At 34.9% G+C, this 72,089-nt stretch overlaps 1 non-coding gene across 1 annotated transcript; it reads right to left on the reverse strand.

Annotated features, from left to right (window-relative positions):
• Nucleotides 1-29,301: 29,301 nt before the first annotated feature.
• Nucleotides 29,302-29,411, reverse strand: LOC112859164 (U6 spliceosomal RNA). Its single transcript, XR_003223476.1, has one exon. It is a non-coding gene; the product is annotated as a U6 spliceosomal RNA (small nuclear RNA).
• Between the last annotated feature and the right edge of the window lie 42,678 nt (nucleotides 29,412-72,089).

Raw genomic sequence — 72,089 nt, forward strand, 5'->3', positions numbered from 1 at the left:
TCATGTTTCTTTCCAACATGAAAACGTGAGAGAGTATCTACTTTCAGGATGAATAGTACAAGTATAAGATATTCTAATCTAATTGTGCTGTAAGAGAACAAAGTATAAATTATATTCCAATATAAAAAGAAACATGCATAATCTCAAAAACTTAAAAAGAAATAAAAATGAAGAATATGAACAACTATATCAGTACAACCACTATAGACATATGGTACATTCCCATAACCTCTATTTTTCTCTTTATATACTATTTAAAAAAATATATTGAAGAACATATTAAACATAAATTTTATATGGGTGGATAGATTAAAAATGATGTTATCTATATTCCTATACTTTAAAAAATGTCTATACACTTCTGACTAAACATATCCATTTATCTATGCTCCCTGAGAGTTATAGAAAAGAAAATAAATCCACATGGGCAAAATGAATGAGAGAAGATGGCAGCAAAGAAAATGTGTCAATAAAGTTATGGAAGGGAGAAGGCAAATGGGAACTGGCTTAACAGATCAGAGCAAAGGGAAATACGACTGCCTGCCATGGAGGATTACAGTGCAGTGAAGTGAGTTATTTCCTTCTGAGAACACCTTGAAATACCTAGGAATAGAAGCAGCAGGTGCATCTAAAATTGGAGGAATGACTTAAAACAGGAAAGACTGTTGAAAATTCTTACTCCTTACAGATTCCACATAAGGAAAGTTCCTCTCTCTTATTTATTTATTTTTTGTAAGACACTAGTTCTGATAAAATGAAATCTTGACGTAACTAAAACAATTCATAACCAGGGCAATTGAATGTCTTAGAAAATGCCCATAACTTTTCCTGATTGTCATTCTGTGTACTTTTAAAGTTCATTTTTTCCTTTACCTGGTGAAACTTATTAATGTGCAAATGGTGGTTTTGCAATAATTTTTTTTTCATATATTAAAGGGAGACACAGAGACTAAAATTTCATTTTGTCAGAAAGAAGTTTCACAAAATATAAAATAATAAAATAGTATTTTTTATAGGATAAGGCATGCCTCAAAACACTGAAATGTATTTGTTAAAATAATGAATGCAAAGTTCCATATGACCTTTTATGTGAGTTAGGTAAAATTCTGTTCTAAAAATAGCATCACTTCTATTACCTTTATTTAGAATAATGCTTTTAGGTAAATAATGAACTATTAAACAAAGGATGCTTACCTGTGCACAGATCAGATATCTTTTTTAAAATGTTTTATTTATTTTTGAGACAGAGAGACAGAGCATGAACGGGGGAGGGGCAGAGAGAGAAGCAGACACAGAATCTGAAGCAGGCTCCAGGCTCTGAGCTGTCAGCACAGAGCCCAACACAGGGCTCAAACCTGTGAACCGGGAGACCATGACCTGAGCCAAAGTCGGGTGCTTAACCGACTGAGCCACCCAGGCGCGCTCATAGTTAAGATATCTTAATGCCAGGATTTGCCAATAATTCAGTACAGATGATGCTCAATTGGTTTTTGTCAGACTTGGTTCAACCTAAAGATACTCGTGGGAGGGTAGTATTTTGGTCATTATGATTTCAATCATGTGTTAGAATCATTAATTTACAGTTTTGGGGTGACCTGTACTTGAGGTAAAACTCATCTAGTTTGTTCTATCTGATCTTACAGAGATGAGGTTGCAGCACTATCATATCCAAGGGTAAAGTTAGTGCGCTTATAATGATTATTATTTAAGTTATAAGAAAATTTGGATTGGGATTTAAAAAAAATGAATCTACATGATACAGTATATCCAAAGTTCAGCTACTCCTTAGAGATAGAGACTCCATTAATTCTGAATTTAACAAATATTTTTTTAGCATCAAATATGTATTGTGCTTTTCTAAGAGCCTCGGGGTACCTAGAGGAGTGACCTGCATAATGTGTAGAGACTATCAAATAGTGAATTAAACTAACTAACACTATGAGCCTACTTTCAAGTAATTCTCTTCAAAATAGATGGGTGATCTTATATTTCCCTGGTAGTCTTTTTTTTTTAAATATAATTTATTGTCAAATTAGCTTACATACAACACCCAGTGCTCATCGCAACAAGTGCCCTCCTCAGTGCCCATCACCCATTTCCCCTGTCCCTCACCCCTCCATCCACCCTCAGTTTGTTCTCTGTATTTAAGAGTCTCTTGTGTTTTGCCTCCCTCCCTCTCTGTTTCTATCTATGGTCTTTTAGAGCAAGGCTATCTGAAGCTGATGAATTTTTTAATTGTTGACTATCTGAGTTACAGATAGAAACTGAAATAGGAAAAGATGATGAAGCTTCTCTTATGGACTGTATGGGGTTTTGGATTCTTCAGATGACTAAAATTGTTGGAGATGTTACAAATGACATTGGAACTTGCCTAGAGGAAGTATCTGTTGCAAAAAGTAGGAATCCATCATTTCCTTGGAAATACAGGCTCCTCTTCTTTTTTATTTAAAATTTAAAAAAAATTCCTAAAAATGATCAAGGACGTCTACTTGTATTGATTCTGTTTTGATAAACCTCCCTTTTACACCTCTGATGTAGCATACATGGTCTTTTTATGGGTAACTAATTCCTAGCAAAAAAGTCATTGATATTTGATTATTTTTTTCTTTTAATTTTTTTTTTCAACGTTTATTTATTTTTGGGACAGAGAGAGACAGAGCATGAACGGGGGAGGGGCAGAGAGAGAGGGAGACACAGAATCGGAAACAGGCTCCAGGCTCTGAGCCATCAGCCCAGAGCCCGACGCGGGGCTCGAACTCACGGACCGCGAGATCGTGACCTGGCTGAAGTCGGACGCTTAACCGACTGCGCCACCCAGGCGCCCTGATATTTGATTATAAGATACTTTATGACCTTACTTTCCCCTTCTCCCTTTTTTTCTTGCTAATCATCTAGCTAAAACACATACATTATTATGTTAGTATTCCATCAGGTTTCCAGCTTTTTAGTAAAAACTCAATGACATAGATTTTATTTTATTTAAGAAAGAAAACTAATTTCATTATTTCTTTCTATAAGAATAATGCACTAAAGAATATGGTCCTGATTATTACAAAGTCTTAAGGTATTTTAAGTGGATTATTTGAAAAGCACAACATAAAAAAAATTATTGATCAGCTATTAGAACCAAACTTTATATTTGAGAATAGTTTGTGCATATTTTATAATTTCAATGAACTAAGTTTATTGGGGGAAGAAAAAATGGTTCAAAGTAGCTATTTTAAACTTCTCAAAGCCAATTGCCTTGAACTTTTTTTTTTTTTTTTTTTTTTTTTTTTTTTTTTTTTTACCAAATATGTCATTTATCATTCATACCAAGTGTGTAGAGGGGTAGAAAATTGTTACACTGGTGCCAGTGCTGTGTAGGTTTTTCTGAGGGAGAAGAGAAAATAATTATTCAGCAAGGAAAATCTAAGATGGCAGATTAATGCATAAAAGCATTCAAACAAAGGGAGAGAATAGGTTTCTAAATATTGAAAATTGATGTAAAAATATTTAATGACGACCACTTAAAGCTCACTATTCTGCTGTGAGCTCAAATGAGCTCAAATGAGCTCAAATGATGTAAAAATATTTAATGATGACCACTTAAAGCTCACTATTCTGCATTTGCTCAAAAATGAACAAAATAGACATGATCTCTGGTTCTTGTCACATTCTAGTGAGAGAAACATACGATAAAATAAGAAAACAAAAAATATTTTAATGAATTGCAAATTATAATCAAGCACTATTTAGAAAAAAAAACATGGTACTGAGGTGGATGATAATGGGGAGCATTTTTTAATTCTTCCTTTCTTAAAACCTGACCTTCGCTTTAACAAGAGTCAGGAAGATAGATTTTTGATGGTGACTATTCAAATATTGACTGGTGAAATGGAACTAGATATGCAAAGAGAAGAGGAAAGTGTTTTCAGCAGAAGGAACATCCTGTTCAAACACTCCAAGCCTGGAAAGAGCTTGGTGTGTTTCAGCAATAGGAGGAAGAAGCACATAGCTGTAATAGAAATGTGACATTCTAGGGGTTTGAAGACTGAGGACAAGTTAGTAGTTAGAAGAGATGGGTCCTACAGGCCATAGAGGACGCTGTGGGTTTTTTTTTTTTTTTTTTCTAGGTGCAAAGAAAAAGGTTTGAAGGGAAGTAATATTATTCAATATTAGTTTTAAGAACATTCTCTTTGTTCTTTGGAAAACAAGTTTGAGGGGAATAAGAATGGAACTATGGATTTAATTCAGAGTGATCTGCTGAAACTTGGCCAGAGATTTTTGTAATCTGGACTAGAAATAAAGAGAAGAGAATGAAATTGAGAATCAGAATCATAAACAGGGATCATCGATGTGCTGGGTGTGATGCAAAGGAGGTGACGTCAAAAAGTGGAACAAAGCATGATTTAAACTTCATACTTGTCAACTTGAAGTTTGATGTGAATTTCTAAATTGAGAAAATATTGGGGGGCAGCTTTTAAGAAGAGAAGAATTAAAAAAAATCTATTTGGGGGATGCTAGTTTGGGATATATGAAACCCTTGAATGGAAAGTCAAGGAAGGTTTGTCTCAAAGTCATGTGAATGAATGCATTTGCTTGAGGAAGACTATAACAGGAGAAGATAAGAAAATCTAGGATCAGGGACTTTCCATCATTTAAGACTGTGAAGAGGAGCAGGAGATGGCAAATGAGGCTGAACTACAGTAGGCAATGGAGGAGAAGAACCCTTGGAGAGAGTGGTGTCATAAAAGCCAAGAGAAGAGACTATTCCAAGATGGAAGTGGTGCCCATCTCTGATGAGAAGGCTTCAGACTGAACAAAAGAGATGAAGAATATTTGGCTGCATGAAAGTGACTTTGACAAGAGCTGTTTTGGTACCATATTTTTTTCCATTCCACCAAGTCAGCTTTAGTCATCTCCTTACTAAAAATAATAGTAAATAGTAACCTCAAGTGAGCATATGGAATTGCCATGGGGAGCTACAGATTTGTGTGAAAGAAAAATAGAATTTACTTTATTTAAATTTGATTTCAGAAAGTTGGATGGAAGCAGTTTATGAGATTTTAACTCAATTGCACTAAATGCACAGGCCTTTCCCTAACTTATTTTCTAAAATATTTGAGATTGTTACTAATGTCATGTTGATCCCTCTGTTGGATAAAGGGATGGCAAAGAGTCAAGAAATAGCCTATGCTTGGTTGGGTTATTGTTTGTGTCATAAATCTATTTACTCAGTTGCAATGAGAAGTAAAATCTATCCTAAATGATTCAAATGAAGATAGCTTTAATGAGCAAATTATTTGCAGGAAACACATATTAGTAATGAGACACACAAAGACCTACAATGATGGAAAACTATGCTACCCCTAGAGCTCATGGAGAAGAAGAGGAAAGGGTGTTATTGGCACCCAGAGAGCAGTTATTGTGGATGAAGACAGTTAGTGGAAACAACAGTCCTGGAATACTGAATTATTTCTAGGGACATTGCAGTGAAAAGAAGGGGGAGCCAGGAAAGAAATAGCCCCTTCTGATTCTCATTTCATCCTCTGATCTCCCACCTGTGTCCTCTCATTGACCAAAACTAAGCAGAGACAAAGTACCACGGTGATATGGTCTGTGAAGGATTCAGCTCAAAAGAGAAAAAAAATAGAAAAGAATGTAGATGTTTTCCAGTTTCTGGTCAGCATGTAAAGTCTGTGGAAGTCATCACCTCATCCTAACAATAAGTAAAAACCAGAACAAAATGAAAGTTAACAACTCTTCTTAGATCCATCAGAGAATTGAGGTTACAGGGCAAATCATTGCTCCAAAATCTGGAAAGACAGACTGACAGATATGGAGAATAATGTTACAGGAACAGAGTCCCATGAGGAGAAACCTCTGTGGGAGCCTCTGCTGGGATGGGAAAGCCTAAATTGTAGCTGACAAATTGCTGGAAGCTCAGAGTGGACAAATGGGAGGATTAAAACTTCAGGAAGGGAAGTCTTAGGAGGGAACACCTACACTTTTGTGAGTTTTACTTCCAGGATGTCTGTCAGGTTATAACCATGAATATTGGTGAAAAATCTTCTTGGGCTTCCAGCAGAGGGTAGGGAAGAATAAACATCTAAAATATGTCAGAGGCATCTTTTCTTAAAGCCTGCATTCAACAATTTTACCAGAGCCTAACCTATTGGGATTTAATCAGAGCCTAACTCATCTAAGGGAAGGGGAATATTCAACTCTAACCTCCTCTGGCCATCCTATTCCATGTTAAGGAGTGGGTAAAAACTGAGAAGAAATTATGAAGTCCAGTCCAAAGATACAGACTCATTAAAAGTCCTAATCAAAGACTAGAATGCTTCCCCACCCCACAGCTCACCCCCACATTGCTAAAGTCCTGTTTACCACAATGCCTTTCACTCAGTACATCATGTCCAGTTTTCAAAAATAAATTACAAGGCATATTAAAAGGCAAAAACCATACTTTGAAGAGGCAGAGAAAGCATCTGAACCAGACTCCAATATGAAAGGAATGTTAGAATGACTAGACCAGGGATTTAAAACAACTATGATTTATATGCTAACAGCTCTAATGGAAAAAGTAGGCAGCATGCAAAAACAGATGGGTAAAGAGAGAGATGGAAATTCTAAGAAGGAACTAAAAAGAAAGGTTAAAAAAATACTGTAACAGAAATGAAGGATGCCTTTGATGGACTAATTAGTACACTGGAGATGACTGAGGAAAGGATCTCTGAACTTGAGGATATGTCAATAGAAACTACCAAAACTGAACAGTAAAGGAAAAAAGATTGAAAAAAAAAGTAAAGTGGAATATCTAAGAACTATAAGACAACTCTGAAAGGTGTAACATACACATAATGGGAGTATGAGAAGGCAAAGAAAAACAGAGAAAGGAAAAGAAGAAACTTTTGAAAAAGAATTTGGGGTTGGGGCACAGCAAATTGAGAATAACTGGAACACTGGTTTACTCCTATTTTACTCATTTTTTTTGGTAAGAGAAAGGGGATAGTTCTGCCTTTGACTGCTTGTGGCTTGGGAAAAAATAAAAGAAAATCAATACAATTTACGTATGAGATAAGGTAGAGAATTATTTGCTACACTTGGTGATAGTAGAAAAATGGAAAGAAAGAGAAAGGGGAATAAAGGTAATGTGATAGGGAAGACCTGTGCGATATCCTATGTCACCTTTTGCCATATACCCTTAAATCATTAATAAAACATGAAATTCCTGAAAATTTTGATGTTAAGGGGTCGTGTCTGTATATGACAAGATTAAGGCTTGCACCTAGGTTAGCACTAGGTAAACAATTTGGAGATGCAGACTTTAAGAGAAATGGAACCATAAGAAAGTTAGGTGTAGGGAATGAACCAAAATCATGGGTTGGTTTGGAATCCTTCACTTGGCAAATTGCAGTTTAGAATTTCATTTACCTAACATGGTTCCAAGTTATTTAAGTGTTACACCTTTTCTAGATACCCTATTCCTTTGTAAATTAAGTCAGCATTTGCAAACCGAATTGTTGTTTGTTTATCAGGGCGCCTGTGTGGCTCAGTTGGTTAAGCATCCAACTTTGGCTCAGGTCATAATCTCACAGTTCCTGATTAAAAGCCCCACGTTGGGCTCTGTGCTCACTCACAGCTCAGAGCCTGGAGCCTGCTTCAGATTCTGTGTCTCCCTCTCTCTCTGTCCCATCCCCCACTCATGGCTCTGTTTCTCTCTGTCTTAAAAGTAAATAAAACACTAAAAAAATTTTTAAAAATTGTTTATCTTAAATAAAGAGATTAGAATCCATTGGGAATTAGGGAATTATATTGGGTCCCAGGAAGTATTCTCAATCAGAAACAATTTAATCCAACGCAAAAAAAAAAAAAAAAAAAAAAAAAAAAAAAAAGTCAACAAGTTTGGTGAAGCTGATTGTTACGGATATTTTGTGTGTCTATATCAGTAGATTCTCAAATCATTGGTTAAACTTTGACTAGAAAAATATTCAGTTTTTTCTTTTCATAACTGCTTTGTCTTTTCATATTGGGTTGGCGGTTTGGAGTGAAGAGGGAAGAATGCTGTTCTGTTGAGTTTTGTCATGCCAGTCTTGCAAATTTTACTTTGTGCTTCCGAAATATGTATATTAATTACATGGCTGGAAATAAAGTATTAATTCTTTTCTTGGCAGTCACACCAAACAACCTATTCATGGGATCACATATCTGTATTTATTATAGAATTGTATCATTGCGTTATCTTCTTATGGGCAGTTCTGGAGCTTTGTGTTCATTCATCTAAATATTCTTTCCATAAATATTTATTAAGTTCCTACTATGTCTGAGGCACCATGGTCTGTTCAGTGCCATATTGCCATGGCTGTGTGTGCCATATTCATGCCTTTATCATAACAAAAAAAAATTAAAGTGAAGTACCAAAGACATGTCAGTGAAAGAGAAAGAAGAAAAAAGAACAGATTAATGAATTTCTCATCTGTTTTCCCACAAAGTTGACTCCTAAAGGTATTTCCAAATTGTGTTTGTGATTGTTAATTCAATTTTTTATTTACAGTGAGGTTATTGATGACTTGCATTTATCTAACTAAAGTATGGTTTTTAATATTAATGACTATATTTGTTTTTTCTGATCTACATAAAATCGTAATATCATTATAGGAAGTTACAAACATTTAGAAAATACATGAATCAAATGGAGCAGTTCACATATTCTCCCTTTGTAGATTTAACATTTAGCTAAATGGAATTTTAATAATACATCAGTTGGTACCACATTGAATATTTGAGTTAAATTGTGGGATAGTTTTATTATTAGCATTTTTTTCTTTTGTTTCTGTGATAGTAATGGTGTTGCAGACTTCTAAACCTTCAAGAATATTTGTTTATGCTGCTGGATACTTGCTTTTCTGCAGAGAACAGTGGCTTGCTCTCCTCATACAAAATTGTTTGAGTGTTACCATTTCAGTGAGCAGTTTGAGACTGGAACTGGCCTATATTCTTTATCTCCTTTAGGGCTTTTACTGCTAGGGTTTGGCATGATAATCCATGGTAGTAAGGCTCCATTCACATCTAGTTGGCAAATTAACACATCAACTCATAACACCAGGGCTTCGGGCTGCAGCTCATGTTGGCAAATTTACACAGATTTTCATTAACTCAAATGGAAAGATAGGGACAGACATGATTAAGGGCACCAAGGTCAACTCCTATTTGATATTTGGAAACATGAGAAATTATGATTTTACTTCTGTCAATTGATTTCTCCAGAGTACCTCACATATACAAATTTTCCTTTACTAATCATTCCTTCTGAAGTTTGAAAGATTGGTTTTTTTTTACATTCTCTAAATTAATTTAACCCAGTAATATGTATGCTTAATGGTCTATTATTTTCTCTCTTTTAAAATATTAAATAAATGTAAAACAGGAAGTAAATTCCTCTCCCTAAAGTAATTCATATAGTTGTTCCTATCTATATTGCCAGCATTCCTCAATATTCAATAATTTAGAACTTACAATAATATTGTTCAGTTGACATTATTTAATTTCCTAAATGTCCCTCTCTTTCTTTATTTCTAGAGAGATGTTAGAAAATAATGAGTTATATTTTACATGAGTAATTACTGAGGGTGCTTAAATATGAAGTTATCATTTCAAAATCAGTTTTTCTTCTTTGGCCGGCTTTGAAATCTCTGGATTTCTGTTGTGGGAAATCATGGCGTCTTATACTTTTCTTTTTATCTGTACTCATTTCAAATAAATTTCTTAAACTAGTATTCTAGACTGTATGTTAGACTGTGAGTTCTGTGGAATCAGGAACTATATTTTGTTCTTCATAAATTCCCCAGCATTTTGCTCAGTGTCTCCACATGGCACAATATGGGGAAAGATAGGAAGTGTATCTAAGTAGTGGAATTGTGTCAACTATACTCAAATAAAAAAAATAAAAAAAAAATAAAAAAAAGTATACCTAAGCCAGACTTTGGATTTTAAGTGGATCAGAAAAGATGTCCTGGAGTAGGCCACTCTAGAACTGACTCTTAGTTAATGAGTTAATTCAAAGAAAGAGTGTGGGAGGATATTTTATGTATTTAGGACAAACTATTTGAAACCGTTGTTGTAAAGGACAGCATTGACGTATTCTGTGAATTGCATAGCATCCAATATGACTGTGGTGTCAAATGAATAGATGAAACTTGAAATATTTGTTGAAGAAAGATTGCAGACAGCTTGTATGCCATGCTAATAGAACTTGAATTTTATCTTGAAAGCAATGTACAATCATTGTTTGGTTTTAAGCAGATTGGTGATAATCAGTCCATCTCCCTCCCTCCCTCCCTTCTTTCCTTCGTTCCTTCGTTCCTTCCTTTCTTCCTTGCTTCCACCATCTGTATGTCTGTCTCTTTCTTTTTATGATCAGTGCCATGCTAGGGTGTGTATATTAGGGCTGTATAAGATTGAAGGAGGCAAGTCTTTACAGAAGATCAATTTCTGCAATTCATGCAATAAGAATTAGAACCCAAAATAAGGCATAGGTCATGGTAATGCAGAAAATGAGAAGATTTGGAAGATGTTAAACAGAGAATTGAGAGATTTTAGTGACAGGATATGGAGGGTAAGGGAAAGAGTAAAATCTAAAATGATATTGAGATTTTGTTTCCCAGTGTGAATGCCAGCACTGCTTTTTGATATCAGGAATATTAAAGCTAGATATCTAGAGAAGGTGAGTTTGGTTTTTGGTACATTTTGAATTTTAGTTGCCTATGGAACATCCAGATATAGAGGTCCAATAGATAGATATTAAATTGAGACGTGGATTTGAGTTCAAATAGTTTATTTGGGAATTAATCTCAGGAAGCACTGGTAGAGAGGTGGAGAAGCAAGAAATGAAAGGTGGGGGGTTGCCTGGGTGGCTCAGTCAGTTAAGTGTCCGATATCAGCTCAGGTCATGATCTCACAGTTCGTGAGTTTGAGCCCCGCGTTGGGCTCTGTGCTGACAGCTCAGAGCCTGGAGCCTGCTTCAGATTCTGTCTCTCTCCTCTCTCTGCCCCTTCTCCACTCATGCTCTGTCTCTCAAAAATGAATAAATGTTAAAAAATTTAAAAAAATAAAAAAGAAATGAAAGGGAAGTAAGTTAATACAGACTGTGCTATTAGCAGGTTACCTGCGTGGCACAACTGAGATTTTGTCCCACTGGTGTCCTGTGACGGACTGTGTAGAATATACCCCAGAGTAGTTCCACCTGAAAGGTGAGGCTGCTGGATTACTCATTCATTAATTCTGGTCTGTCTCTGCTAGAGGCTGCTTCCTGAGAGCTAGCTCACCACACTTGTGGCCTCTCTGGCTGGCAGGACTCTAGCACACTCCTGCAAGTATGCCCTTGGATGGAGTCACAGATCCTGGTAGTAAAAACAATTCTAAGGGTATTCAGCTGTTGGAGGCACCCACAGGTTCTCCTCAATGTAAGGTAGATCTGGTCTGGAGAGGTGGTTCTGAAAGCCATCACATGTAAAAGATAATTAGAGCTAATACAGTATAATGAGATCATTCAGAGAAGAGGGTCTAGGATGAAAACCTGTCAAACACTAAAATTGAAGGGACAACATAGAGAAAGATAAATCTGTGAAAGAGAATGTCTTTTATCTTTACGTGGCTAATATGTCCAAGAAGCTTGCCTTAAATATGTTTAAAACAAAACTAGAGAAGCAACCCAAAAGCTAGTGCAGTCACTGTTTATCCACTTATTATTTCTCTGGTTGATGTACTTACAAATATATTTGCTTCATAGTAGCTATGGCCACACCTAATTCACCAATGCATCTTTAATACCTTGTGTGTTTCCTTACTTAGTATTTGGTGTAGACTATATATCAAATATTTCTTTCTTTAAAAAATTGTTTTAATGTTATTTATTTTTGAGACAGAGAGAGAGAGAGCATGAGCAGGGGAGGGACAGAGAGAGAGGGAGACACAGAATCCAAAGCAGGCTCCAGGCTCTGAGCTGTCAGCACAGAGCCTGACGTGGGGCTCGAACTCACAGACTGTGAGATCATGACCTGAGCTGAAGTCGGATGCTTAACAGACTGAGCCACCCAGGTGCCCCCCCAAATATTTTTTCTTTTAAACAAGTTATTTAGGATTACTGAATTTACATGCGTATACATTTTTAAATAAAATTAGAAAATGCAGTTTAGGAAATGTTGATATTTTCAAAACAAATATTTAATAAGAATATTTTATCTCCATATTTTTGTTTTCAAATACGTACCTTTTACTCTTATTTTTTCTTTTAAATTAATGAACTTTACTTTTTAGAGCAGTTTGAGGGTCACAGAAAAATTGATTAGAAAGTACAGAGGATTCTCATATACCCCCTCTCTCCACACAACACAACCCCTGCTGCTATGGCCATCCTACACCATGGTGGTATATTTGCAACAATTGATGTATCTTTATTGGCACATCATTATTATTATGTAAATTCCATAGTTTACATGCAGTTCACTCTTGGAGTTGTACTTGGGTTTAGACAAATGTATAATGACATACCATCCTTTTAGTAATGCACTGAGTAGTTATAGTTCCCTGTGCTCTCTTCATCCCTCCCTGCCCCCTTCAGTTACTTTTCAGAAGACAGAAACTGATGAAGAGACGCTTACAGGGATTTATTCACCTATTCCCCTTCCATAGATTTATTTCATGGTCTTGAGGATTTCTTCCAAGTTGAGAGCACAAAAACAAAGACATAAGAGGGAAAACATATGTTTAACCTGTAATGAAGTGTTGGTTTCCTCAGTTCATTTTTATGTTTTTGATAATATTTGATTCAAGTTATTTCTCCAAGCCAACATATGTAAGTCAGAAAACTGCAGAGAATGTTTCCAAATATTTCTGGCACAATCGATTATGGCTTTTCTGCCAAAATGTTCCTTTTCCTTACATGTACACCCTTTGCATCATTCCGTCTGATTTTTATTTCTGTATTCTACTTCAAGTCATGAACTATATTATGTGTAAGGTCTTCCTGTGATTTGCTTAGTAGCAGTTGGTGAGCAAGGAAGCCCCTCATGATGTTTTCTGTTATTATTATTATTATTATTTGAAAATCATTCAGAAAAGAAAAATATGTACTGCTATAAGACATGACTCAAATAAATTCTTGTTTTCAAAGACCATCCTGGCATTGTAGTTTCATTATTAGCACACTTGGAAATCTGCTTCACCCATGGGTGAATTGGCTGTGGAATATCAGGAAACATGGGCAGAAAATTATTAAAAGATTATGTTTTTGAAAGGGATTACATCCAAATTTTTACTGAGGGTCAAAAAAAAGTGACATGATAGATTGGAGCAAAATGATTTTTTAATGTTTGTGGCATTTTTAGATGCAATGAATATTCTGTACCCCCATTTTCTTTGTTTCTATTTCAAGTGAGTGTTCTTCATAGTGTGTAGTCTTATTATGTGTTTTCTTTATACACTGTTTTAAAGGAAGAGTTAATCTGCACCTACCATGTCTGATTAAAAAAATGCTTAAAAAGTCTTTGAATTTTTTCTTTTATCTAACAGATTTGTTGTATAGTCTCACTTCTTCTTTTTTTTTTTTTTACCTTTCACTAAGAATGAAGATGATAATGTTAAGCAAAAAAAAAAAATTCAAATGTATAAGTTTGGTTCTTAATTTCTGTACAATCCTTCACAATGGTATATCATTGAGTTGACACTGGATTACAAAAATTTAACAGCCCAGAAAAGTTCTTCTGAGAACTTATTAGCATCAGAAAATGCTGTGTTTTACTATCTTTTGGAGATTTAAAGCTCATCTATCCATTTCTCCCCCTGAGAGTTAAAGAACTTTAGAAAAAAAATCGCCATTTTCTTTTTTAGAAAAGATTTTTAGAAAACAGTCACCATGTTTTGAATAGTGAAACAGTTAAAAACTTTTTATTTTAACCTCTGTGAGACTTAATTTCCTCGTTGTAAAATCGGACTAATGATCACTACCTCGGGAAGTGATTGTAAAATCAGAAATATGTGTGAAGTGTGTAATGCACTATCTAGTACCCCTCGGTCTTCATTAATACTGGGTGACATTCTTTTTCTCCTTCTCAATCTTCTTCTTATGTGCTTGATCTAGATCAATGGCTCTCAAACTTTAATGTAAATCTAAATCACTTAAAGGGCTTATGAAAACAGATTGCTGGGCCATGCCCCAGAGTTACTGATTCAGTAGTTGTGAGGTAGGATTGAGACTGTCTACTTCTGAGAAGTCGCCAGTCTTGTCAAGTGAAGAGATAACACTTTGAAAGCCACTGACCTAGAAAGACAATGCAACTATTGTGAAGTAGAGCTTTGTGGCTGTCAATATTTTTTTCTATAGTTATCTTTGACTAATAAATATTGTCACTTTATATTTTGAAAATTAGTACCATGTACTATAAACTATTAACTTGTCAGGGCACCTGGGTGGCTCAGTTAGTTGAGTGTCTGACTTTAGCTCAGGTCAGGTTCATGAGTTCGAGCCCCACATGCTTCATGCTGAGAGCAGCAAGCCTACTTCAGATTCTCTGTCATTCTCTCTCTCTGCCTCTCCCGTGCTGGGGCTGTCTCTATCTCTCTCAAAAACAAAAGTAAACGCTAAAAAATATATTAACTTACCTATTTCTAAATAACTCTCCCAGCGTCCCCATTTATTCAGACAATAGTGTAAGTGTCGCTCTTTTGAAATTATGCAACGTTTTGGTGAATGGTAGAATTCAGGTCAAGTGAATGCAAAAAAAAAAAAAAAAAAAAAGGAAGACTTTCCTCAGTTGGGCAAGGGCATGTTTAAGACAAAACAACAGTGGTGGACTTTACTTGTCTGAGCAATTGACTGAGCAACAAGAAGACTGCCTGAAACTTGAACAATCTGTTATCTAGATATCATTACAATGTAAGGAGACTTGCTCACCACAGTAGGTATTGTTATTGTACTTGTATATAATTTAGAGAATATTTATTTGAATTGAATGTTACTTCCATTTTCATTTTATCTGACAGATTGATTTATCTTGTTCAGTGACCTGTCATGTTACTGGTAATAAGAACGTGGATTTCACAATCACCATCATGACTAGCAGAAAGGAAAGAGCTCCTCTTTAAACTATCACATTTAATCAGGAATATCTTGGTGACTCACAAGTTAACAAAACTTTCCACTCTGTGTATTCAGCCAACAACACTGCCGAGTGTCCAAAACCTAAATGTAGTTCATGACACACACACAGTGAAGCTGCAAATAAGAATAATTCCTGATGAAAAAATAGATATCTAAAATGTTACTGTCAATTTGTTTCTTTGGTATCTTCTGAGTCAGCTTTTATGTGGTGTTAATGCAATCTCAAGCTATATTAAAATATATTAAAATACTGTTATGGTTACAATATAACATATGCAAAACTCTCACAGTGTGGTTGGACTCTTGTAAACATCAGGGACAGATTTTCAGAACTCCTCTTTGCTCTATCTATACTCACACCCGGAGTGATCTCATACTGTGTTATTGTTTTAAATACCATGTTCAGGTTAAACTCAAATACATGGCTCGCATTAGATCTAGGACCTGAACTCCAGATTCTTTTATATTTTTAATTTTATTTATTTATTTTTGAGAGAGAGAGAGAGACTGAGAGTGAGCAAGGTAGAGGCAGAGAGAGAGGGAAAGAGAGAGAATACCAAGCAGGCTCTGCACCAACACATCTTGAACCATGAGATCATGACCTGAGCCAACATCAAGAGTTGGATGCTTAACTGACTGAGCCACCCAGGCGCCCAAACTGCAGGTTTTTATAACTGTGTACTCAGCATCTCCAATTGATATTAAAAAGGGATCTCAATAATAATGTCACAATCTGCTCCTTCTGCATACTTTCCCAGACACTTAATGGTAGCTACTCTATTTAAACCACTCACGTTACAAATGAGTGCCATATTTGTCTCTATTTTTCTTACACCCTACATCCTCTCCACAAAACAATATTGTCAGTTCTCCTTTGAACATGTAACCAGAATCTATGTCTCACTCATCCATTGTTACCATCTGAGTCCAAGCACCATAATCTCTCACCTAGATTATTATAACAATCTCTCTACTTATCTGAGAGATTGTATAGAGATTGTATAGCTCCTGGATAGTATATCCTCCCAAGAGCTGTAGAATGAATATTTTAAAACCTATGACAGATCATGTGCTTTTCCTCTCATCTTTCTTAGAGTAAAAGTTAACATTTTTATAATGGCTTACACTGTTATGATTGAGAATCCTTTTCAATATCAACTGGAGATGCTGAGGACACAGTTATAACAATCTGGAGTTCAGGACCTAGATCTAATTATGAGGCCACCACTAAGCATGTGAGCTTAGCTCCAGTGGTGTTCCTGAAGTTCTGATACCCAAATCATAATAAGACATTACAAAAAAAAGGTAATTATGGACCAGTGTACCTCAACACACATATGCAAATATTCTAAACAAAATTTTAGGAAATAACATCCAATAATATGTGAAAAGTATTAACTGATGACCAAATAAAATTTATCCCTGGAATGTAAGGCCATTTTAATATTTAAAATAACCAATCAATATAACTTAACAGATCAATAAAAAATAAAAGCATATTATCACCTCAGTAGATACAGAATAATATTTGACAACATACAACATCTATTCCTGGGGCACCTGGGTGGTACAATTAGTTAAGTGCCCAAGTCTTGATTTCAGCTCAGGTCATGATCTCACATCTCGTGGGATTGAGTCCCATGTCAGAAGTATGGAGCCTGCTTGGGGTTCTCTCTTTCCCTCTCTCTCTACCACCCTCCTCCCCGCTCCTGCTTTCTCTCTCTCTCTCTCTCTCTCTCTCTCTCTCTCTCTCTCTCCCTCCCTCCCTCCCTCCCTCTCTCTCTCTCTCTCTCAAAATAATATATCTATATATCTATATATACATATATACATGTACACACGTGTATATATGTATATACAGATATATATAAAATCATCCATTCTTGACAAAAACACTTAGTCAACCAGGAATAGAAGGAAACCTCTTATATGTAATAAAAGGCAGCAATGAAAAACCTACAGCTAAAATCATACTTAATGGTAAAAGACTGAGTGTTTTCCCCCTAAAATTAAGAAACACAGGTATTTCTGATCTCACCACTTCTATTCAACATTGTATAGTTATTCAAGTAAAAGAATAAAAAAACACCTAGATTGGAAAGAAATAAATAAAAACTGTTTTATCTGCAGATGACTTGATTGTGTATACAAAAAAATGGGATATACAAGGAGGCTAGAACTGATAATTGAGTTTAGCAAGGTTGCAGGATATGAGATCAATATACAAAAATCAACTGTATATATATATATATATATATATATATATATATATATATATATAACTTTTACTCTAAGTTAAATTTTACTCTAGCAATTAAAAATTAGAATTTAAATTATAAAATAATGCCATTTATCATAGCATCAAAAATAAGAAGTATTTATTGATCAATCCAACAAAAGATGTAGAATACATGTGCATTGAAAACTAGAAGCTATTGCTGAGAAAAATCAATAAAGACCTGTATAAAAAGAGACACATACCCTGTTCATAGGTTAAATTGATCTTTAGATTTAAATCAATCTCAGTAAAAATCCCAGAAGTCATTATTTTGGGGGTAAAAATTCAGAAGTTGATTTTAAAATCGTATCAGAATGCAAAGCATGTGGCATGCCAAAACAACTTTGAAAACAGATCTTGAAGCTCAAGGAATAACACTCTTCGATTTCAAGACTCATTATAAAGCTACATTAATCAAGACAGTGTGAGATTGGCATGAAGACAGGCAAATAGATCAATAGAACAAAGAAGAGATTCCAGAAATATACTTTTATGTCTACAGACAACTAATTATTGACAAATATAAAAAAGCAATTCTGTGGATGTGATGTTGTTTCCAACAAGTGATGCTGAAATGCTTGCCTATCTATAGGCAAAACAAAGAAACACACTTTATATCTCACACTATGGATAAAAATTGACCAGAATTGGATTATACACCTTAATGTAGATCCTAAAACTAAAAAGTTCTAGGAGAAAAATCTTTATGACCTTTGTTTAATCTAAGATTTCTTAGATATCATATATAATATATAGCATCCAAAATTGATAAATTGAACTTCACCCAAACTGAAAATGTCTGTTCTTTGAAAGGCACTGCTAGGAGAATGAAAAGGCAATCCATAGACTCAGAGAAAATATTTGCAATTTATGCATCTGACAAAGGCCTGTGTCCAGACTGTGTAAGGAGTTCCCAAACTCAATAAGATAACTGCAACCCATTAAAAAATGGGCTAAAGGTGTGAACACACACTTTAAAAAAATGTATATAGATAGTGAACAATCACATAAAAAGATGTTTAATATAATTAGTCAATAGAGAAATGCAAATTAAAATCACAATAAGATACTGCTCAAAAATTACTAGAATGGCTAAAATTAAAAAGATATATCAAATATTGGAAAGGATGTGGAGGATTAATAACTCTCATAACACTGCTGGTGGGAATGTAAAATGGTACAGACACTCTGAAATATAAGTTGGCACTTTTTCTAAAAGCTTAAACGTGATCCAGTCATGTCATTCCTAGATATTTACTCAGGATAAATGAAGGCATATATCCATCCGTTCAAAGACATATACAAGAATGTTTACAGAAACTGTACTGATAATAGCCAAAAATCTGGAAACAATTCAAATGTTTATCAAGAAATGAATGCTTGAATAAGTTGTGGCATTTCTGTACAATGGAATACACTCAATACTAAAAAATATATATAAATTATGATACATATAAGTATATGGATAAGTCTCAACATAATTATGCAAAATAAAGCCAGGCAAAAGAGTACATGCCGTATTATTTCATTTATATAAAATTCTATAAAATACAAACTAATCTGTAATAGCATAAAGTAGGTCAGTGGTTGGCTGGAAATGGGGATAGAATCAGGAATGGGGGCATTAAAAAAAGTTCAGGAAACTTTTGGAGGTGGTGGATACATTCATTTCTGTGATTATGGTGATGCATTCACAGGTGTATACAAATGTTAAATCGAATCAAACTAAAAATGTTGTATACAGTTACCCTATATTAATTGTATCTATATATGCCTTTAAAAAAAGAAATAGAGTTTGAATTTAAAGTACATTTTTCTCTGATGGTCAAATGTAAGAGATGGAAAATTATTTAGGATTATATACATGGTGACCAATGCCAATCTCAACTTTAATGTTTTTAAAGTTTTGGTTTTAAGAAGCACATTTTCCAGGGCCCCTGGATGGCTCAGTCAGTTAAGCGTCCGACTTCAGCTCAGGTCATGATCTCATGGTCTATGAGTTAGAGCCCCTCATCAGGGTCTGTGCTGACAGCTTAGAGCCTGGACCCTGTTTTGGATTCTGTGTCTCCCTCTCTCTCTGCCCATCCCCCACTCACACTCTGTCTCACTCTGTCAAAAATAAATGCACATTAAATTTAAAAAAAACACACATTTTTTTTCTCATGAGAACAAGTAAATCATAAGCAGAAAGATCTTGTAAAAATTTCCTTTAAATGTATTTTTTCCCTACGATGAAATGTAATTTTAACAAAAACAATGCATTTGCAGCAGTAAATGAAGCGTACTGATAATCAATCCACAAAGCATAGGCATGTCCAAAAACCATCAGTTTAAGAGGCAGGGCGCCACCTTCTAGTTCACCATCACTGGTGACTAGTCACTCCAATAACAGTGCAATCCGAGGAGGGCCATTTAACTCTCTATTATCAGTGTCCCTCGAGGTTTAATAGGGGCAGCAGAGATATATATTACTATGAGGACAAATGCAATAACAGATGAGCCTTTGGCCATCCTTTTAAGTAAGGTGAATTAACAAAAGAACTTATTGGATGCTAGCTATTTTCTACTACAACTCTGTCTAAAGTTCTAGTCGCTGCAGGTTTGGCTAATTTAACCCAAGAGACTTAACCTGGGTGTGAGTAGCTGCTGTCTTTGAGATAAAAAATGCATGCACTCATATTTGAATGCACTTATTTTGTCCTATATAGCCTTTAGGTAAAAATATTATGGCATAGATAACTAATCTAAGAAATTCTTTACACAATAATAGGGAGTAATCTAAAAAGAAAATAAATTCACTCAAAAAAAGTAAACTCAATATTGGCTTCAAAGTTATTTTGATTCTTTTTATGATTTAGAATAATAGAGGGGCACCTGGGTGGCTCAGTCAGTTGAGCGACCGACTCCGGCTCAGGTCATGATCTCACGATTTGTGAATTTGAGCCCCGCGTCGGGCTCTGTGCTGACAGCTCAGAGCCTGGAGCCTGCTTTGGATTCTGTGTCTACCTCTCTCTGCCCCACCCCCACTCATGCTCTGTCTCTCTCTGTCTCAGAAATAAATAAACATTAAAAAAAAAGAATAATAGATATGTGGTTCAATAATATAAGAAGAACTATCCTATAACATGGACACTGTGCTCCTAAATATTCCAGTCCTGATACTGGAGTGCTAGGTTGATGTGGTACATCTGGAACACTGCAATTTTCTCTTACCCTTCTTTCTCCTCAAGCTCTATACCTGGGAGACAGTGTCAGGTTCCAGTTTTCCCTGCACAAGCATTTAACCCTTTTTCTTCTCTTCCATGAATTCTTCTATTTTTATTATGATTGAGGTATAATTAATATACAATATTATGTTAGTTTCAGGTGTACAACATAATGATTTGATATTTGCATATATTGCAAAACAATCATCTCAGTAAGTCTAGTTAACATTGTTATGCCATGCATAATTACAAAATCCTTTCCTTGTGATGAGAACTTTCAAGTTTGCAGCTTTCGTATATGAATGTAGTGTTATTAACTCTTCACCATGCTATATTGTATCTCCAACACTTGTTTATTTTATAACTGAAAGTTTGTATCTTTGGACCTTTTCACCCATTTCTCCCACCTGTTATCCCCCACAATCCTTCACTTCTGACAACCCACCAATCAATATCTCTGAGCTTTTTTTTTTTTTTAGATTCTACATATAAATGAGATCATACAATGTTTGTCTTTCTGTCTGACTTACTTCACTCAGCATAATGCTCTCAAAATTCACCCATGTTGTTGAAAATGGCAAGATTTCATTCTTTTTGTGGATGAATAATATTCCATTGTGTATGTATACCACATTTTCTTTATTTATTCATCGGTAGACACTTAGGTTGTTTCCTTGTCTTGGGTATTGTAAATAATGCTGCAATGAACATGGAGGTGCAGATGTTTTAAGTTAGTATTTTTGTTTCCTTTGAATAAATACCCGAAAGTGGAATTGTTGGATCATATGGTAGTTCTATTTTTAATTTTTTGAGAAACTTCCATACTATTTTCTCTAGTGGCTGTGCCAACTTACATTCTCAGCAACAGTGCACAGGGTTCCCTTTACTCCACATCCTGGCCAAGATTTCTTTCTTGTCTGAAAAGCTTCTTAATGCACTTATATTTTTAGTCTCAATTTCTCTTGTATGGCATTTTTTTTAAAGTTTTTCTCCTGTAGTTCCCATTTGTTACTCATCACTCACTTTACAAGTTGGTCAGAAATGGCCACTTCTAAAAAATGTAGACAATATTATACTCTATTAGTTGACATCTTCAAGCCCCAAAGCATTGGCTCAATTCTGCTTACCGTAGCTGCTGATTTTGAAAATTCCTTCTTACGTTTACAGTTATTTCACATAATGTTGAACATGCATTGGAATAGTCACTGTGTTTGATGATAATGGAAGGACCCTAATGTTTGTACAGTGAGGCTGTTCAGGCCAGTCTGCTCAAATTCTTCCATTCTGACCTGCATTTGAATTCTACTTTCAATAATGGTCTTTTTAGGGCAGTACTAAAACCCAATCAACTTGGTGTAAGGTGCTTTATGTTTATAGTTTTCAGTGATGAGGTATGATTTGCTTTATGGTGTGTGTGTGTGTGTGTGTGTGTGTGTGTGTGCGCGCGCCTGTGCACACATGTGTGTGATAACATGCCACATTATCGTTGCAGTATTTGTAGGATCAGTCTGTGGGTTTGGCAAAAATGGTGGAATACAAGTACAAAAGTGTTTTTCCTCAAACAAAAGATTTTGTCATATGTAATGGGTTTTGAAATTTTTTAAAATTCTGAAGTTAGAACAGGGGCTAATCCTTATGAGTGTCAAAGATGTGGAAATTGAAGCAAGTCCCATCAGTGCCTTCATTCTGAGAATAATTTTCCATGCTGGTTGCTATTCTGTGCCCTGCATGAGTGACTCAGTGTGCACCTAAGGACCATTTTAATGTGTGGCATCTGGATGGACACCTGGAAGCTGTGAAGCTTTGAACTAAGGAGCCATTAATGCTAAAAAAAAATTAACATTAATGTTGATTATCCCTCTTTAACTTGTTTCACCCACAACTGCTCAATCATTCTGCAACCGGATTACTGCCAGTTCCATATGTTTCTGTGTCACTTAGGCTTGACTAATTAAAATATTCTGTTGTAGGTGCCGCATAAATTTTAAAAGTCTGAAATGTCTCTTTAACCAATTGAGGAGACTTCTAATGTTTTATGAGAATTAATGTATACATTTCTTTTAACCTGCCAAATGACGAACATATGACCTAAAATTTTATGTTCTGTCTGGTTTTGCTTCAGAACAACAACAAATCTATGCATATCAGCTGCGTTCTAAACTTGGCCAAACTGGAATACTCTTTATAACCCTGATAGATTTCCCTTAACGTTTTCCTTTAAATGTACTCTTGCTCATGAATACCAGAATATTTTTAGCCAAAGAATCCTTGAGAAAAGGAAAAATACTCATTGGTAAGGAAAGAAATGCAAACTAAAACATCAATCAAATACCATTCCCTTTTTTCAAATTGTCACTGATATGAAAAGATAATAATCAGTGTTGGCATTCTCAAACACCGCTAATGTGAGTGCAAATTGGCAAAATATTTAAAACATAATTTGGCAGCATATAGTGAGTGCCTTGATATTTTCATTTTGTTGTTTCAGCTTCATTCAAAAAGTGTAACAGGCAATAACCAGATATGTACAAATAGTCATTAAAAATATTTATCATCGTGTTATTTTTTTATCATAGTGTTATTTAAAACAGCAGAACTTAGAAATTTAAATGAGTCATAATGCGAAAACCGTTCAATACATCAGTTCTTCCATGTGAGAGACAAATGCTTTGTTTACAATGGTTTTGAAGACTGATGCCAAAGGAAATTTTCTTTTTTTTCTACATTTTATTTATTTTTAAGTTTAAAATTTTTATCTGAAGTAGAGTTGACATGTAACATTAGTTTCAGGTGTACAGCATGGTGATTTAACAGTTGTACACATTGCAAAATGTTTACCCTGGTGAGTGACGTTACTGTTTGTCTCCATACTAAATTATTACAGTATTATTAACTATATTCCTTATGTTGTGCTTTTCATCCCCATGACTTACTTATTTTTATACCTGAAAGTTTTTGCCTCTGAATCTTCTTCACCAATTTTACCTATTTCCCTGTCCTGTAACTATCAGTTCATTCTCTGTATTTATGAGTCTCTTTCTTTTTATTTATGTACTCATTTTGTTTTTTAAAATTTCATATATAAGTACCATCACATGGCATTTGTCTTTCTCTGCCTGACTTATTTGACTCAGCATGATACACGCTAGGTCCAACTATGTTATTATAAATGGCAAGATCTCATTCTTTTTTATGGCTTAGTAATATTTCATTTGTGTGTGTGTGTGTGTGTGTGTGTGTGTGTGTGTGTGTCTATACACACACACACTACATCTTCTTTATCCATTCATTTATTGATGGGCACTTAGATTGCTTCCATATTTTAGCTATTGTAAATAATGCTACAACAAGATAGGAGTATAAATTAATGTTTTATACCGAAGGAGATTTTCTTGATATAACATAAGGGAGAAAAATCTTCCAAGCAAACCAACCCATTGCATATGTGTTTATAGAAATACTGAACTGAAAGACAGTGCATTAGCAGTCCTTATCTCCAGTGCTATTTTTACCTGTTCATTGATTTATTTTATTTTATTTACACATCTCAATAAGACCACTTTTTTTTAATAATTAGGAAAGAGCTATCATAGATGAACAAGCATAACAAAAATTGTATTTTTAAATAGCTTTAAAATTTACCTCTAGTGAGTGAGTATATTTATATGGTATATTTATACGGTCCTATTTAATTTTTAAAAATATTTGTTGGGCATCTGGGTGGCTCAGTTGGTTAAGCATCTAACTTTGGCTCAGGTCGTGATCTCCTGTTTTGTGAGTTCAAGTCCTGTGTCGGGCTCGCTGCTGTCAGCACAGAGCTCGCTTCCAATCCTCTGTCCCCCTCTCTCTCACCCTCCCCCTTCTCTCCAAAATGAATAAACATAAAAAATATATATTTTTAAATCTCTTTGTCCAAAAAAATTCTAAATTTCTTGAGCTTGAGCCTATGTTGTTTACTTCATTTTTATCTTGTGTGGTTCTTTCGGAATGCATATGGCTCAGTTAGCTCTGTGAAGTTTTGGTGAGATACATATACCCAGCCCTATTTCTAGAGATCCTCATTTCATATGCCTGTTGTGTCACTAGTGGTTCTGATGTGTACAAAATCTGAGTCAGGAGTTTGCTTTTTAAATTTAATTGATAGTGAAAGATATGTTATTACTTACTACCTCGTTAATGGCAAGTATTTATTAGAACTTAATTTGAGTTGGTTCAGATAGGTTCATTTGGACATTGGTTTACAATGTAGTAACACCTTGGTATAGAGATTAATTTGAAAAACAGTTGTCTCAGTTCCTTTTGGATACTGGCAGGGTACAAATAGACACACAATAAAAATAATTTTTCTCTACCTGTAGATTCCATGTGAAGAATCACTATGTAAACACTAGTTGGGAGATAAAAGAACCAATAAATTAAATCAAGTCAGGTCACATGTCATTTGTTTCAGAACATATGCGTTATTTTCATTTTCTGTTGTGGAGCCAGGCCACATATTTCTGGGTTTTTACTTTTCATCCACTTCTTCCAACATCACTAAGAAAATAATTTTCAACCTATTCTCTGACACTTCATAAAATAGAGCAACAACAAGGATCAACACAATGGCACAAACACTGAGTAATTCGGTTATATAATTAACTGTTTGAAACCATACTCCCCAAACAACACACACTCACTGGTAAGAAATATTTTTCACTTTTGATTATTATTCTAACTGATTTGTGTTAGTAACAGTTGTCCACTTATGGTTTCTGAACAGTCAAGCCCCTCTTCCAAGTCAAGCTTAAAAGACATTGCTCTTTTGACACAGTTATTTTTATTTTTATTTATTTTTTAATGTTTTTATTTATTTTTGAGAGAGAGAGAGACAGAGACGGAGTACTAGTGAGAGATGGGCAGAGAGAGGGATACACAGAATCCCAAGCAGTTTCCAGGCTCCCAGCAGGCAGCACAGAGCCCGAAGCAGGGTGAACTCACAAACCATGAGGTCATGACCTGAGCCCAAGTAGGATGCTCAACGGACTGAGCCACCCAGGTGCCCCTTGACACAATTTTAAGTGGCTTAAGAAGTGATCTCCCTGGGCCCACTTTGATCCCATGGGAATATATTCTTGCTAATTTTGGTGCTCTCCACCTTTAGCTATGGAGACGAGCAAACTATTTTTAGTTAATGTAAGGAAATAAACCCAGAATGCTTGCATTGTAAACAGTGATTAAAAATTTAAAATCTTATTGCTAGTGCTACCTTAAATTCATTGCATTTGAACTATTGATTTATTAGTTTTTAGGAGTGAGTGCTGTTGAAGTAACCAAACAAGAGGCCCTGAATACCAAGGTAGCGCCGAGGCCTCTGTGGCAGCCTACCTGAGTCAACCAAAACCTCAGCTGGAATCAATGCTCTTCCTTATGAGAATATCAAATTTAAGAACAACCAATCACAGACAAGCAGACTTTCCCACAGGATGGCAGCTGCTGAAGCCATAGCCAGTCGGTTTCCTTGCTCTGCTTCTGCATCTTTTCTATAAAAACCTGTCCCCCAGCTCCTGTCTGGGAGTGTCCCTAACCACTTTTGGTTTGGTGCCGCCTAGTTGTGATCTGTGCATCATCAAATAAACACTGGAAGATTTTAAGGTACCTCAGTTTACCTTTTCACAGACCTTCATATAGAAATTTCTAGGCATGACTTTTGATGATGAGTTGCTACTTACAAATCCGTTGATCAACAAATTAAAAAATATTTGGGAAATGTTTCTTTACATATTTCCTGAGATCTTTCGTAAATTTCTCCAGTGTTTAAAATGCTACTGTTTTCAAATGCTTCCTGGAGTCTATTTAAAAAGCCTCCTGATTTAGTTTAAAGCCTGCTAACCTCAACTTTTTTATGTTCCTGTGTAGTAGGAGTGTATCTAGTCACCACTTTTATCAGGAGGACATTTTAGAATTTAAATATCATAGAAAATATGGAATGTTCCTGGAGAAGGTTGATCTCAATAAACAGAACAGGAATAAACTTGCCCGGTAAATAGTCTTTAGGAACAGGATTACTTCGCACTAACCCATTTGGTAGGTAATTTAGAACCTCTGGGTGAGAAGGAAAAAATGTGAGGCCTTATCAAGTTAACTGTGTGGCAGTAAGCACAAAGTTCATATCAAAGGTGAGATCTGGGCAAGCTTATTTAATTAACTGTCTTTGGTAAAATTTAGAGCAAAGACCATGGTTCCTTCAGCAGAGAAACGTATTTCCATGTGAGTTAATAACAGTTTTAATAATAATAACAACTTTTTGTAACAATAATTACTTTTCAGGCATCCTAAATTGAGCAAGATGCTCCAACATCTTGAAGACACATCAGTTAGCTTTGCGTAGATTATATTAATTTTGAATACAAATATCTGCTTCTGACTGTTGTGTATGTGAAACATATGCGGGTGGTCCACACGTTGCACAGCAGTGCCGAACCACAAAAAATGATTATGCAGGCTCACCTGGGCGGCTCAGTGGGTTCAGCATCTGACTCTTGATTTTGGCTCAGGTCATGGTCTCACAGTTTGTGGGATCGAACCTCAGGTTGGGGTTCAATCCTACTGCACAGAGAGAAGCCTACTTGGTAGTCTCTCACTTCTTGTCTCTGTCCCTCCCCCATTCTTTCTCTTTCTCTCAAAATAAATAAATAAACATTAAAAAATGACTGTACAAGCTGGAAATGGGAAAGTGATTCTAAAACAATGGAGAAAATTACGATTGTTTCATGATCTTTAAAATGTTTTGGTGCAAAGGTATTAAAAACTCTCTTATTTAAGGTTATAAATCTATAGAGAAATAAATAAAATATTAAAACTAGTGTTTATTTAGTATACTGTTATTTAAAAATTAGAAACAAAAAGGTTTCTTTTTGTAAAAACCTTATCAAGAACAGTCTGAACAGCACTTGCCTTCTTTTTGTTGTATAAGTTATATAGATTCTTTTTTAATGGCTTGACAATTATTAGATTCTTTTCTAAGTTTGGATCAGCTTTCAACACAATATCGTTTGAGTTTTCTATGTTGTGAAACATCTTTGAGAGTTTCTTTAGTGTGAAGTATATTTATTATTATTATTGTCGTTGTTTTAGAGAGAGAGCACATGAGCAGGGGAGGGGACAGAGGGAGAGAGGAAGAATCTTAAGCAGGCTCCATACTCAGCATGGAGCCTGATGCAGGACTCCATCCCATGACCCTGGGATCATGACTTGAGCAGAAATCAAGAGTCAGAAGCTTTGCTGAGTTCCTCTGGTTGGATATGCATAGTTATGTATGTTGGTGGCACTGTCAACATTTCCACGGTCAGCTCTTTCATCTAAAACTTCATTTACACAGAATTCAAATCTAGCAAAGTTATTTTCACAGCGAGGTAGAAGTTTCTACCATTTTGCACGCATTTTACTTCCTGCCATGATGCTTGAGTACTCTCAGCTGCCCTGCTGTAGGTCATGTATCTTCCCGAACTCAGCTAAAGAAATGACACGATCTCCAATTGTAGCTTCAGTGGTCTGTCCAAAAGTCCATCTAAGATTAAAAAAAAAAAAAAAAAAAAAAAAACAACCTTTAAAAGTCGAAATACCTCCTTGGACCAGAAGCTGGGTTAATCAAGTCGTGTATAAAGGCAATTTTCCCATTTTCATGCAAGTAGCCTAGAAAATTAGAGTGAACTGCAGTGTTGTCCACCAGTATTGGTATTAGTGCTTTAAATGTTACAGGATATTTTGTCTTTTGCATCTCTCTACCCCTGGAAGATAAGGAGGCGACACAAGTACATGTTTTGTTGTCTGTGCCTGAGTAGCAGGTATACAGTGACCAATCAGTACCAGACGTTGAAAGAAATGACATGATTTGTCACTGGCCGTGTTTTGCATTTGTTATTTATGTCCTGACTTGTGCATTGAAGAGATAGCAGCGGACTGTTTTTTATGCAGTCACTCTCAGTGAATATAGGCTGGTAGCTGAAATTTGAACAGTGTTTTCTGGGAACTGGTGTTATTTAATTAAACCAGAATAACTGAAATACTGTGCAAAATGAGGCCTACTTTTACTAAGCTTTAACAAATGTATCTGAGGATTCTGTGCTGAAATTTTTTCTTCATAAAAATGCGTTCAGCTGTTCGTTTTTTTTCAATTGATGACAGTAAGCTTTAAAATGTAGGAAATAATTTTAGTTTGGTAAATCTTAAAGCATATATTCTTTTAACTTCCTTGCACTAGTAAGAAGAATAGTAGATAGAATCTGCCTTCCTTCTTTATGTGCAGCTCAGGAAGGAAGATTTATTTCCATTTCCCCCTGTGTATGGTCAGCCAAACAGTCACTAAAGATCGCATCTATAGTGTACTAGTATATATAACAGAGGACCGCATGTTGGACAAAACACAGACTTTCACTATGCGAACCTGCCCAGAGTGGACTCTTAAAGAAGAAAATATGCCCATAATTACATGCACAGCATCCTTGAGAAATTGGGGAAATTTGGGAATGTAGGTAACAGGCCTAGGGAAAAATCCTTCATCTGGCAAATCAACAAAAAGGAAAGTTTCCCTCAGGTTCTAGTAACTTAAAACAATTTTTTAAAACAGGTTTGCTGAGATATAATTTGCACAACATAAAATTTCCCCATTGTAAGTATACAGTTCAATGAGTTTTAAAAACTGGGAACACTTGATAAATTTGCATGTCATTCTTGTGCAAAGCCATGCTAATCTTCACTGAGTTGTTCCAATTTTTGTTCCAAGGTATTCTGCCAAGTCAAGAACTCTCAGAATTTTAATTTTTGGCAGAAAATTGCCATCTAATGTTCTTCAGAACACAGGGGACGGAAATGTTAGTATTTATTTTATGATGGACTCTGGATGTATCTTTAGTATTTGTTTGGGAAGCATTTAAGAAAATATATCGATAGATAATGAGATCCGACTAAAGTGTACTGAATCTTCAAATTAGTTTTAGTATGTAGTTATAATCCATATTTTATAAGTAAAAGAAGACACTTCCTCAAGGTTAAGAAACTCAACTGAGGGAAAGGACTGGTACATTTTGGACCTGGGATGTGATCTCACATATTCTGACTCATATCACATTGGGATAGAAGATTCTCTATCTGGTGGTGATCCATCAACTCTGATAATAAGTTCTAAGTTCTCTGCATGTGGCATTTCATATAGTCCTTATGAGAGCTCTATAAAGTAAATGCTATTATCTAGTGCATAGATGAGGCAGTTGAGATAGAGTTACCTGAGACATACAGTCCAGGGTTATAAAAAAATAATGGGAGACACAGTTGGGGCCCTAATTTAGCTACTTGGGGCCTAGAGTAAACTATACTTACCTAACATGGTCTCCCTTAATATCCACTGACTATCCAGAGAGGAGACAAAGACTGGGGCCCCTTGTTAGTACTTTCCTTATGAAGTATAAAGAAAGAATGGTAAGGGAGAATTTCCATGACTCTCTGGACAGGATTTTCTACATATCTCACAAACCACATTCTAATGGTGAATCTGTTTTATATAACGATATCGATTTCTAAACTTTCATATTTTCACATTTGAGGTCTTGATTTATGAATACAGCCCAGTTTTTAAAACTTTTGAAACAATTTTCTAGTATGCGGATGGAGAATGGGAATGATAGAGAAGGAAATGCGCCCAACGTTGAGCTTCTGGATGGTTTTACCCGGGGCTCTCTCTGCCTGAGATTGCTCTGTCCCCAGATGTGACAAGGCTCATACACTTACATCATTCCATATCTTTTCAAAAGTCATCCTCTTGTACCTTCCTATTCATAGTAGGATTCCTCTATTCTCCGCCTTGAATTTGTTTTATTTTTCTCTCTTCTACTAATGACCACCTAACTTAAGTTCAGAGTGATACTTCCAACTCAAATTCTAGACTTCAGGGCTTTTGCTTACCTTCTTTTAAAAATGTGTCTGTATCTTTATCACTGAGAACAGTGGTCTTTAAGGGCATGGGAGATAATAGGGAATCTCATAATTGTTCATTTTTTTTTCTATCTAATGCTGCACATACAATAGTCTTAGAGTGACAAAACTAATACTACCATCAACGATGGCTGAACTACTAGCATTGTTTTGCTTTTCTTTTCTGTCATTTCCCATTTTTTATAGTTGTTCAATACCTATATTGTCTGAGAATATAGCTATTCCATACCATATTCTCTGCCCCTGTCCCTCATTTAGTCTTAGGCCACAGGTGACAATGCATTTGTCCCCTACTAGTCCTTACATTAGTATGCCTCTAGTCATTTTGCTTGTCTGAAGGTTGTTCTCCGGTAGATTCCATAGTAAGGACTCAAGGGAACAATATTCCTGGAATTATTGCACATTGGTAAGAATTTACCTAAACCCTTTGAACTTCAAAATCTGTTCTGTTGGATAAAAATAACTCTTGGCTCCCACTTCTCTTTTTCTTGAATATCTTAAATATGTTACTGCATTTTCTTTTCCAAATAAGTCATGTACTCTTTTCCCTTAATTTTGTAGGTACCTAAAAGAGTTTTTTCCCCTCCCTCCTTTCCTTCCTTTCTTTTTAAAGTCACTTAATTTTACAGGAATATGTCTTTGTTGTTATGGCTCATTTTCTCAGTGATGCTATGTACACTTTCATTATGCAGTTTTACATGTTTTATTTTAGGAAACTGCTCTGCAATTACTGGATTTAGTATTTGTTCTGTTTTCTTACTTTTGGTTTCATCTCCTTTCTTCTCCTACTATCCATATGCTCAAAATTTTTTGCCTGTCTTCAATATTTTTAACTTTCTTTTGATTCTTTCTTTTCTTTTCCTTCATTACTTGCTGAGTTCTAAAGTTTTTCTCTCTCACTTTTTATTTTGCCTAGGCTATCATCTGTTGCATTTTTTTTCCTATTATGTGACTTCTCTTTTTTTCCTGCATTTTTGGAATCCTTTCTTTTCTTATTTCTAATTATATCCAAAGTTATGGAACATTGTTTCTGAGCTTTTCTAGTTCTGATTTATGTTGTTTTCGTTCATGTTTTGTAGCATTTTCTTAATGTTTCTTAGCTAGTTTTGAAATAGTAGGTTACAGTTTTGTTCTGTTTTGTGGGCATGTTTTTAGCAGGCTTTTATTGTCTGCTACTAGTACACGATTTTGCTTTTTTACTCTTTTTCTTATGATAAGTTTCTGTGAGATATGACCTTGATACTTACATTGCTCATGTTTATATGAAATAATTTTTTCTAAGGCAGTGTTTAGGAAAGTTTATATAACTTTACAGAGATCCCTCTTCTGTTGTTTTTACGTTCTTTAAAAATATGGTAATGTGCTCTCTATGATTTGATCTGGACTCCCCTCCCTGCCTTTTCTTTGTTGTTTTCATTCTGTTCAGTTTTGATTCCCCTTCCAGCAATTTCTTTTCAGTGTGGGTTCCTGTCATGGAAAAGACAATTCTGGTGGGCCAGTTCTGAGAGTTAATGAGTGTTCTCTGATCCGCATTGTTCAGTCTTTCCTGAAAGGGGAGGGCTTACATTCACAAACTCCATGTAGTTTCAGCAGCTGTTCTCACATTGGTCCCTGCTTCCCAGTGAATATCTGTGGGCAATCTTAGCATCCGGTTCCCAGACTCCAAAGATACTGCTCTGTTGCTTTCTTCCTCTTCCTTCTTCAGAGATGCAGGTATCATGAAGTTTTAAGGGTTTAGGTGGTTTCCCTCTACCCCATGTGTTTTGGAGCTTATGGGGATAACTATTAGCCTGGTTTTATTTTAAATGCTGCCCTGATTTACCAGTTTTGCTATCAAAGTACTCTGTTTTTATATGGGTATTTGGTGGGATTAAAAGACTACATAGCCACTTCTGCCATTTTCCCAGAATCCTCCCTCCTATGTAGATTTTCAATATGTGCCTTTAATTGCATGGCAGCTATTGACTATCCTCAGTAAATTATTTTTTATATTTATAGAGTTACATAATATATACATATATGTTAATATATTAAAGCCAAAAATTACCGTCCCTTAACCTGAAACTGCTCATGGTCTTTTATAGGTAGTATTGTTCTATGAGACCCAGGTTCATCTTGAAATAATTTGATATGAATTTTACCTCAGAGTAAGCAGCAAATTCCTTTTTTTTTAATACTGATACAGCTTTCAGAGTCATAAGACTCCCTGGCAGAAACAATTTTGTGGGGAAAAAACTTTATCTCGACTGATTGAATGCTCAGGTTTCCCTTCAAAGGATCAAGTTTGAAGTGTTTTAAAGGACGGTTTTACTCAGATGATGGAAATATGAAAAAGAATAAAAAGGAAAGCATTGTACTTACTTGGAGGCAATTCTTAGAGGTAGGGTGTTTTTTGTAGGCTATAGGCGACTATTGGCCTATTCATGGTATTAGTGGCAGCCATTTCTAGACAAGGGAAGGCTTTCACAGATAACTCGTAGAGCACTGTGAAATGATCCAAATTGGAAGGCAAGGAAATGAAAACGTGTACTTGCTTGAAAGACCGTGTATACTCATAAAAATGAGCTGTTATGGTGGTCTTTCATCCCGATCCCTGCAGATAAAAAGCTATCTCCACATGATTTGCTAAAGCCCTCTTACCTCACTTTCACAGAGCAATGAATCATGATTCAAACAAGGTAGTGTTTTTTTTTTTTTTTTTTTGTCAAGTTGCTATGGTGAGATGACAAAAAAAAAAGAACTCTAAATGTTCGTGCAATTGGAATATTTCTTTTTTCCTGCCTTTTCTAATAAACTACCTATATGCATTTTTTCTTAAAAGGAAATGCTTAAGTGAATTCCTGCTCCTTTAAGAGATTGTCCCCCCTCCTCGGTGGCTAGGTTTTGCATACTATGGACAGATTTCCAATGTAAATCTGACTTTCTAATTCTTTCTTTTTTTTAAATAATAAGCAATAGAAAAAAAAAATCGTCATTATATTAATTATAAAAGCTTATGGGAATTTTGTCTCAGTCTGCTATGTGTCTTTATTTGCTAACACAAGCACAGTGAACAGAGAAATGCTCCTATGTGCCACCAAGTAAATACTCCTCATCCTGAGTACTTAATTCATTGCTCCTCTAAATGAATTTGGATTCCATTGGAAAGGGAAAACAGACTTTGAATTTTATTGATGTAGTTACTTATTTACGTAGTACTCTTTGAGATGCCTATGCAAATGTGGATGCAAGAAATAAGAAAAAGCCTGTTATTGATTTTTCTCTGCAATTCCATGCAGACATTTGGGGGCCAGGGAGGGATTTTCATTTTGTAGTACTATTAGGCACAAGTAACTGAGAATTTTACGTGAGAAATAAGAGATGTGGTGCACCTGGATTTTTCTCAGGCTGATGTTATTAATGAAAAATAAACTCACAGAAATAATAGTGTATTTAAATCAGGTATTTAACCTGATGTGCAGATTGTTAGTATAATCCTGGATGCATTTTTTTTTTTGATACTCAAATTGAACATTCCTTAAGATTCAGCAGGTCTGGGATGAAACCATTTACTCTATAGGTTTAACAAAGAATTTGCCAAAGGTTAAAACCAACACAATGTATTCATTTATTCACCCATTCAGGAAACACTTATTGATCGTGTATATTTTAGGTTTGTCACAAAATTCTTCAAGTTTTGTTTATGGAGATATTTATTTTTACCTAGAGTGTATTTTTGTTTTGTTTTGTTTTGTTTTTGTTTTTTTGTGACTATTTGAGCTGATAGTTATGGTGCTTGGTTCTACATCTGTATTCTGCAGTGAAATTTCAGTGTGATCTATCACCAGGTATTTAATCCATTTTCATCTTTATGGAAAAAGGGGAAAAACTGCTCTTACTAGCTGCTGTTTCTGGAAATGTGATTAGAGCAGATACAGGTTAGCCAGAGCTTAGGAAGCATTTCACATTACTCAGTGGATGGTGCTGAGGAATGACAATTATTATTATTTTTTTCATGTTTATTTATTCTGAGACAGAGACAGAGCATGAGCTGGGGAGGGGCAGAGAGAGAAGGAGACAGAGAATCACAAGGAGGCTCCATGTCGCCAGTGCAGAGCCCAATGTGGGGCTCGAACTCACCAACCAGGAGATCATGACCTGTGCCGAAATCAAGAGTTGGATGCTTAACCAACTGAGCCACCCAGGTGCCCCAGAGGAGTGACAATTATGATGAGGATCAGTATCTTTTTTATTTTTGACAATGAAGTTGAGAAAGATCATTAGTCGGCTTTATGAGAAACAACCTGACTTTTTTGGATATGTACAAAAATTTACCTCAAAACAGGGGTTAGTTCGTAGAAGCAAATGAAAACTGTGAAGTTTTGCTAGGGATCTGCAAGATAAGCATAAGAAGCCTCTCTCATGTGAACCGTAATGCCTGGCTCTAACCTTAGCTTTGCTCACAAAACCTGATGCTAGAGCTGAGTGAGCATCTGTCCTTTCATCCTGATTTCTTTTCCAAATTAGAGGAAACATTCCAAGGGAAAAGTGGGAGGGGCACACATATGATGGGTATACCTTATGGCTGGCCAGGAAAGAAAGAAATGATGACCACTTCTTCCTGCCAGTGGCATATTACAAGGGATCTGAAACAAAGTAATATCACAGGGAAGGCGTTGCTCGCTAGTTTGGTCAGAGAAAAGTTAGGGATTCTGCCAAAAATATGAATTCCTAGAGGAAAAACTGTATTAATCCAGAAAGTTAATGATAGAATTGAAATTATCCTTTGATAGATGTCTGCCTTGCTTATATATTTGCAGTGAGGTAGTAAAGTGTGAGCAATATCCCATACTGGCCTTGTAAACCTGCGGGTGTTGTAATTAATTAAGATGATGTATTGAAACATTGGCAAAATGTAGTGTTTGCTAATACATGTGTGGCCCAATTTCAGCCAGGGTTATTGGTGTTGTTATCTCATCTCACAACATATGACTTTTTAGGACAGTCATCTTTTTAGAATTTACAAAGGAAATAAAAATCAGGCTATTATCTGACTTTTGTTCCTGAGACACTAATGAGCAAGAGTCATTACTCATAACCGAATAATTAATTGGGTTTCCACTCTGTGCCAGACAGTGAGCTGGGCTCTGGGCTCACTTAGATAAGAAACAGTTCTTTCTCTCATGGCACTCACAGTGTGGGGAGAGACAGGTAAACAAATCATTGCCATATAAGTTGATAAATGCTATAATAAATGTATGAACAGATGCCATGAACATAGAGGAGGGCGTATTTAAGTGCCTCCAGCAGAAAGCAAGGGTTATCAGAGTAGCTGGTACATGCCTTGTAACAAGACTTCACAAAGCTGAAAAAGAAGGGACAGGAAAAACAACTTAAACGCATTAGCATCATCAGCAAAGATAGACAAAGTTTGAATAACTACAGAGTCAATTTGAGAAACGGTCTTTCTATGATGCCGAAGAGTTTGGAATTTTTTCCGAAGAAAATAAGAAGATATCCCAGTTTATAGATACAATCAACATGGTTTAATCAAATTTTAATGAATATTGATGGCTCATCTACTGTGTTCCAGGCTACCATGTACTTGTTATGTGCCACATAGTATATTAATGTTGGAGCCAAAGAATTAAAAAGGTTTGACAGTTAGATGAGGAAGAAGAGAAAAGGACTGGTAATAGAAAACTAAAAGAGTCTTAAGCACAAGACAGGTTATTCCCACAGATCAATGAATCAACACATCAGCAATGCCAGGGTCGATTTAGGAGCTTTTACGCTGTTGTCAGGACTAAAGATCTTCCCATCTTTTATCTTTAGCTTATGCTTTTATTGTGAAAAAATGACTCTTAGAGCTGCAAGTATCATCCACTTATACAACCAGTCCACATGTAGCAAGGAACAAGAGAAAGGCTGAGAGTTTTATTCTTTTATTTGTAAGACACAACTTTCTGGGAAGACTCCTTTCTAGGAGTCTTCTCTGTTTCATTTGTTTCATTGGGGACAACTTACTATACTGATATCAAAGTTTTCCTGCTAGGTTAGGGAAAGGGAATAATATTTATTTTCAGCCTTTATTATAGGCTATGAAATTTGCCAGTGAGGGAAAGGGGGTAGAAAATGGATGTTTAATTAGCAACCATTGGTGGTTGACTCTTCTTAGGTAAAATTAACATTTAAGGACTGAGAGGAAGAGGAGGTAATGTTGAAGTAGATGCACAAATAGGGAGAAAACCAGATGCCAGTGGTGGATTTGACAAATAGGAGGTCATTGTTGACTTTTACTCTGAAAATTTCAGTAGAGTTTACTATTAGGAGCCAAAACTCAGTGTGCTAATAAGCAGATGGCTGGTGAGGAAATAGATATAGAAGCTGCTTTCCTTAAAACCAAACCAAAACAAAACAAACCAAAACAAAACAAAACAAAATAAAACTTCTAGTAAAGAGGACAGAAGGAAGGAATCTGTATTGGAGGGAGGTTAAAGAAATGATTTTTAGTCAGCGGATGGGAGACAATTAATCATATTTACATGTTATGGGGAGGGGCACATTAAATACAAGAAGTGGGTGTGATAATTGATAGCTTAGAGTTCTAGAGTTGATTAGAATAGATGAATAGGGAAGAGGAATTATTGAATTCAGGAGAAAAAGAAGGATAAAATATGGAGTTAGGCGTAATTATTGTATAGATGATCATTAAAATCTAGCCTAAGACTAGAGCAGAGATAAAGTCATAGATGAGTTTGGAAATTGATGGAACAGAGGAGTTTCTCCATGATGACCTCTGTTTCTACTGAAAATTTGGAGATACTGTCTGATACTGAAACTGTCCGTGTGTGTAAGGGGAGAGGGTGTGATGGGTGGTAATGGTGGGCTAGAATAGTTTAAGCAGTGGGTATAAATTTGGAATAACCAAAGCATGAAATTAGAAATAGTCTTATTAGGGATCAGTGAAAGGACTGTTGGAATGTATCAGTAACAGGCTGTCATTAAAAACATACCTTTAAATAATGCAGACTTATATGAGTACATTTTCTTCCATAGTGCTCAATAGCCAGTAAGCGCAAGTAGATAAAGCCATTACTTTGAATGAGCCAGTGTTAAACACTATCAGGGAATAGAGGATGTGAATATAATAGAGCAACCTAGAATATCATTAAAGAGAGATCAGGATGTTGAGTGTAAAATGAGAAAAATGAATCTACAAGGGATGTTATTAAGACAGGAAAAGTAGGAGAGGTCTGTACTTTTATATTGTGCCCATCTTCCTAACAAAACCCTATTTCTCCGGTACTTTGTAGTCCTATTTATCTGGCCACACTTAATTAGCCTAGAGGTCAACACTTGGTGGTTTTCATTGGCCTGGGAATCAAGAGCAGATGTTGAGAAATAAGTTTTTTTCTTCCATGAATTAAAATTCAGAAACAGTCATTAAATCTGGGTTAGGCTGGCTTGAGGTAAAGTAATGCAAATAAAGGAGATTTAAAGTCAGATTCTGCTACTACTACATGGCAAAGCAGAGAACAGTGATGTCCAATAAGGAAAGAAACACACAGAGAGAGCAAAGATGAACAAATAAAGAAAATACTAGTTGGGACCCTGATGTCTCTGCAGTTTCTGATTCTAATACCTTTTGAAGTTTGGCTTTATTCATTCATACTAGTCATTTGACTCTGTGAGATATGCCTGTATTTTATATTAAATTTTCCTTTTATGCTTGAGCTAGTTTAAGTTGGCATTACTTAAATCCCAAGGGGTCTTATGAAGGACTAGATCAAAGGACTGGAGGTCTTCACTAGTCAAAGAAGAGATTTAGGGCTAATGGATATTCTAGGGAGGTAAAATAATAGGAAAGTTTATGAGAGAGTTGTTAACAAGATGACATGAAATGAATTTTTTTTTCATTTTGATAGTTTTAGAAGTCTGTTAAGTAGCTATGGATGAGGACAATATTGTAGGGCAGTAGAAGAATGTGCTGAAGAAGAGTAGAGGTTAAGAATTTAGGCAAAAGGACACAAGAAACTATTGAGCTAGATTTTGAAATTAGGAGTGGTAGTGAAAGAGTGTGACTGTTCACTGAATATGGAAGTGTGATCTCAAAGTTGGTAGATAATTTCAAGTATTGCAGAAAGGGTGAGCTAAGGTGACACTCATCTTAAAAGATGATTTCTGGAAGAAGTACAAAATCACAATGGTATAGAAAGAACAGTAGGGAAAAGAAAGAGTCTCCCTTGCATTCTATCTATGAGCTGCTTGGCCACCAGAGAGTAAATAATCTCCAATGAATAAATAATTTCCCACTCAGTGTATTTGAACATCACGGTTTACTGACAACAAATCCTAAGGGAATCTTATGAGATACAAAAAAACAAAGACAAAAACAAAAACAAAAACACAAAAAAGGAAATCCTCAAAGAGGGGAAGTCATAAGGAAAGATAACCAACTATTAATAATAACATGATGTTTAGCTATAGGATCACGTATAAAGAGTCTATATAGAATCATCTATATTTCGGTGAATATATTTATCTGTACACTTTCTAGAATGAGAATATTAATGTTGGTTCTCAGAGTGTAAGCTCTGAGGGAGTCCCACATGGATATCACATGCCAGGCATCATGGAAAGATCACTCAACATAAATTACATTATCCAAGAAGTAGGGAAAAGCATTTTAGGGCCACATAGTCAATACAACTATATTTACTTATCCAATTCTAGCAGTTGTCTAGTGGCGATGTCCTTTAAGTAAAGTGGTCAAGAAGAACAAGAGGACATGAGGAAAAGAAAATAGACTTTTCAAAATAGTGCTTTAGGCTTTAAATTTAGACTTAGATCTTTGAATATTTCTCACTTTCACAACACTTCTGATTTATTCTGCTTCATCTGCGTTCCTCCATCCCCTCGTACAATTGCCTTTGGTTTAGACAACCTCGGCATCCTGTGCTCTATGCAATTAATAACATTCATTTTAAGTTTTGGGTTGTTTTGTGAATGTATACTTTGCTTTACTAATGGAGTTGTAAGATCCTCAAAAGTGGGGCATTTTACTTTCATATTCACAGTTTCTAAAACACTGTTTGAACATATAGGAGGTGTGCAGTGAATGGATATTGCCTAAGGAATTGACTGATGGAATTACTGAGTGCAAGCCAAAGATGTCCAAACAGAATCTACGAGGAGAGGATAAAGGAAAGGTTATAGTTGCTAATTATGTTTCTGTATCAATTCTACTTCCATAAAGATTCATTAGTACATTCTCTGAGAACCCTCTGGAAAGGATTTTAACCAAATATGATGTTGCTAACACATCCTTGTCCTGAACCAAGGTGTAAAAAGCAATGAGTACATTTTGAGAACAGTAGCACAGATTTTTGTTTGTTTTTATTTATTTTTAATTTTTTTGCGGGAGAGGACTTTTTTTTGATACATCCTCTGTCTCACGTAAATGTCTGAGAGAGTAACTGTATTGTACCCTGTGACTTACGTTCATTATATTAATCATTTAGAAACTATCACATCAAAATGAGCCCAAATAGAAGACAGGAAAAGCCATTTTTATTCTACATCTGCAACATTCTAGGAAGACTGTTAATAACTGATAATATGTATACATTACATTTAATTTCATAACATCCTTATAATAATTCTGTGAAATATTACTGTCAATACCTTTATTTTAAGGGCAAAGAAAGAAAGGTTGCAGATGGCAGATGTTATTTGACTCTCCCGGGAACACACAAGTAAATGGCAAGGTAGAAGTCTAATTCAGATATCCTGGTTTCAAAGGTGGATTATTTTGTTCTTTTGTCCTGTTGGAGAAAATTCTGTATTCTCCTCCAAAAAGTTTACAAAGTTCTTAGCTAGAAGCGGTGGTAATAGCAATAGTGGTAGTAAGAGAAACAGCTGCAGCAGCAACAACAGCAGTGTAACAGATATCTATTAAATGCTTGCTGTGTGCCAAGAATTGTTCTGCATGCTTGACATGCATAGCAGAGGAGGAACATGATAGGAAAGGAGGCAATGATATTCCAGGATCCTTGCTTAGTTTATCCACACGTGGGCTTCGTTTACCTACAACTCCTTTCTTACCTTTCACAAATAAATTGACAGTTAGGACATATAGTCCTATGTATAATTTTCAAGCATTACTTTTTTAGCCTCTTAACTATCTTCCCACTCTTCATATATGTGGGAGAAAAAGCAACAGCACGCCTTTGTTCCGTATCTATTGCCTGTTTGAAAGCAGTTTTCCAGGGTCTGTTCTTAATAGTCAAGGGCACAGATTTCATTTTCATGCCCATTATGCATCAATAGCTTGAATCAGATATATTATGAGTCACGGCCGCCTTACAGTTCCCAAGCTGCTGTGTTAATATTCCTTTGCTTAAGACTGCTACGTGCTTATTAGTGTCCGATGGTAACTGGTTCCTACTGAGTCAATGCATCTCTAAAGAATTATCAAGGATGTTATATACTGAGTTAAAAATGAATGCTATTTTGGGCTGCAACAAAAGTCATAAAAAGAAAATCATGTATAAACTTAAGAGCCTTGTAAAGTATACAAAATAGGAAAACTCAAAAGTACATGAAGAGGTACACATATTTACAGAAATCTTTCTCCTTTGCCTTTTCTGAAAGTGCGAGATTTCCTTCTGTTTTCTGCCTTGAAATTACTTCAAAACCAACATATACCAAATAAAACTATCTTTTCCCACTCTCCCTGCAATTTCAGTTAAACCTATTTTACCTACAAAATGTCTCCAAGAAGTCTACTGATTCCTGTATATAAGGGCGGCTAGTGTGGGGAAAGACAGTAGGCTGTCTAGAGATATTAGAAGTGGTTCTGGGTCTGAAGGAGAAAATTAACTCATGTGAAAGGTTTGAATAAATTTGACTGGAAAACAATCGGGAAAAGTTGAAATCATTGTGAGATGCACAATAAATGCTATGGGCAATATCTCCCATTTTGTATTTTGTTGGAGTAATGTGCTATTTTTTCTACTGCTTTCTGTTCATTAAAATTTGCCATTTTCCTGAATCTAAAAGGATATTTGAAAAATCATTTTTTATGTTTAAAGATTGATAATGTTTCACCTATATCCATTCTGAAACCATGGACAGATATAAAAGTAAATAGTAGCGATATGAGAAACATTTTGTATAGTAATTTAAAATTTCTTAATTTCAATTTAACATAATATTTAAAGTACAGATATGACTTCAGATTTGAACTTATTTCTGTATGAATGTCCCGTGAAAATGTTTAGTACTTAATTCTTTTTTTTTTTTTAATTTTTTTTTTTTAACGTTTATTTATTTTTGAGACAGAGAGAGACAGAGCATGAACAGGGGAGGGGCAGAGAGAGAGGGAGACACAGAATCGGAAGGAGGCTCCAGGCTCTGAGCCATCAGCCCAGAGCCTGACGCGGGGCTCGAACTCACGGACCGTGAGATCATGACCTGAGCCGAAGTCGGACGCTTAACCGACTGAGCCACCCAGGCGCCCCTAGTACTTAATTCTTTATATTATTAATCTTTATTAATCTACTATCTAATCTTGTACAATTTCTTGCCTATGCTCACTACCCATAATATTGGAAGTTCCACAGTAATGTATTTCCTTGTTCCTTGGTTTGATTATTTCAAGCACAATGTATAATGAAGGAAAAGATATTTGGTATAAACATTAAGAAGGGCATGTATTCCCTGAAGGGAATTAGAAATGAAAAAGTCTAAAGGATGCAAAACCAGACAGAGACCCCACTAAAAAGGAGAACTATAGACCAATTTCCCTGATGAATATGGATGCAAAAATCCTCAACAAGATATTAGCCAGCCGGATCCAGCAATATGTTAAAAAAAATTATTCACCACAACCAAGTGGGATTTATACCTGGGATGCAAGTTTGGTTCAATATACCCAAAACAATTACCGTGATTAATCACATCAATAAAAGAAAGGACAAGAACCATATGATCCTCTCAAAAGATGCAGAGAAAGCATTTGACAAAATACAGCATCCTTTCTTGATAAAAACCCTCAAGAATGTAGGGATAGAAGGATCATACCTCGAGATCATAAAAGCCATGTACGAACGACCCAACATTAATATCATCCTCAATGGGGAATAACTGAGAGCTTTCCCTCTTTCACCACTGTTATTCAACATAATAATGGAAGTCTTAGCCTCTGCAATCAGACAACACAAAGAAATAAAAGGCATCCAAATTGGCCAGGAAGAGGTCAAACTTTCGCTCCACAGATGACATGATACTCAATATGGAAAACCCAAAAGTTTCCACCAAAAAACTGCTAGAACTGATTCATGAATTCAGCAAAGTTGCAGGATATAAAATCAATGCACAGAAATCAGTTGCATTCTTATACACCAACAATGAAGCAACAGAAAGAGAAATCAAGGAATTGATCCCATTTACAGTTGCACAAAAAAAACATAAAATACCTAGGAATAAATCTAACCAAAGAGGTGAAAAATCTATACACTGAAAACTATAGAAAGCCTATGAAAGAAATTGAAGAAGACACACACAAAAAAATGGAAAAAGATCCCATGCTCCTGGATAGGAAGAACAAATATTGTTAAAATGTCGATACTACCCCAAGCAATCTACATATTCAGTGCAATCCCTATCAAAGTAACACCAGCTTTCTTCACAGAGCTAGAATAAACAATCCTAAAATTTGTATGGAACCAGAAAAGACCCCGAATAGCCAAAGCAATCTTGAAAAAGAAAACCAAAGCAGGAGGCATCACAATCCCAGACTTCAAGCTATACTACAAAGCTGTAATCATCAAGACAGTATGGTACTGGCACAAGAACAGACACTCAGATCAATGGAACAGAATAGAGAACCCAGAAATGGACCCAAAACGTATGACCAACTAATTTTTGACAAATTAGGAAAGAATAACCAATGGAATAAAGACAGTCTCTTCAGCAAGTGGTGCTGGGAAAACTGGACAGTGACATGCAGAGGAATGAACCTGGACCACTTTCTTACACCATACACAAAAATAAACTCAAAATGGATGAAAGACCTCAATGTAAGAAAGGAAGCCATCAAAATCCTCGAGGAGAAAGTAAGCAAAAACTTCTTTGATCTTGCCCACAGCAACTTCTTCCTCAGCACGTCTCTGGAGGCAAGGGAAACAAAAGCAAAAATGAACTACTGGGACCTCCTCAAAATAAAAAGCTTCCACACAGCAAAGGAAACAATCAGCAAAACTAAAAGGCAACTGACAGAATGGGAGAAGATGTTTGCAAATGACATACCAGATAAAGGGTTAGTATCCAAAATCTACAAAGAACTTCTCAAACTCAACACTGAAGAAACAAATAATCCAGTGAAGAAATGGGCAAAAGACATGAATAGACACTTCTCGAAAGAAGACATCCAGATGGCCAACCGACACATGAAAACATGCTCAACATCACTCATCATCAGGGAAATACAAATCAAAACCACAATGAGATACCACCTTATACCTGTCAGAATGGCTAACATTTACAACTCAGGCAGCAACAGATGTTGGCGAGGATGCGGAGAAAAAGGATTTCTTTTGCATTATTGGTGGGAATGCAAGCTGGTGTAGCCATTCTGGAAAACAGTATGGAGGTCCCTCAAAAAACTAAAAATAGAACTACCCTACTACCCAGTAATTGCACTACTAGGCATTTATCCACGGGATACAGGTGTGCTCTTTCAAAGGTACACATGCACCCCAATGTTTATAGCAGCACTGTCAACAATGGTCAAAGTATGGAAAGAGCCCAATGTCCCTTGATGGATGAATGGATAAAGAAAAAGTGGTATATTTACATAATGGAGTATTACTCGGCAATCAAAAAGAATGAAATCTTGCGATGTGCAACTACGTGGATGGAACTGGAGGGTATTATGCTAAGTGAAATTAGGCAGAGAAAGACACAAATCATATGACTTCCCTCATATGAGGACCTTAAGAGACAAGACAGATGAACATAAGGGAAGGGTAACAAAAATCATATAAAAACAGGGAGGGGGACAAAAGAGACTCATAAATATGGAGAACAAACTGAGGGTTACTAGAGGGGTTGTGGAGGGGGGGTGGGCTAAATGGGTAAGGGGCACTAAGGAATCTACTGCTGAAATCATTGTTGCACTATATGCAACATAATTTGGATGTAAATTTAAAAAAATAAAAAATAAAGTTAAAAAAAAGTCTAAAGGTAGGAGTGTTGATTATAAGCTTAAGTTGTATGGATCCTGAAATTACCTTTAAAAGACGAAGAGTATCTAAACTGATCTCATCACTTAGAAAGTAAAAGTTATATATATTCTATATATTTTCTCTACATAATAGGAATAATAGCATATGTACCATGCCAATACTTATCAAGCACTTTCCTATACATGATCGGATTTAATAGACAATTACTGACAAACATGACCTACTAATTGGTGGAAATATTCCTTCTAGATTAATCATGTCAAACTTCATCATAAGAAGAAAGGGTAATTGCTGCTTATCATGTCAAACACACACATTCTCCAAAATAATTGATATTCTCTTATTGTTGATTTTTAAGGAATCAGTTATACCCAGTTATTATTCTTTGCCTCAATTTGCAGATGATGTTATAGACGTGTGGTATTCTTTCCTTTAGTATTGGCTTTGTAAAGTATACAGTAGATACAAGAAACATACAACCCATGGTAGCATCAGCCCTGCTAAAACTTTTGTGAACTTTCATGCAGTCTTTTTCCTCTTTCTCTATATTTATAAAATTGTGATAACAATGTTTATATAAATTCCATCTGTTTACTTTTGCTTTGTATTAAGATATTTTTCATAATAACAAGATACTTTTCATAGTAACTATAAGATCTGCATAATATTCTATTTAATAGATGTATAATTATTTATATAACTGTTTCTACATGTAATGATAAATATCTTTATATAAAAATATATTGCCCATGGGGCGCCTGGGTGGCTTGGTCGGTTAAGCGTCTGACTTCGGCTCAGGTCATGATCTCATGATCCGTGAGTTCGAGCCCCGCGTCGGGCTCTGTGCTGGAGGCTCGGAGCCTGGAGCCTGTTTCAGATTCTGTGTCTCCCTCTCTCACTGCCCCTCCCCTGTTCATGCTCTGTCTCTCTCTGTCTCAAAAATAAATAAACGTTAAAAAAAAAAATATATATATATATTGCCCTATTTTATATTAAATCATTGAATTAAATTAAATGAACATGTTTTGACTTGTGATATATCATTCCCAATACTCTTCTAAAATATAGTACCACCTTACTGTTTCTCAAGCAAAGTAGAAGTAGACACATACTACCATATTTACCAACTTTAGGTATTAAGGTATTAATATTTTAAGTCAACACTTCTTTCTCAAATAAGCATAATGCATAATGATTATTTAGATTTACATTTCAGTTATTCTCATGAGTAGAAGTTTTCTCCTATGTTCATATACTAGTTTCCATATTTGTGAATTATCTATTTTCATAATCCATCCATAGATGGGATGGAATATAGTGCTGTGGAATGAACGAAGGCTTAGAAAGCTTGTGTGTAATTTAATACACCATTGACTACGTGTATGTGGTCTGTAACAAATAACAGCTTTTTGATTCTCCATCCCTTATCAGAAGGATGGAAGTAATGATATACACTTTATAAGGCTATGTTGAGGGTTAAGAACATAACATTTAAATGCCCAGCACAGCAACTAGCACATGTGCAGTAAATATTAACTCCTTTTCTCTGATAAAATTGCTCTTGGACTTTACTTGCATGAGTACTAAAGGAGCTATAATAATAGCCAACTGATGTTTTGACTGTAAATACTAAGAAATTATTTACCTATGTGATGGATTTTTGGTCCTTACATATCTTCAAAGTATTAAAACACTCAACATTTAGCCTTAGGGGAAAGAGTAAACATAAACACATTTTATTACTTTTCTAGGATAAGCATCATTTTAATGTGTCAGTAGAGCCTAATGAAGAGAGCAGCAATGGCCAAATTTAAAAGGCATACAATGAAAGAGATATATTAAACATGACACAATTTACTAATTTGCCAATCATTGATGGACATTAGTGGGTTGATGGATTTTTAAGCATTAATATATACCAAGATTATAAAGGATGATATCTTGTGAAAAATTCAGGGAACAGTTTCATCGAATTTACAAACTGGCTTCTTGCAGGCAGCTAGTTAACTGTAATCATTTTCAAGCTTAAAAATACTCAGGGTTAAAATGACAGGCACTAATTAATTTTCCAATTAGTTAAGGATTGATTCAGGATGTCATTCTTAAACTGTTCTGCCATTTAAAGAGCCAATCATTTATGTTGACAGAAGTTGCTTTGTGTTTAACATTTCCATTAGGTATGCAGCCTCACCCTATAGCTATCAATCATCATAGTTTTGACCCAGCCTGTCCTAAGTGAAATAGTAAATGGTTGGTCAGCCTTCATACATATATCATTCTCATAAAAAGGAGACAGTTTATATTAACAATTTTGATCAAGCTCTAATTACCAAGAAGGTTTTTTAAAATGTAGCTTTTAAATGTTCATGGAACCCTGTGGGATCAACTAACTACTCATTAAGATGATGGAAATCCATCTCTGTTGTGTGATTTTGGGGGAAAAAAATCAAATCTCAAGTTTTCTGAACATAATTTTTTCTTATCTGTAGAAATGGGTTGTTAATATGTTTTTCTACTTGAAAAGATTATTTCTTATTTTAAATGTATAATATGTAATCATACTGCTCTTAGCTTGGTATCTGGTACAAAGTAGACCTTCAATAGTTCTGAGTGAATCGTTGATTCCTGAATCATTTCTTTAAACTTAGTTTCAAGTAGAAAAGAATTCAAATAAAATGTATGATTCCCATTTGTCATATAGACCTGTATCAGGAGGTATCAACAATATTAAACTTTCTATTTAAATTAAAAGCTGCACATTTTGAATGTTTCTTTTATTTTCATTTATTAACAGTTTGTTACCCAAACACAATACAAATTACACTTTACATAATATATTGCTTTTATAAAACATTCGTTTAATTTTGAGGGCCAGAATAGTGTATATCATATTGGTTGTAAAATAATGAGCCTGGCCAAAGTTTTACTTGCAAGAAAATCATTTCCATTGGCACAGAAATAAACAAAAGTTCAGGAAAGGATGACATTTCTTTATATAATTTCCACAGGGAAATCAACATTATCCACCTAAGTGCCTAAATAATCAACCTGAGCACTGTATTTCATTGTTAAAAACAAAACAAAACAAAACAAAAACTTCTATTAGTCTCCTGCATAAAATTCACTCATGGTAAATGTCATTTCACTATTGTAAGTCACCCTCACTCTTTTACCTAGTTTGGTTATCATCATTTCTTATCTGGATCTTTGAGTAGTCTTTTAGGTGACTTTCCTGTCTCTAGTTTTGCCTTACCCAGTCTTATTTCCATCCTGCAAATACTTCAGAACCACGTTGCAAAAGCAAGTCTTATCGTTCCAGTTATCCATTGCTATATCACAAGCCATCTCAAAATTCAGGGGCTTAAAATCAATAATAATTTATGTAGCTTATAAATCTGCAAGGTGGTCAGGGATGAGAGGAAAAGACCCATCTCTGCTTCAAGCAGTGCTGGCGGAGCCCTCAATTAAAAGCTGGAGAAGAACTTGCAGATGGCTAATTCACACAGCGGGCCCAGTTGGTTGTGGTTGGAAGCTCAGCTGAGGGCCAGGGACTTTAGTTCTCTTCATGCACCTTTCTGGGCGGCTTGGAGTTCCTTCAAGATCCTGGCTTGTTTCTAAGAGTATCTGTCCCCAGACACAGGAAGTAGGTGTTGGCTACAAAGGCAACTGGCACATCCTCATTGCTGTTGCATTTTATGGTCACAGTCACAGGGTTTGCACTCAATGCGACTAGGGTCAAAGAATTTGCGGCCACGTTTTAAAACAGTCACAATCAACACGTCACATCTCTGTTTCAGATTTGGCAATGTCTCCCTATATTATTTCTTTTAAGTATTTTGACCAATCACAGAAGCATAATTTGTCATGTTCTTTATACAGTTTACTTCTGCAGCTTCATTTCTTTCTCCTTCCATGTTTTCCACTTGTGCTCTTATTTCATTCTTGTTAATACAGGGTGCCTGGCTTACCACATCTGTGATCCCTTAATATTCTACTATCTAATCATTGCCTCTATCACTCTCTCTCAGAGCTCAGCTCAGATATCCGTTCTTCTGGAAACATTTACATGACCTCTGCCTCTGTGCTTCCCACTCTACCTGCCCCCTTACCAAGTCTGAAATAGATATGTCTTTATTGATCCTTATGCATGTAAGCCAATATTATCTTTTCATTATATTTTATCTTTTTGACTTTGTCACTAGATCGTGTGCTTCAAAAAGACAGGTATGGTGTCTTATGTGTCATGGTATCATCAAAGTTTATTGAATGAATAAATGGAGAAATGACCAAATATATACACCATAGTGTAGAAATGATTTGTTTACACACACACAAGACCATTACATGTTAGGTGTGCACTTCCAGAGACCTTCCATAGTTTGAAGAATGAATAATTCAAAATTAGTTTTCAAGTGGAGATTAATATAAACCTGGGTTGATAGAGTCTCAAAACATGTAAGTATACAACTATGATAGCAAGTTTACTTAAATACCTTTGAAATGTTCTCATAATTATCTCTAGCATTTTATAAAGTGCTTTCTCCTATGTGAGCAGCAGGATTGTTCTTACCTTGTGTTTTGTCACATTTAACATCTACTCCAAAGTTTGGGTAGGTTTTTTGTTTTTTTTTTTTTTTTTTTTTTTTTTTTTTTTTTTAGCATTAGCACTAGCATTACCAAGAGCATTTCATAAGTGCTTGAATTACATCATAATAGGATGTAAAATACTTTCAATTATCATATAAATGACTGTTAAAAAAAGCACAAAAGTCACTAAAATCACTTGCACAAGTGTATATACTATTGATTCTTATTATTCAGTGATTCTATATTTAAAATTCTTCTGCTGGCTACATTATTTGCAACCCTAAAATCAATACTTGTAAGGGTAGGGCTTTCCCCATCAGTCGTAGACATGTGCATATGCAGAGTGACAAAAATTCAGTCATTTGATGGCACACATTCTAGCCAAGGTTCAATGATGTGATGCTCTGCCTTCTGGTTTCAGCTATCATACTGTAAACAACTGTCCATTTGCAGTCTATTTAGCACCATGTTTTCCCCATTTTGTGCTTTATGTTAGTGACTTGTGCTTTTTGTTAGTGACTTTAAAATGGTGCCCAAGCATAGTTCTGCAGTGCTTTTAGTGTTCCTAAGCATTAGAAGGCTGTGATGTGTCTTGTGGAAAACATACTTGTGTTGGGTAAGTTTTATTCAGGCATGAGTTATAGTGCTGTTGGCCATGAATTCAAAGTTAATTAATCAACAATATATATTAAATAAGGTGTAATCACAAAAAACACACATAAAACAGGGTTATGTATTGCTCTGTTGATAAAATGTTGACACCAAAGGCTCACAAGGAACCTAACTCTGTGTATCCTCGGTGGGCAATGATTCTAGTATTTGTTGATTCAGTGTTTGTGGTGACTTTATAGAACATAACTAGAACAAATAACCAAAACATGGTTCACAGGATACTGACAAATGATGAGATTACTTCTGTTTAATCTTGCTAAAGTTATAATATGGTTTACATATCACTTGGATTACCAATTTTTAAATGATGTACACTTGAAGATAATTTTCTATCCATCTCATAATGCTTCTCATTTTGTGCATAAAGCAATACTTTATTATCATCATGATATATTCAATAAATATATCATGATATTTCAATACCATATAATTCTAAAACACAGAAAATACAACTAACAATTTTTTAAGTTCAAATATTTTATTAATTCAAACTATTTGTTGTAGTTCCATAAAAACTATTATTTTCCCTATAAGGGCTGCTTGAAGAAGGCTTTCTATTTTCTTTGATGTAAATAGACTGTTGCTAGATGGAGATGACTAGTTGATGTGACTTTTAGAATTTTAAATGCAGTTTATTTCTTAAAGTAGAATAATATCTGCAATAATACAAACTGAAAGTGGAATCTGATGAGGTATTAAATCTGATTTATTATGAGTAAAAACATGGGTATATTACATTTTCACATGCAAATTATGCTCCTAAGGTGCTTTCAAGGGTAATTTGGGCATGCAGAGAGAATTATGTGACCTTTAACTAATTACAAATGGGTTATATATGGTTCTACTTGACTGGTATACGCCCTATGAATAGTATGTTACAGAGACAAAGATATCAAAAAATGTTATACATAGATTTCATTGACTGTTGTAAATCATGGCAAAATTTCTGATTGGGATTCTGTCAATACCTTTGAGCCTCCATTGCTGTATGGGAGAAATGATTAGTGTATCTCTACTCTGAGATGTAGGCTAAAATGGTAGGTTTGCTTGGTGGGAATTGAGATTTACTGCCACCATGCTGTTGCAAAAAGATAACTTTCTGTCCATTTCCTGATAATATTGCTATGAATATGGTATATCAGTCCAAATACTTGATGTTTCACTGGAATTTTCTAAAATTTACTTAGGATTTATTTCAGACACACATGATTACTTATAGTAAGGCAATGATGATTGAATAAGTTTGAACTTTGGGATTGGGAAAACTGAAAAGTATATTCAGGTGCTATAAATATAAAAATATAATGATCCAAATTATTAGAAACATCTTATTAGGAAGACTTTCAAAGTCTTAAAAAATGTTGTAAGAGCTCTGATTATTATTTTTACTTAAATAAGAGAAATTTTTCAAAACTTAATGGAAAATTGTTTCCTAATGGATGTCATAGCACTTGATCTAGTGTTGTGAGTGACAGTTTATTCTGGGATGCCTATGTAGGGTATGCCACTGAAGTCCCTTTTATAATAAGCCATAATGAATTAACCCCAATACTTCATCTCTGTTAAGCTATAAAATATACTTCATAGGAATCACATTAAAGCTATCTACAGGCATATTTAAATGTACTCTTTTACAGAAACGTGGAGATTTAACTAGGCCTGAGTCCCTGTTAATACGTTAAAGTAATGAAAAGATTCCATGACTTATGGGAAAAGAGCTAACTTCTCTTCAAAGTATAAGGATGAAGGAAAACAACAAAGTAATAGGACACACTAAATTTTTCTGGTTGATGTAGTAGAATTTTATGTTCAATAATCATGAGTACATTAATTTGGAAAACATGTTATTGGTATGGGGAAAAGCCAGATAAGTCTGTGGCTTCTAGACATTTTAAATACTGCAAGACAAAAACTTGTGCCCTTTATTACTCTCCATCCCCTCGAGATTGCAAACAGAAGAGTAATAAATCTATAATTTTTCCTGAGAAAGGAAAGTATCTACTAACTAGCTAAGCACAATGGATATAATAAAATCATGGAATTTGTCTGGCTTTCATCTGATAAAATACTTCAGAAAGGCCAGTGATGCTTTTAATGAGTGGCCTTGAGCAATTCATTTAACATGTTTCAGCCTCCATTTTATTCTTTTCTAATCTAAAAGATTAAGATGCATCTACTTCCCAGCAGTGTGGAGGCTTAATTTCATTTGATTCAAAAGCCTTTGGGCTTTTTCCATGATCAGCTGTGTTTGGTTTCAGAAAGTTTTGAACTGTCAAAATGAGTCACCCAAAAGTGATGTCACAGAGTATCTCCTTTGCTAAAAGCTCTGATTCCTATATTATCATTTAAATTTCATGCTGTGATAGATACTCTAAATATCTTTAGTAATATACACATGTCACATATCTCTTTTGATATAGTCTGACCTAGGAAGCTCTTCATGACTAATGTGGTCTTCTTAACTGGCTTGATTTGCAATTCAAGCCACAATGAGGAAAACATCAGTGAGTCAATTCCCTTTTGTCAAAGTCTTTGGGCATTACCTGTGACGAATGAATTCTCAAATATACTTGACCACATGTAAAAGAGTATGTAATGTGCTATGTTGTTTTTGAACACAGTTTCATTCAACCTCAATATAATCACTAAGCATGTCATGTGTAATCAATATCCTCAGACAACAAAGTGAAAAGAGGCAATGTGGTACAGACATGATTTTTAGGAAACTGTTCGTCTGAGAAAAAGATACGCATACTCTTTTAATCAGCAATGATCTATGCAAAAAACAATGGACTACATATTAATTTCCTTCACTGAAGCTGAAAATATACTTTTGACTACAAAACAAGCAGATTATAAATCTGTTTCTCCTGAATTGGTTTGTGTGACTAAATGTTTATGTCCACCACCCCTCCCGTTTATATATTGAAGCCCTGACCCTCAATGTAATAGTATTCGAAGATAGGTCATTTGGGAGATAATTAGGGTTAGATGAAGTCATGAGGGAGGGATACTAATTCTATCTCAGTTATATGAGCATACAGCAAGATGGTAGCTGTCTACAAGTCAGGGGAAGACCTCAAAATGAAACCTGCCTTATGAGAACCTTTCAATAGACATAAAATGACTGACTCAAAGTAACTAATGTCTGTGTTTTCCTCTTTACAACCACTGTGATGTCACTGTTTATTTCAAATGCAGCTCACGACATAGACATGGGTAGTATCATAAGAATTGGAGATACAACCTACACCTGAATTGAGCTCAATGATTTGAAATCATTAAGTAGTTTCTATATAAATTTTCACAGAATTTATTTAGAACATAAAATAAAGATAAAATTTCAACATAATCACAGCAATTGTTTAGAACACAAACTAATAAAACACTTTTGTGGACAAGCATTTTATCAGTGACATTTAGAATTGACAGTGCTGTGGGAAAAAAAAATTAATAGGTTTTTAGTTGTTTTAAATTTTTCCACATGTAGTTCGCTCCTTTCATGCTTACATTTTGTTACCTACACTTGGTTTTCAGGATTTTTTTGTTGTTGTTGTTATAATTAGATAACATAAATAAGTACATAGTACAGTTCCAGATGTTTCCATTAGATGTCTTCTGTCACTATTATAATATTATTTTATTTTTTTTTTAATTTTTTTTTTCAACTTTTATTTATTTTTTTTTGGGACAGAGAGAGACAGAGCATGAATGGGGGAGGGGCAGAGAGAGAGGGAGACACAGAATCTGAAACAGGCTCCAGGCTCTGAGCCATCAGCCCAGAGCCTGACGCGGGGCTCGAACTCACGGACCGCGAGATCGTGACCTGGCTGAAGTCGGACGCTTAACCGACTGCGCCACCCAGGCGCCCCTATAATATTATTTTAAAAGAACATTCTTGTATAAAATTCTGCATCTGTGATTTTTGCTTTTGATAAAGTTCTAAAATTGGAATTTTGGTACATGAAGTTTCCCTAGAAATATAGCAATGCTCCTAGAAATATAGCAATGCTTCTAGAATTTCACTAATAGTGGAAGTTATTCTTGAAGAATCTTTGCTAACATTGCAAATCAAAACTGTCATTTCCTTTTATTTACTTTATTTTGATCACCAGTAGGATTAAAGAAATATATAATTATTATCCTCTCACTTATTTTGAGAATTTATATTTAATGTATTTTGCCAGTTCTTCTATTTGAATATTACTATTCTCTTTATTTTTTGTAGTGATTAGTCTGTAGTGATCTTTACCAGGAATAATAAAAACTTGCTTCTTTTGGACCAATTATGGAATTTTTAAAGAAGATTTTGTTCTTTGAGTCTGAAGTGGATATAAAATGTGGTCCAATTATGATTTATGGTAAAACTTTGTATTTCATACACACACACACACACACACGACTTATTTAAAAAATAACTCCAGATAATAATTCTGTTAGTTAAAATTTGTTCCCAAAGAGCTACTGTAATAGCTTTATCATGCTAGTATTGTAATAAAATAAAGATAAAATTTCAAAGCGATGGTAAAGACTTTAGTTTTGTATTGTATAAGATGAACAGACATAAAGAAGGACCTCTATTTAGTGGGCATCTAGTAGATAAGGTCTAGAATCATAATGGTTAAGTGAGTAGAAAAACTTCAGAAACAAGTCAGCTAGAGAATAGAGAATAGATGACTCTGACATCTGGGCAATTTGTAGTATTTTGTCATATCTCACTTTCTGCACTCAGTTGTTATTACTTGTTTCATGTCTGTCTCTTCCTTCCCTCTGAGTTATTACTATCTGTTATACATTCCTGAATTGGAATTTTCCCAACAGCTATCATACAGTAATTGATTAATAATGTTGAAAAATTGAATAATTAATTGAATTCCAGGTTCAAATGAACTCTGTTGCTTTCTATGATTACAAGGGCATTGGGTGTTCTTTTGCTGATCTAGGGTTCAGAGGTGCTGGGAGCAGCAGAGAAAAGTCACAGCAACATCAGTTTGGCCACGGATGCTGCCTAATGGTGTGTTAAAACTCTGCAGTGAAGAATAAGTTGCTGACATGATGCCTCCTGAAGGGACACACAAATGCTGACTCTTTTGTTCTTTTAATTGGTCAGTTGTGTCCTATAAAATTTGGCATGAGAAATACTTTGCCCTTTCAGGTTGCTATGGACAGAAAATCCCTAACCAAGCAAAATCCGGGTTGCTCATGTGTGATTGAATGCATCTCTTCCCTTTAGGGGGATGATGTACTTTCCTTTCCGAAGCCATGTTTAATGTTCTGTTTGGTAAACATGTACCAAGGTGATCCTTTCATCAGCTAGACTGTTGAGATCACTACTTTGTATGTAGGAAGGTGAACAGCATGATAACCCAAGCCATAGGGAATATGAAGAGGGAGAAGTGAGTTTGTTGACCCATGATGTCTAAAAGAAAGATTTTGACTGGAAAATGGAAATAACCAGATGCCAATGTTAAAAATAAATACATAAATAAAGCCATCTGGAGACAGAGGAAATCCTCAAATTTTATAAAAACTAAAGAAAGAAATCATTCTGCTCTAAGTGGTTAAGCTGTTGTGATACTCATTGTAAATTTATTATAGGGATTGCAATTTATATATATTCATGCAACAAACATTAAGAGTCTACAGTAGCTAATCATCTTGTAGGTTATAAAGTGAACTCCTAATGAAAACAGATATATTTTTCTGATATCAAGGGTTTTTTTAATCTAATAGCTAAGAAAAATGAACCATTTATTGATCAATCAGTAGTATATGGGGCTTTAAGAGTATACTATTATGTTATCTGTTTTTTTAAATATAAAAATGGAGGCTTAGACAAACCTATGCTATGTAGTTATGCTGCTAGAAAGTAGAGGAGATAAAATTTAAACCCAGATCGGAATTTTTAGCTAAAGGTTTTAACCATTTTTCATTGTCTTCATCTTCTCATAGCAGAATTTACATGTAGTTCTCACCTCTGCCTCATGGTAGAAAAGGCAAGATAATTAGTTAGAATACATGAAAATGTACAAATTACTATAACATAAGGCAGACTATAGTTAATTCAACCATAAGAAAGGCTAGAAGGATAGAGGCTTCACTTTGGTTATGGCTTCATTACTGACATGAGATTTGAACAACCTTGGGAGATGGGTAAAATTATAATAAATAAAGATGGGAGAAAGGCATTTTAGACAGAAGGGCAAGCAGTAAAAGAAATTAAAAGTATAGCATTTACCAATGAACATGAACCAGTCCAGTTTTACTAGGAAAATTAGTTATAAACAGAGAAGCAGTGAGAGGCAACATCAGTTAGACACAGAGTGTGGAGAACCTTGAATTCCTGGGGAGAAAGGCAAACATTTGTTCTGTTGGTATTTAAAGTTTTCTGACAACTGGAATGCCATGCTTGGAAGGCTCCTTTAGGAAGACTAACTTGGCAATAGAATGCAATATAGATGAGAATTGGGAGATACCAGAGGCAAATTTACCAAGTAGACATTCTTACAGGGAAACTGCTTAGAGATATGTAGTACTTACAATAACATTAAAATCTCTATGGGAAAGAAACCATAATTAGAATTGAAAGCCTACTAAAAAAAAAAGAATTGAAAGCCTACTATGGACCAGCACTCTACTGGGCATCCTGGACGATTAAATACGTCATATCATTTACATTTCATTATTTCTGCATTATGGTTGTACCCTTAGAAATGGAGACAAATATGTGAGAGGGATGCTGCAGAGAGAGAATGAACATAATTGACTGTGATAGGGTATAGAAACTTTCCAGTCAAGGGTAATACTGAAGCTTCAGGTCCAAAGTTCTTAATGGTGCTATGTCAAGGTGGTTTCAGTTGCAGATGATGAAACCAATTTTGGAAATTTTGAGTCTGAGAGGCAGCTTCTTTCTCTTAGGCACAGTGGCTGATTGTGATCTGTGTCTAGTCAAGGAGGTTGGGGTCAGGAGGGACATTCAATTGATGGTGAAACAGCAGTGGTTACAAAAACAGCACAGGAACTATGCTAAGTGCTTTGTCTCATGTATTTCCCACTACAATCCAATGAAATATATAATATTATTTTTAAAATTTCCTTACCAATTACACACGTATTAGTCAAGTTAGAAAATGGAAACTAGGTATTTTAGAAGTAACGGATTTGATAGGTCATATACTTACAAAACTTTGGTAGGGCTGGGGATTAAAATCTCTAGAAAAACACTACCAGATGTCAGGAATTTAGGAGTTGCTAAAATGACAGGGAAATGCTGCCAATCTCTATTGCCTACAACACCAATGCAGGTGATTTTTCAGGAGCTCTCCTGAAGCTACTAAAATTTTCATGATACCTTCTGCCCCTCCACATACTGTCACCACTATAACGGAATAGTGGTCTCTCTTACTCTTCTATTTTCCAATTCTTGTACAAATTTTCTCATTGTTTGGAATGTGAACCTGACCTCAGATGACAAGTAGTTCTAGAAAATGCATTTTTTAGGCTTCCAGTCTCTGAGGAAAGAAATTAGTGTTCAGTCTTGATGGAAAATACTACACACGCACACACACACACACACGCATACACAGATGTAAGTTTAGTAAGTTAAATAATCTGCCTAACGGTTCTAGTTGGCAAGTAATAGAAGCAATATTTAAGACCAAGTTTAACATAAAAATTCATGGTCTAACTATTAGATGGTACAGCCATTGAACCAGGGACAGAGCAACAAAGCAGGCATGGCCAGGTTGGTAACTCAGTACTTGGCCTGTGACATGAGATAGCTAATGAAAGACTTCAGTGAAAGGCTCTAAATGATCCCCAAAAGTTTCCCAGATAGAGTCAGCTTTAACTATCTTCCAGGCCCAGAAAGTTCAAAAGCACCCGTCTAAGTTAATCTATCCATACTTTTACTCCTCCCTGATTTGACTGTGATGGGATCTAAATATCATCAAGTGAATGGGGAAAAGAGTTAGCAGGGTAAGAGCTGAAACCCACCACATCTCTTCCCCCACTGCAGGCTATAGTCATCTATAGGACACAATGGATGGAGTTAAGAAAAGTCTCACCTTTGAATGAAACTGGAATCATGGATTAACAGCTAATATTAGAATTAATGGATTAAATTGCCTAGAAAGTTGCAATCCTAAACCTAGGAATAAAAGCCATGACATTGACCCTAGTTTCCTTTCAGACTAAAGGAGGGAGTGGAAGGTAAAAATGCAGGTGCATCTAATCACATTGTATATGCTGTATGTTCAAAACACTAGTTATTCCAATATTTGAAAAACTTAGACCAGCATAGAAGATAGGCACTGATTGAAAATTAAGGAAAATAAGAAATAACAGGGAAATATTTTCCTGAATTCCACAGATTAAGTATAGACTAATTCACTTTAGTCATTTTGATGGACTTAACAAGGCTATCTGGGGCTTTGAGACACAGGGACAAAATACATTATGTGACCCAAGATCTATGTTACTACTGTATAACAGGACACAGAATTTTCTAGTCATTTGTAATTCTTTAAAAATAATGTTATACATTTATAAATATAAAATAGAACTTTGTTTATCTAGAAAAAAAAACTTCTATCCTCATGAATGTTTCACTTGTTTTGGTACTCAGATTACTAAGAATGTTGTTAAGCAAATATCATTTTTGCTATGTTTTGCCTTTTCTTGCTTAGACAAAATCTTGGTTTTTTTCCCCCTCTTAAGTTTTCACAGTATTATTCTATCAGCGATAAAATTCCATCAACATGTTTTATATTTGAGAAATTTTAAAGTCATGTTCACTGCACATCTTTGCTATAAAACATGCTAATAAATGCATTCTGATTTATTTTTTTCTCCCAACAGGTTCTGACTAGTTTTAAATGAGAAATTATTAGAAATGAAAATAGGAAAATGTGAATATTTTCTTTTTAAAAGTTAGGTAGCTGTGACAGAAAGCAATGTGGGGATTATAATTTTGATTTAAAGCAGCTATATATATATGTGTGTGTGTGTGTGACACACACGCCTATATATGCACATGCATATATGTGTCTAGTAGCCATACACATAAAGATTTCATTCAACAATTATTTTGATTAACCCACCCCCTAAATTTAAGGATTTAAATGAAATTAATGCCAACTCCTTGTTTTTTTCTTTTAGTTACAAAGTGCTAAAAAACATTATGTTTAAAAATCAATTCTATTTAGTGACCATTGTCAATAAATAGATCGTGTTTTGGCAGTTTTAGAAGAAATGCACATGTACCCAAAGTAGTCTTTAACTATTATCACTCAGGCTGTTATTTAGGTGGTATACACTGACAGTTATCCTAACTACTTCCATGCTGGATACCAAAACTCCACTCTGTCTCTCTGAGAATCCTTCTTTATCCCGACTGCCATAGAACCTCCCCTCCACCCTGCTGGACTTCATAATTCAAGAACTAAAGGATTTACCAGCATAAAAGGGCCTGTAAAACTCTTCCTATGTGTCTGCCTGGGTTATACTCATTATCAACTGTAAGATCACCGCTGATTATTACAAGTAAAAATAAAGGAGAATACTTAGAACAAAAGTATATGTGTTATACATTAAACAAAACGTGTTATAATACATTCTAAAGTCTGCAAAGCTATTAGCAACTTTAGGATTCATTCCTTTTTTTTTTATTACTGTGATTCTCTCTGATACTATCTATTTTTTTTTTTAATGACCACGGATCTCTTTTGTAGGCCAAATAGTGTATTACACATCTGTCAAGACCATACTTTATTAGCATAGAACTGTATTTACAAAACCTCTCAGAACCCTTTTGGATTGTTCTGACTGCTTGCTTTATGTTAATTTATTTCTTTAATGTGTTTATATTTTTCCAGTCATTTGTATAAATGAAAATATACTAGAATGAATAGTTTTCACCCCTCTGAGACCTAGTTTGAATTTCAAGATTAATGTTGAATTCTATTCTTCATTTCAGTATGATAGCAAAATTAAGTTTGAAGCACAACACTAGTAATAAATATATCTTATAAAAATACTGTATTTATAAAGCAATAATAAATTACAGGACGATAAAGAGATGGATGGCCCCATCATTAGAGAAGTTCATGACCTTTATGGTGATTTTACTTGTTTATTAGAATAATTGAACCAAATTTTAAATTCTCTTCTAATGATATTTAGACAATTTGCTTTGAGATTACTACTGGATACATCAAGTATTCACTTGAATTCATAGAGATATTCAATGTAATCACAGAATTCATAGAGGTATTATTTCATGTGCTCGTACTGACTTATACCTTGATGACAAAATTATGCTCCCCAGGATAGTAGGGCTTCATGAGTTCTCTTTAGACTCCTGACTATAGAGGTGAATTAGAAGCAAGTGTGAAACAGGAAACGACCACCCATGATGTTTTGGTACCAAAAGAAATTCAAATTGTGTAACCACCTACGCTCCATTGCTATGTTCCCAGTCACCAATTGGCATTGTAATCCCTTCCTTTTTTTTCAGTAGAAGTGAGGTGTTCACTTAGATTTGCCTGATCTGAAAGTAGAGGAATTTCACACACACAAATGGCAATTTTAGTACAGATATTCAGAGAATAAGAATATATTTGTTCATAGATTTCCATCTCATATCAAACTGCCTAGGTGGTTTAAAGACTTATTTGTTTATTATTTTTAATGAAGTTAGAATTTGGGAAAGGTAAACACATAGGTGGGATTAATGTAGAATTAGTGAAATGATCAAATCATCAGCCATGACTATTTGTATCCCCGAGAGAGGGGCAATAAAATAATAATGATAATGATGATAATGCAAAAGGATTCTTTAAATTTAGAAAGCATAGGAATATGTTATATTTCCATAAAACTAGATCTAAGTATCTCAAAAGGAAAAATGACAGAAACTTTATTTTGATTATAAGTTGTGTAAAAATAATTTCTATAATCAGAAAAATCAGTGAATGAAAAGTTTTCAAGGGAGGATGGTGAATACCTGAAAATTACAAAAACAGAAAATTTCTCCCAAGGTGCAGACTTCAGGGCATGATCTACTGACTTGAAATAATAAGACAACTTAAAATAATATGTAACTTACTCAATTTACAACTTACAGAAATTTACAACCCTGGGAATCAGTTTCAAATGAGGTAAAACAAGTTCACCTAGAAGAACACATTTATTTATTTATTTATTTATTTATTTATTTATTTATTTATTTATTTTTCCAACGTTTTTTTTATTTATTTTTGGGACAGAGAGAGACAGAGCATGAACGGGGGAGGGGCAGAGAGAGAGGGAGACACAGAATCAGAAACAGGCTCCAGGCTCCGAGCCATCAGCCCAGAGCCTGACGCGGGGCTCGAACTCACAGACCGCGAGATCGTGACCTGGCTGAAGTCGGACGCTTAACCGACTGCGCCACCCAGGCGCCCCTAGAAGAACACATTTAAATTACACACAAATTGCTTTCTAATTTTAAGTACCTTAAAAATGAAATATAATATCCAAAAAAGAATTAGATTCAGGAAGAAAAAGAGGAAAATGATTAATTTATGAAACGCCGATAGCATAAATTAATGAAAAAAAAATTCAAAACTCTAATATAAAAGACCAAATGCCAGGTGTAGGTTAAGGGAACTCAGTATAATCAGAGAATGCTTGGAGATGGTGAGACATATTATACTTTTCCTGTAGAATAATTATCAAAACCATTTGAAAGTTAAATATATGCAAAGTATACACAATTAGTTCAATATTTAGCTTTTCATCTAAAAGAATCTGTTGGTTGAACTGAATCAACTCTAGTAGAAATGAATGAAATATCCGGTTGCATTTATGCTGATTTGCCCTAATGAATGTCACCAGCTGATCGCTGTTAGTAAGAATGGCATGCCTATTGCCTGACTTATTCACATAAGGAAAGTTTTCTATATTGTAACTTTCTGTGGCTTCCATACTATTTTGGGCAAAGAAAATGAAATATTGGACTATGATAATGCCTTTAATTCTTTTATTTCTAAAATAACTATACCTTGAGGTTTTAATAAAAATGGAAATAATTATTGTCTAGAAATCATACTGATACCCAACAGACAAACACTTAAAATCTGCCTATCACTCTTCTCTCCATATATAAATTTACATATGCTTTACATCAACTCTAAGAGTTAGACAATAGAGTTATTGGCTTCATGTTACAGACAAGAAAACTGAGGCACAAAGTAGTAGCTTGCTTGAGCACATAGCTAGTAAGTCTCAAACCCAAGGAATTTGGTCTGGCAGCAGATTCTAAGATGGTTCTTAATGGTCCCCACTTCCTGGTATACATGTATATTCGTTTTATATTGATGCCTTAACAAATTACCACAATTTAGCAGCTTAAAAGTACAAATTTATTGTGTTATAATTTCTTTGGATTAAAAGTCTGGACACAGTGAACCTTACAAGGTTGAAGTCATGATCTATAGGGTTGTATTCTTTTGGAGGCCCCAGGAGAGAACATTTCTAGACTATGAAGTTTGTGGGCAAAGTTATTTCCTATGGTTATAGTACTGAGATTCTCATTTTCTTGTTGGCTGTAAGTCAGGGATCATTTTGAATTATCTGCCATCCCTCGGCATGTGGCTCACTTTCTCAATCATCAAAGTCAACAAGAGCAGGCAGAGTCCTAAATATCTAGTCTTCTGCCTCACTTCTTTTCTGCTTTCCTCTTCCACCTCATGTCTCTGCTAAAAGCCAGAAAAAAATTCTTGTCTTTTAAGGGCTCATGTAATTAGCTTGGGCCCATCTAGATAATCAATGTATAATCTTTCTAATTAAGTCAGTTAGTTAGCAACTATCATTCCATTTACTTTTTTTTTAATTTCCTTTTTCTTTTTAATTTCTTTTTAATTTTTAAAATTTTATTTAAATCCAAGTTTGTTAACATATAGTGTAACATGAATTCAAGAGTAGAATTTAGTGATTCATCACTTACATTTAACACCCAGTGCTAATCTCAACAAGTACCCTCCTTAATGCCCCTCACAAATTTAGCCTGTCCCCCCACCCAACACCCCTCCAGCAACCCTCAGTTTGTTTTCTTTATTTAAGAGTCTCTTATGATTTGCTTCCCTCTCTATTTTTATCTTATTTTTCCTTCTCTTCTCCTATGTTCATCTGTTTTGCTTTTTAAATTCCACATAGGATTGGAATCATAGGATATTTATTTTTCACTGACTGACTTATTTCACTTAGCATAATACATTCTACTTTCAACCACCTTGTTGCAAATGGCAAGATTTCATTCTTTTTGATTGCTGAGTAAAATTCCATTATATATGCATATACATACATATAGTAGATGGGGTTGTGTATATATATCTTCTTTTTTTTCAACGTTTTTTTATTTATTTTTGGTACAGAGAGAGACAGAGCATGAACGGGGGAGGGGCAGAGAGAGAGGGAGACACAGAATCGGAAACAGGCTCCAGGCTCTGGGCCATCAGCCCAGAGCCTGACGCGGGGCTCGAACTCACGGAGCGCGAGATCGTGACCTGGCTGAAGTCGGACGTATATCTTCTTAATCCATTTGTCAGTCAATGGACATTTGGGCCCTTTCCATAATTTGGCTTTTGTTGATAGTGCTTCTATAAACATTGGGGTGCATGTGCCTGTTTGAATCAGCATTGTTGTACCCTAGATTAGTGTTTGACTGAATGATTAGAGCATGAGAATCAAACGGGGAGATTTTTAAAATTTTGTTGACTATACAAACCCTTGTATAATCTCCTCTCTTTAAGGATGGGTGGCCTAGTAACTCACGTGACCAATACAGCAAATGTTATAGGATGCCACTTCCATGATAATATTACATAAGATTGTGACTTTCGTCTTATTAACAGACTTTGGCTGGCTTTGATGAATCCAGCTGCCATGTTTAAGAGGACAAAGTGTCAAGGAACTAAAGGTGGCCTGTGGTCTTTAGCCAACAAAGAATTGATGCACTTAGTCCAAAATCCTACATGGAATTAAGTCTTGCCAACAAATCATAAATTTGGAAATGGATCCTTCCCCAGATAAACCTTCAGTTCCATCTCGGGGCAACACATTAACTATAGACTATTGAGAGTATCTGAAGCAGAGGATACAACTGAGTCATGATGAAGTCCTGACCTACAGTAAGTGGATAACAATAAATGTATACTGTTTAAAGCCACTAAGTTTGTGGCACTTTGTGATGCAGCAATGGATAACAAATGCATCTGGATTTAGAGGTTATTGTGTTTACTACTAAACTGTACTTCCAGTACAAGATGCAATTCAGTCCACAGACAAAGGTTTAAATGTTTTTTTTCCCTTCCATTTCTACTCCTATACCCATTCACCGGTATATTTGGCAAATATCAAAGGCCATTATAGGCAATTCCCTGGGTATTTTGCAAACAAAAACAATAAAGCAGGTTTATAGCACAGTGGTGGAAATACAAAAACAAAAAAAACAAAAAGAAAAACCAACCCCAAAAAACCAAACATGTGCTACAGGGCCATGGGAAGAAAAATGAGAAAACGCTTAACCTGTTTGGTCTTTTCAAAAAAAGCTTTCTGAAAGAGATGACATTTTAATTGGGCCTTAAAGGATGCTTAATCATTCCATAGGCTGATAAGGCTAGTACTGATTCACATAGGGAGAAGAGAACACACAAGACAAGACTGCTCTGGGCAACTCTAGACAAGTAGGTATCCATAGTAAAATAGTCTGAGGTAGGCAAGGGCCAGATAATGAAGGGGCTCTTTGGATTTCATTTTTAAGAGTCACTGAAGGATTTTAACCAGAGAATAAACAAGATGAGATATGAGTTTTAGAATGATGTATCCGAGAGTAACACAAGGAATGGATGGACAAGGTGGGGATGCAAATGAATAAATAAGCTGAAAGTAAAGGGACCAGCTGACTGTTGTCACAGTTCATAGTAAGAAATATCAGAAGGCCTCCTGGAGTGATATTAAAGAAGAGAAAAAAGAGAGAAACCTTGACTTCAAAGGTCAGTAGGAGAAATTAATCTAGCAACTAATTGCATGTGGGGTAAAAGAAAGGCAGAAGTCTCAGAGTCCATCTTATGGCTTAAGCAACTAGGTGTATGACATGTAACCGAGACAGGGGAAACAGGAAGTTAACAGGTTTTTCAGGTTGAGGCTGTAGCTTAGTGAGGGGTAATTTCAGTTTAGGAATAGTTGAGAGGAGTATGGGCTAATGTACAGTTAGTAGGCATTAGTTATCATGGTGTAAGTCAGGAGCTTGGAAAAAATAATAAATCAAGTTGTAGCTATAGATTCAGAAAGTAGCAACGTTGAAGTTATGGGTGTGCATAAAACCTCTCAGAGATGTATTCAGAGAAGACAAGATAGATAGAGGCAGAATCCAATACAGTAATAACATGAAGAACAAACACAAAAATAAGAGCATGTAATAAGAGACTCTCTACTGAGACAGATATAGAGAACATTAGAAAGGAATCGTCTGGCAGAGATTGAAAGAGGAGACATTTTCAAGAAATTACACTGTCTCTCACCTATTTATCACATTTTTGGGGACGGCTGTTTATGCTAATTTTGAAAGGATGGTGTTAGAGTTGATTTATCCAGAGTTATAAAATTGTGGCATAAAAATTTCAAAAAGAAATAATAGTATGCCTATATTTTATTTTTATATTGGAATCTTCTTTGGTTTATCCATTTAAAATTTTTTTTTTCAACGGCTTTTATTTATTTTTGGGACACAGAGAGACAGAGCATGAACAGGGGAGGGGCAGAGAGAGAGGGAGACACAGAATTGGAAACAGGCTCCAGGCTCCGAGCCATCAGTCCAGAGCCCGACACGGGGCTCGAACTCACGGACCGCGAGATCGTGACCTGGCTGAAGTCAGACGCTTAACCAACTGCGCCACCCCGACACCCTGGTTTATCCATTTTAAATAGTATACCCTAGTGTCTAGAGTGTGGGTGCTGCAACCATACAGTCTGATTAGAACAAAAGCTTGCTAGTTTCTAGTCATAGGGATTAGACAAGTTTACCAGATTGAGTCTCAGTTTCTTCATTTTATAAAAAGGGAATCACAATATGTATTGCAGGTTACAAAAGATTCAATGTAAAATACTTGGGACAGTGCCTGTAATATAGTTATTACTCAATATTAACTATTATAATTATACATCTCAGTAAAAATCTTATCTTAACATGATTAATCCACATGGTACCATAAATGTGTGGAACCATGTGGCTTTATCATACTATATTTTTTCTTATTGGCTCTATAAAATTGCATGTTTAAATTTGATTTACAGTGGTAACTTAAATTGAGGCTAGGAGTCAGCCAAGAGAAAGAGATACAGTATTAATGTTTGGTTTCCAAGGTCTTACTGGAAGAACACAGGATAAAGAAAGCCTATTTGTCAATGAAAAGAACATTTAAAAGTATAATTTTCTAGAGTCACCATCAGACCATTCTCATGTGAATATACAAAATGATTGAAAATCATGTTTGAAAAACTCTACTAAATATTTTAATATTCATTTATGATTATAGAAAGTATTTGTGGGAACTTAATTTCTTTAAAAATTTTTATATTAGAAGATTACCATTGACTCTTAATAAAATATTTTTAAAAATTGGTGAACTATAAAAAGTCAATTTTATTCACCAAAATAGACCCCATTCTGGGCCATAAAATAAACCTTAATAAATATAAAAGAATAGAAATCATATGATATATGCTCACATCACAATGGGATTAAGTTAGAAATAGATAACAGGAAAAAAACTGGAAAAATCTCAAATACATGGAGATTAAACAGCACACTTTTACATAATACATAAATAAAAGAAGAAATCTTAATAAAAAAGTTAAAGTATTTTGAATGAAATAAATGAAAATGATTACACACCTTATTAGAAATTCTGGCATAAAGTGAAACAAATGCTTAGAAGGAAATTTATAGCATTGAATGCATGTATTAGAAGTGAAGAATCTAAATTTTTACATTAGGAAACTACAAGAGTAAATTAAGTCCAGAAGCAATAGAAGAGAAATAATAAAAATTATCATAGAAATCATTAAATTGAAAACAGGAAAACAATAGAGAAGAATCAATGAAAACAAAGCTTGTTCTTTGAAAGGATCAATAAAATTGGCAAGCCTCTAGCCAGGCTAACCAAGAAAAAAGAGAAAGAGAATACGATTACTAGTCAGAAATAAAAAAGGGGACATCTCCACATATCTTATGGACATTAAAAGGATAGTAAAGCAATACTATGAACAACTCTGTGCCCACAGATTCAATAACTTAGATGAAGTGGAGCAATTCTTTGAAAGATCAAACATGTTAAAAGTAACATAAGAGGAAATAAGACAATCTGAATATACCTATATCTACTAAAGTAATTGAATCTATAACTAATAACCTCCCAAAACTGAAAACACCAGGACCAGACAGATTCACCGGTGAATTCTACCAAATATTTAAGGACGAAATTATGCCAATTCTCTATAATCTCTTCCAGAGGAAAGAAGCAGAGGGACTATTTCCTAACTCATTCCATGAGGCAAGCATTACCCTAACACCAAAACTGTACAAAGACATTACAAGAAAAGAAAACCACCAACTAATATCTCTTATGAACAGAGATGTAAAAAATGCAACAAAATATTAGCAAATTGAAGTCAACAATGGATAAAGAGAATTGTATACCACAACCAAGAGTGATTTATCCTAAGTATGAAAGCCTGGCTCACAATAAAAAATCAATTAAGGTAACCCATCAAATCAACAGACTAAAACCTTAAATCACATGATTATATCAACAGATGCAGAAAAAGAATTTGACACAGTGTAATATACTCATTTATGATGAAACTCTCATTAAACTAGGAATAGTGGGAAATTTCCTCAACTTGAGAAAGAAGACCTATAAAAAAGCTACAGCTAACATCATACTTAATGGTGTGAAACTCAAAGCTTTCTCACTAAGATCAGGAACAAGGCAAGAATATTCCATCTTACCCCTCCTTTTCAAGATCCTACTGGAAGTCCTAGGTAATGCAGTAAGACAAGATAAGGAAATAAAATGTATATAGATAGAGAAGGAAGAAATAAAACTATCTTTGTTCACACATGATATGATTAATCTATGTAGAAACCAGAAAGAATAAAAGAAAAATAATCTGGAACTAGTAAGTGCTTATAGCAAGATTTCAGGGTAAAAGGTTAACATACAATAGTTAATCATTTTCCTAAGTACCAGCAATGAAATTAAAAGCACAATACCATTTATACTAGTACCCTCCAAGTGAAATACTTAGGTGTAAATCTAACAAAATATTACAAGACCGATATGAGGAAAACTATAAAATTCTGATGAAAGAAGCAAAAAAAAAAAAATCTAGAGAAATATTCTATGATCATAGATAGAAACACTCATTGTTATGTTTATTCTTCTCACCTTGATCTATAGATTCAATGCAATCCCAATAAAAATCCCAGAAAATTATTTTTGGGTATAGACAAAATGAATCTAAACTTTATATAAAGAGGCAAAAGATTCATAATAGCCAGCAGATTATTGAAGGAAAAGAACAAAGTTGTAAGACTGACAATACCAACTTCAAGACTTTCTTTAAAGCTATAGAAATCAGGACAGTGTGATATTGGTGAAAGAATAGACAAATAGATCAATGGAACATAACAGCACAGAAATAGACCCATGTAAATATAGTCAAGTGATCATTGACAAAGGAACAAAGACAATAAAATGGAGCAAAGAGTGTCTTTTCAACAAGTGGTGCTGGAACAACTGTACTTTCACATGCAAAGAAATGAATATAGACACAGTCCTCCCATCCTTCACAAAAATTAACTCAAAATGGATCATAAACCTAAATGAAGAATGCAAAATTATAACACTCCTGGAAGACAACATAAGCGAAAACATAATGACCAGGAATATGGTGATGCCTTCTTTTAGATACATCAGTGGCAGTATCCCATGAAAGAAATAATGATAAGATGGACTTCATTAAAATTAAAAACTTTTGCTCTGTGAGGGACAATGTCAAGAGAATGAGAAGATAAGTGACAGACTGGAAGAAAATATTTAGAAAGACACATCTGATAAAGGTCTGTTTTCTAAAATATACAAAGGACTAGTAAAACTTAACAATAAGAAAATGAACAACCTTATTAAAAAATGGGCCAAAGACTTTAACATATCATAATTCACCAAAGAAGATATACAAATAGAAAATAAAAACATAAAAAGATGCTCCACATCATATGTCATCAAGGAAATGCAAAATAAAACAGCAGTGAAATATGCACATGAGGATGTGGAACAACAGGAATTCACATTCATTGCTGGTGGGAATGCAAAATACTATGGTCACTTTGGAAGAAAGTTTGGCAGTTACTTACTAAACAAACTCATACCATATGATCTAGCAATTGCATTTCTTGGCATTTACCACCCCCACCCCCTGCCAAAAGTTGAAAATTTATGTGCATACATAAATCTGCACACAGATGTTTAAAGTAGCTTCATTCATGATTGCCAAAACTTGGAAGCAATTAAGATACCCTTCAGTAGGTGAATAGGTAAATAACTGTGGTAAATCCAGACAGTGGAATATTATTCATCACTAAAAGGAAATGAGCTATCAGCCAAGAAAAGATACAAAACCTAAATGCATATTACTAAGTGAAAGAAATTAATCTGAAAAAGGGTGAATCCAATTATATGACATTCTGGAAAAGCCCAAACTATGGAGACAGTAAAAAGATCAGTGGTGACCTGGAGATGTGTGGGGGGGAGCACAGAGGATTTTTAGGCTACTGACAATACTCTATATAATTACTATAATGATGGATACATGTCATTATTCCTTTGTCCAAATCCATAGGATGTTCAACACTAAAAATGAACCTAATGTAAACTATGGAGTTTGGGTGATTACGAAGTGTCAGTGTAGGATCAATTGAAACAGATGTCCCACTCTTATGGGAGATGTTGATAATGGAGGAATCTGTGCATATGTTGGGACATCAGGTATATGGTAAGTCTGTGCCTTTCTCTCAATTCTGGTGTGAAACTAAAAAGTCCCATTTGCACCCTCCTATTTCAATAACAGTCTTGGAGTTAGGTGAGAAAAATTAGTGGGCTGATTCACCCTATAGTAAAACTGAGATGGTTTAGTAAAGGAGGAAAAAAAAACAACCTTAGGAACTTTGATCTCTGCAAAAAAGAATGTAGGGAGAATTTTATGTTTCATATTGTTCTCTCACACAGAATCTGAAATCCATTTGTTTAAAAAGACATTTCTTTTTAATTAACACTTCTTATTTTCTTTCCATTCTTTTCCTTGGAATCAATATGTTTTTACTGAAATGTATTTTCACACCTAGAGTTTAATTATTACATTTATAGTAAAGCAATAGCATAAACAGAGAATCATGTATATCCTCACCAGTGCCAGAAGTATGATCTCCTTGGAAGAATAAAGCCAGGGAGATATAGAGATCAATGTAGTTGACAAAATTAAAATAAACATTGTGGACTTAGAGTATTTGTTGAATTTGGAGGAGAGCAAGAATCTGTAATGACTTTGCTTAAGTATAAGCATTAGAGTTTAAAACTCCATAAACAACAAGATGGAATTGTTATGTGAATACATGAGAATTCACATCTCAGTTTAGTGTGCATATGTAATCAGTCAAAACGCTGAGGAATGAAAGCTGCCAAAGGGAAGACATATTGATTGACTTTGTTATAGTTGATTGGAAATTTGTGATTGCATTATATACCATTGTCTAGCAATTGATCAAAATGGTCATTTCTTGAAAGTGATTCAGCTGTTGAGAAAGCAGAAATAACCAGATCGGCTCTGCTGTGGTATGGCTCATTGTGCTTATCCAGATAAAGTTTAATCATCACTTTCTGCTCTTTAACAATAAATACTGCTATTTGTACATTACTTTAATTCCATATACAAAATTATGTAAAATGAGTCATATATTGTTTATTCCCTAGATTTCGTAATGTTTGTATCAATTTTATTCTTATTGTAAATATCAGTGGTAAAAAGGAAAATAAAAAAGTAAAATCCATTTTTTTAAACTAAGGAGTATTTGTCCTTACATAATCTAATGGCTATCAGTGGGTTTTTTTCTTGACCTATTCTGTAGATGAGGAAAAAATAAAAAAGTTCTGAATTAATATTATTATATTCTTTATAGTATTAATATGTTGAATTTTTGAATTTTCTAAAAACATAAAACTTGGGATTCTCTTTTTAAAAATCCTTGCTGAGAAGCAGCATATTATAATAATTAAGCAAATTAGTAGGAAAGAATGTTGGTCTTCTGCTGGTCTTCCTTGGCATGAAATCTTGCCCCACAATTTTTTTCCAATATGAACTGCGAAATTTCTTTAACCTTCCTCTGAGTCTTCTGATCTAAAAGAACTAGTGATAATGTCTATCTCAAAAAGATTTATTGACTCTGATGAAAGAAGGATGTGGAACACAGCAAATTTCTGTCACACGGTAAATGCTTAATTAAACCTTGTTATTATTTTCTTATTATATTTATTGAGACTTAGAAGTCTCAATAGAATTTAGGCTGTAAGTTGAGTTCTTGCAAAATAAGAATCAATATCAAACATGGCAAAAAGCAATGTAAGATGTACAATTGATAGATCCAATGACATCTGATTATTTTGTTTTATGTATTTTATCTCCATTAACATTTAAAAAAATTTAAATTCAGAGTAGTCAACATAATGTTATATTAGCCTCAGGTGTACAATACAGTGATTCAACTGAGTGATTACTCAGTGCCCATCATGATTAGTGTACTCTTAATGCCCTTCACCTCTCACATCCATTCCCCCTACTCACTTCCCCTCTGGAAGTGGGTAACTATCTTTATATGTAACTATATATAATCTCACATCTTCTTCATT

Source organism: Puma concolor, chromosome B1 (assembly GCF_028749965.1).
Source record: "Puma concolor isolate L17-30 chromosome B1, mPumCon1.1.hap2, whole genome shotgun sequence".
In the NCBI taxonomy this organism is placed as follows: domain Eukaryota; kingdom Metazoa; phylum Chordata; class Mammalia; order Carnivora; family Felidae; genus Puma; species Puma concolor.